At 34.9% G+C, this 59520-nt stretch overlaps 1 protein-coding gene across 1 annotated transcript; it reads right to left on the reverse strand.

Annotated features, from left to right (window-relative positions):
• Positions 1 to 3641: 3641 nt before the first annotated feature.
• INPP5B_3 (Type II inositol 1,4,5-trisphosphate 5-phosphatase) lies at positions 3642 to 54400 on the reverse strand (the record flags this gene model as incomplete). Its single annotated transcript, XM_012937050.3, has 20 exons — positions 54236 to 54400; positions 52286 to 52371; positions 50653 to 50759; positions 45381 to 45631; positions 41889 to 42103; positions 37936 to 38458; positions 35597 to 35679; positions 30771 to 30995; positions 28129 to 28462; positions 27223 to 27428; positions 24744 to 24855; positions 23342 to 23451; positions 19766 to 19901; positions 17664 to 17934; positions 14264 to 14502; positions 9947 to 10078; positions 8591 to 8678; positions 8046 to 8179; positions 6574 to 6685; positions 3642 to 3808 (listed from the first exon to the last, which is right to left on the reverse strand). Exons 1-20 carry the CDS (start codon positions 54335 to 54337, stop codon positions 3642 to 3644), a joined length of 3633 nt encoding a protein of 1210 aa, XP_012792504.1. The 5' UTR covers positions 54338 to 54400.
• Positions 54401 to 59520: the final 5120 nt, after the last annotated feature.

The following is a 59520-nucleotide window of genomic DNA, read 5'->3' on the forward strand; positions in this document are numbered from 1 at the left end:
TGTCCATGTAGCTTCGGTCCCTGTAGTTAGTTGCAACTGAACCACACGGCGTGCCTGTTTTTGCCGCACCATCCGAAGTTGTGAGTTGACGCAACTTGAAGTTAAATAACAGAATTCACTATGATCCTATTAGGCTACTGCAACTAGGTTCTGTTATGTGTTTATGTTTTCACACACAATGGCGCAACGTAAAAGACTAGGAATTTTTAGAAGACTTAAATTTAGGAGCATTAAGAAAGAATGTTATAAATAATGAAAATTAGTTGCGCTAAAATATTATTATTCTGCCGATTTACGCAACGTTTAAGATCCAAAACATGTGTCTGTGCTCATCTATGAGCCCCATGTCACTTGAGTGAAAGAAATAGTGAGGCAATGCATAGCACTTATATTGATAAGAAGTAATAAATTATTCCTCAGTGCTTTTTGTTCAGTGGATGGTAATTTGTAGGTCGCATTATGAACTATCGTGTAAACCGTTAAGAAATATTACGTTTCTAATAATCCTAAATATCGTCTGACACTGTCGGTTAGAAAAATGATGAAATTTTGTCAGTTTAAAATCCTAAAATTTCATTCAACTATGATTTTTAGCCTTCTATTTAGCTACAGACTTAATGGCGTCACTAGAGGTCATCAGTGGACAATCATTTGAGTGTAATTCGTCATTATACATCAAAGTCATTGACTATGAGAAGACGTTTGACAATATGGATAGAAGAATCTTATGGGACCATCTTCGACACTATACTGTACCTCAGAGATCGTCACCATAATACAGTATTCCTACGAAGGAATTTCGTGCCTTAAGGTAACCCTCGTGCTATTGATAGAAGAAACCAGAGAAGTAGTGAATAGGTCTTTATTTCGATCTTCGCGCAGTCACAGTGGAGCGTGGGATTATCTGTTCAGACAAACAAAGGCTCTCAACATTCAATATAAGATAATAGGGAATATAACGCTTATACAAAACAAGGAAGTGAATGAATACTTGAACAATACTGTTTTAGCATATGCTTGGTTGTTTGGGGTCAACTCTTAACCAACCAACCTAAGCTGTTACAGGAACACATTGCAAAGTCGTACAAGAAGAACAGCAGACATACGCATTTCAATCACAATCGATGGAGGAACTATGGAAGAGGCAGAATATACCACGTACTTGAGTAGGATCATCAATGAACAGGGAGGATTTGATGTAGGCTTAAAGGCAAGGACTGGCAAGGCATAGACAGCACTCCTACAGGTGAAGAACAAATAGAGTTCAAAACCATTGTCAATCAACATAGAAGCCAGAATCATCAGTACGAATATTAAGACAGTTCTGTTGCACGGAACCGAAACTTCGAGCATTAATACAACCATAATCAAAAAGATAGAAGTATTTACAAACTGCTGTTTACGTAAGGTATTCAATGTCCATTGGTCGAATAACTTCACAAACCTACGGTTGCTTCGAGCTGAAGGTTAATTAGGAAAATACGTTGGAAATGGATAGGACATACATTCAGTAATTGATCAATCTGCATCACGAAGCAAGCCGTAACTTGTTGACGTAAAGTCTATTGTGACAAACTCTACTATGTTACAACAACACACTTGATCCTCTACATCCATGTATTTCAAAAAGTTGTAGGGGCAGTACTGCAACATCGAGTAAGTGACATCATAACACCTATAGCATTTTTCTCTCAACGTCCGTTACCAGCCCAAGAATATTATAGCACCTTCGAACGTGAGTTACTAGCCATTGATATGGTGGTATAACATTTCACTTTCCAATTACACAGACGGTAATTTACTATAATGACTGACCACAATGTCTTATGTTTTTCCTTTAACATGTCATATGATTGACAGTCTCCACGTGAAGCGCGAAAATTTAATTACATCTCACAAATTATAACTGACACCCAGTTCATAAAAGGGCACCCCAATATCGTAGCCGATGCTCTACGAGAAAAGATATCAATACGCTAGTACGAAAACAATATGTAAACCTCGAAACTATCGCCAAATTACAAGTACACGATGTAGACCTAAAACCCTAAAGTTCAACTCGGTTCTCAAAATTATACCAATTCCTTTTTCCGATTTATCAATTATCAGTGATATTTCAAACGGTAACAATGGTCCTTTTGTCTTTAAAACTTGCCGACGATGAGTCTTCCAACAATTACACGAACTTTCACATCCTAGGACCTGACCCACAGGAAAACCCATCGCGGGACGTTTTGTCTGGCCAAAAATCAAAGCGAGTGTAAAGAGGTGGACACGAAACCACATGAAGTGTCACTGTAGCATTGTCCCACTACACACACTCAGCTTCTTTAGGGAGTTTCCACTGCCTGATAGACGCTTCCAAAACGTACATCTAAATATTGTTAGTCCTTTTCCACCATAGAACTCTTCATATGTATTCTTATTGCTATGGTTAGGTTTACCAGATGAGCGATATCATTTCTTATCAAAGACACGTCAGTAGAAGTTGCATTAGTATTTCCTGACCATTGGATATCAAACTACGGAATTCCACCAATTATTACTAAAGACCACGGTCCTCAGTCCCAGTCCGTCTTATTTTAAGAGTTTGCCAGACTTTTGGGATTCAAACACACTAGAACAACATCCTACCTTCCAACAGCGAATGGCTTGGTTGAGATCTCACGGTCAAATGAAAGGCCCGCCATGAGCCCTTCGCGGAGGGTGGGGCAGGATCTCGCACCAGGACAGTCACCACCTTCGGTTTCACGGGCAAACGACTAACCTCTAGACTACTGAGTCAGCAACCGACGGCTTTATTGTCAAACTCTTCTATAACAATAATTCAATAAAAGTGAATCACAAAGCTTTCTCGTTTTACGACGTCAATCTCACACCTAGAAAAATATTTCCATCACTTCGATGTTGTTCTTACTTAACATGACTATATGCAGAAAACAAGAATCACTATCGTATAAACAATAGGACAATAATAATGAATGACGGAACTAGGATTTAACAAGAAAAATAAATCAGCGAAAACAATAAACAGGCAGTATACATACACAACAGAAGAAACACTATGCAAGGCATGAGAATTTTGACTCTCCTTACTTTCTCTATTACACGCACACATCCTCTTTCGTAAATTATGGAATGTCAGTTCATTTAGATATCAGTTGAGATTGACAAGAAATAGAAATGATGAGATTACAAATAATCCTCTTTACATTATGAGATTATTATTTATCAGTAATACTATTATTACTAACGTGAAAGAATATTATCATACAGTATTGTCTATTATTATGTAATAACTAATATGATAATATAATTCATGAGAAAATATCAGCAGTTTGTTATGGCTTTCCTGTATTATTCCATTTTTTTCATAGAAAAACACGGTTCAGGTGTACACACAGGGAAAACGCTGAGAATTGTGAAATGGAATTTCGAGGAATGGTTAGTAATATTTATTCAGAAAGACTATAGTAATGTAAAATGGGGACCAAAATAAATTGAAATACGAAAGAAGACAAAACTCAGATTGGACAAAGAATAAAATAGATGAGACTACAGAAAAGCAAAAACAAATTTTGTCATCATCGACAAAAACAAAGGTTATGTTTTAGAAAAAGTAAAAATATTATTATCATGAACTAGTGTTGACTTGTTGACATTAGTGAAGGATTAGAAATGAAATAATTTTGACGGAGAAAAATGCTAATGAAAGCGGCTCGCTTAAGCTGTTTCATTGCAACAGCACCTTTCTGAGCTGTTGTTGTGTTCGACGATTCAAGAAAGAATATCTCACCAAAACATGGAGCTGTGAAAAAATAGAAAGAAAACAAAGTCAATAAATGGAACGTGTTAAACAGCAAGAAGAAGAAAGTCAATCACAAGGTTATCAAAGAGCAAATTTCTCAAAAAAACTCAGTAGCAGGACAGAAGTAACTGACTTGCCAGGTAAAAATTCCAACCACGATACAGATGTAAGGGATAGAGACATGTTTGGCTGATAAATTGAAATGGATTGATCGGAATTCTAACCCGTAACCTAACAGCTCAAAGTCAAACGCTCTCACCGCTGAGCCATCGCTTCATACCGTTGATGTAGTAATTTTGATGTTTGTGAGTTTATATATTAGACGTTAGTGACGTCTGTGAAGAACAATAGTAAAAACTTGAGATGTCACTACTATTATCATATATCATCAACAGGTAGTAGATAGATCCCCAAATAACTGGTGATAAAAGACGATACTGGTAACAGGTGAAGAGAGATATTAGAAGTCACAAGACCAAGAATACGTATATTCATATACAATGAGTTGAAATAAGATGTGATGGTAAACAAGCAATCTTTGAATTGATTTATCTGTATAAAACTAAACTGAAATAAAACTCGGACGATTAATAAAGGTTCGGTGCTAATGCGGTATGGCAACTTGGACTGATGCATATATATGGCTGGTCCTACGTTTTGGCTGACTGACTGAATAAAGGTTCGATTTCAAAAGATTCAAGATTTAACCACTACACGTTTTAGGCATATTATGATATCTTGTAAACACTTAGATCTTGTTATAATAAGTTAAATTATAGCTAAACAATAACATGTCATCAACTTCTGTTACCATAAGTATCACTTATCCAAAACAAAATCAGTATACAAGGTACAGAAATTAAAATGCCCTGGCAACAGTAATCACGATTATACTTTGAAAAAGAACTACAACAAAACAATCAATGATGATATAAACTGTGAGAAAAACGACATGTTTTTCACTGTAGATCGTTAGTTTAAGTTATCAGTCATTCATCAACAACGTAGAACTTCGTACGTACTTACATCAGTTCGAGTTACCATACCACATTAGCACACACATACAATTGTCGATTCAAATCCCGTAGTGGTAGAGGTAGTAAGAGTATAAGCAGTTATCGGAAACACTAGGGTTTGAAGATGCTATTCAAGGAGTATAATCCAGTGAAACAAATTTGGAAAGCGAAGAAAAAAGGGACACGAATAATTCAGAAGATTAGAATTTTGCAAAACACAAACAGTGGATGCACCTGGGCCATCGCAAACGATTTTGAGACATGCCATTAAACGTCTCTAACCATCGGTTGCTGTCGTCTCGTGGAACCCAACCAGGTAATCTACACCTACCAATATGGCTCAGTCCACTTGTCACTGACTTGATGGATTTGTGCTGTGTGTTGTTCTGGCCACCCATAGATTCCCTTCAGCCTACTCCTACACCACAAAACATCCCACATCGAGGCAGTCGGTCGTTGGGCATACGTAACACATATTCCAGCCATCTCAACTGATGAAGTTTCACTACTTCATCAATTGATTTGCCATCCTTACCTAGTACCCGTTTCATAACAACTGCATTACTTACTAGGTGGTCCCAGGATATACCAGCAATGTTCCGAAGACACCTATGACCGAATACAAGTAACCTACGAATATACTCTATTCTTACCGGTCATGTTTCACACCCATAAAGTAGGACGGAACGAACTGCTGAGCAGTAAACCCGCCCTTCGATTGGTAGACGAATATGTCGACTACGCCATAAATGACGCAAGTTGGCAAGAGCTAGTCGAACCCTCTGTATCCGTGCTGAGATTTCGTCACACACCAGACCACAAGGGCTGATGAGACTCTCAAGATAGGTGAAGCAGTCGACACGCTCAACTACTTCACTACCTATCATTAGTTCGGGTGTCGATGCAACCAAATCCTGAAGTAACATTTTGCATTTCCAGGGAGAGAATCGCAAACAACAAAGAAGAAAAAATAATTCTGTTACCACAAAACGATCGTATCATTATTAGGAAGATGACTGAAAAAATAAGTATGAACAGTTTTTGTAACTGAGATGAGTGGGTAGTTGATCACTTGACCTCATGAGATTGATGTAGTCAAGTGACAACAATACGCAAATCCGGATAATTGACATAAAAAGTTCATAATCAATGGATATCAAGAGAGAGAATAACTGATGAATGAAAATGAATAATTTCATGTACGAAAATCACATATCAATGAAATATTTGACATAAAATGAACTTGGGTCGAGTAAAACAATTTACTGTAACATTCAAATTTACACTGTATTTGTAAAGAATATGAAAAGAATACATTAAATACACTATTTTTCCTAACAAACTCTATCGTTCTTTCATCTCTATTATCATTTTGATTGCTTTCTGCTTTCATTTCTCTATTTTTCTCATTTTCCTCTTCTGTCTGTAAAAATTCTACTTTTCATTTCTGATAAATACCCTTTATATCTATCGACATAAGGACTATATACAACACAGACAGACACCTTGGTCAGGTAAACATTATAAACCAGGAAGCATTGGATAGTTGTTTCATCCTAACATCGAACTCTTCAGAAGCAGTGTGCATTTTCGGGTTTCGCAGTGAACAATTAACCTTTCAATTATGAGGCTGGCATAAAATTGTTTAATACTTCCTAGTTTAAAATGATCGTCAAATTAAAATTAATTATGAAATCCAAAAATTTTCATAAACTTTCTATAGTAATAATAATTCTTCACTTAACTTACCAAGTAGGTCGATATCTGTGCCATTCTGTTCTTTGAAAGTCAAACAACGTTGCATAAATGTGATTAAATAATAAAATAAATTCTGATTACAAATAGGAAGATGCTGTAAAGCCTATGATATTTAAGAGAAATGAAGAAAAATAATTTTCCACAAAGGTGAAAACATATTGATTATAAGTAAATATCAAATAAGAAAATTCATTACGTATATACAAGATTAAAAAAAAGCAATAAATCATATCTGAATCATTGCCATATAAAGCGATTACCTATGCGTAGTATAGAATTCAGGTCATTTGTATAGGAAGTACTACACCTAATTATTTCGAATGTAAATATATAATAAGTATATAAGGCATTCAGTGAGGTATCACTGAGAAAGATTCTAATCAGTTTACAAGCTGAAGTAGATAGGTCACTGGGTTGGAAATTGTAATAAAATGTTAAATAAATTGAAACTTTCTTAAAAGTCAACAATGTTTCATCATTATTACAAGTACAATGAAATCGTCCAACTAAACGACAATGCTAAAATTCTCATACAACATTATTTTAGCGCTATATATAGTGTGATAGTGGAGAAAACTGTTACAAAGTAGTTGTAATCCCACTGAAGTAGAAAGATTTTCTATTGGCTGTTTAAAGTTAACACTGAGTAGCGTGGCGGTTTGATTAGTCACAATCAACGTGACACTTGGATCAAATGTGTTTGAATCCAAGTTGAGAAAACACAAAAGCACCATGTGAGGGGACTGACAAGTTGAACAATAGAGGAGCTGAAATAATGTACCAATTACTCTGAAAAAATAGCATGCATTAAGAAAATGTTGCAAAAAAGCCTATAAAAACGTTTGTATGAAAGAATATTGGAACTCAATATCGAGTGTTAGTCAAATCAACCAGTCTTCAAAAAAATGATCGTGGTTATTGTGAGGACCATAACTAACTAATGTACATCTATTTACATGGTTCATACCAGCACTTAGTAACTTCGTGAGCCGAAGACTTGTTTTCGTTCAACGGGTTCTAGATTTCTTCTGATGCACTTCTTCACTAGCAAGCAATGGTTATGTATACTTATTACATGTCGTAAACACTTGAATCGATCAAGATGCACCACTTCATCAGTTGATTTATGCAGCCTTGCCTAATACCTTATTCTTAACACCAAAATTCCTCACTCGACTGATCCACAATAAGTATATAATGTTTCAGAGATACCTTACAATTGAAAATCTACAACCTATGCATCTTTTCTACTTCACAGATTAAAATCATTGAGAATAAAAACAGCATGATTATCATCTGATGAGTGTTTGTTTTGATTATTGGTTACTCTTTCTATATAAAACATGACAAAATATAATGAGACAGCAACTGAACACACACACACACACACACACACACAGAGAGAGAGAGAGAGAGAGTAAAAACAGCAATGAAATTGAAAACAAAACAAAGCGAACGTTTACCTGTACAGCAGATTCAAAATTTGCTAATGAATTAAAACATTTCTCATGAAATTCTTGTGGTATCACAGATTCCGGGAGTGTATTCAAAAACAATAATAAACACGATGTAATTGAATGTACAGAAATTGTTTCAGCTAAATGAGAGAGAAAAATAATAGTAGGGAAGTGAGATGAGAAGAATGGGAAAAAAGATAAACCCACACACACAAATGAGCTATCATTGAGAAGATACATAGATGAATAAATGAAAGTGGATTACTATGAAGCTAACTGTTATTACTCAGCAATAAGAAAACAGTATCGTGAACAGAGATGGATGGTAACTAACAGTCCGATTCAGGAAGCACGCGTTTCGCCACCATCTATCTCTGTTTATAATGCGTTGGATTTGAGATCATATCAAGGCTATCTGTACAAGATACACTTACGCCAATAAGAAATTGATTAATCACAGTCCTAAACATCAATGTGAAGATTTAAGCAACCAATACAAATGAATAAGAAAATAGATTGATATTAAATCAGTTCTGTAGAATAATACTTACGAAAAGGACAATTAGCTGGAGTTGTATCCAGTATATCACGTATTATACCAATGTCAGAAGATGGACCCATTTGACGAAATAGATCAGGCTTCAAAAGAAATGAAATTTATCATATATTATTGTTGTTGTTAAAAGTGGAAGAAGGAAACAAAATTAAATCTTTGTGTTTAAGGACCATATATACATTAAATTAGATGGAAATGACATCTGATATTTGACTAAAAATTGTAATTTACACTGAAAGCTATTTAGTGTATAAACTTAGCATAATCACTTATTTTGTTATTGTAAAAAAGGAGAAAAAACTTCTGGAAATATTTTTTCAAGGCTCCGTTTTCTTATCACAAACTGACATACAATCTAAACAGGGTTTGGATAAGCTCATTTCAACAAACTACTGTTAGAGCTCCAAGTCAGAAGATTTTTAATAAGAAACATTGATAAATCTAGAAGAAGTTGAGCACACCGAGCAAGGATAAAATAGAGACATACACTAGGGATACATGTTTATCAATCAGTAATAAAAAATTTCGTATGAATCGATTCATCAAGACCAAATTACAATGGCAACTTTCAGTAATTTTAAGTGACATTAAGAAAACTAATGAGTGGATAAACAATCATAATGGAGCAAGCTTCCTTAGAAAGGTATCTAAAACACGAAAGAATGTCGAAATCACATATGATTAAAAGCATTGACACGATTAATCAATCTAGCAACTTATAAACCTTAAAACTTCTAAACTCCAACTCATAACTGAAGTTATCAGAATAAAGATGATGAAAATAACATTTACAATACAAAAATCTAAAAAAAATTAATGTGACTAAACAGTTTCTACAAATTTGTCGAGATTCACCATAGGTTTATTTGCAGTGTGCTCGTAGTAACTACGGTGCAGAAATTTGTCTAGATGACTGTACCTTATAGACTCGTTTGACTAGCAGCATTTGCAGCATACAATAATATCGTCCATCGGTTCTCCAGTCTCTCATTTCTTGACCACAATCACATAAAATATTGTTTCACAACAGACCGATCTCCTACAAGTGCTAAATTGTTGAATCATCTTTTAAACAGGTCAAAAATGCGAAATCTAGTTAAAAAATATTTGTATAAGTGACAGATTTATTTGTAACTGCGTTTGCGAAATCACGCTAAAACCTGCAAACGTCAACTCTACTAAGATTGGTTCGCTGAAGGTCGATGGTATCGTATTGGGGTTACCAGTTGCACACTGAGAACGAAATAAATGTTCAATTCGCTAAATATGTTTTTAATGATCTTTTTTTGTTGATATTAGCTTGTGGCAAAAATCTTTTTTTTTCTTTGTTGGATTATTTTCTTATACTTACTTCTGTTATATATTCATTTATATGATTTACAAGACGAAAGATTTCTTTAGGAACATGAAATGGGTTCCGATCAACTAAGCTGCATAATTTTGTTTTAAAATAGTCATTATTTTCTGAACGAGCCAACTTTATCTAAAAAGTATTTAAAAAAAGGAAAGGATTAAATGAACATATGAAGACATTTAGAAGGAAACTGATTAGATGATAAGTACAATAAAATAAATGAGATCAATCATAACCTGGAAATAACTCAATAATAACTGCATAACATTAAAAACACAGTTTTTAGATATCTATATTTAAAGAAATAAACAGTATTAGAGCAATAAGATCTTCATCTGGATCTACAGTTATAAAATTCAAAATCATGAACATTTTTGTGTTACCATAAATAAACTATTCAATGGTCAATAAATTTATAGTTCTAAATTGAAAACAATAACATAGTAGATGATGTTAAGAAAAAGTTAAACATTAACAATAAGAGAAATTCCGTACGTTAAAAGTAATCAATGATTTCCATTAAACACGTAAAAGTACATTCAATACACAATAGAAATTGTTGTCATAATTATTGTAAAGATAATAAGATAATACCTTTATTGTTACTGTTATTATTATTATGGTATCCGAACAAAGAATAATGTGTGGTAACCGTTAGTAATTATTTATGGACTAATATTATACGCATATTCTTATTGTATGACTATTAAGTAACTATATTATATGTATATTCATATTCCTTTCATTATAAGCTTTGATTTGACCTATTGATTATTATCATATAATTTACCATTCTTCAGATATTCCCAATTTATTAGTAACAGTTTCTAACAATCACAAACACTTTCTGGTTTGATTTTATACAATTGTTATTTTCCATTTTATGGTGTGGTGTCGTCTGACTTTGTTTGTATATGAACCAAGTATGTTTGAAATATATGATTCGTATCGCGGAGGCTGATATTGGCATCCTGGACTTAACAGGCAGGGCAAGGCAGAAAATGGGCCAATCGGAACTCTAGGCTGCTGGTATTGGTGTATGAGTCATTAGTTTGGTCGTACAAGTCAGTGTATCTAAACTGGCAATCGTATTTCGCGATAACTGTATAAGCTGACATAGAAATTATTATTATTACTATTATTATTGTATGATAATAATAAGTTTGAACGATGTTTTTTTTCAAAAAGAACTTCACTACTAAACATTATAAGCAGAGGTGGATGGTGGCTAGTAGTGGAATCCAGGACGCGCGTTTCGTTCTGTTTCGGACTCGTCAACTATGAAACATATCTGCAAATATATCTACAACATAGAGCTAATATGGAACTTCTAAAAAGCGGACATTAAATACTAGATGGAAAATCCGACTGATATGTCTTAAGTACAATTAAATGTTTACTTTAAAGTTTTCAGTTAAACAAAATGTTATTTATTCAATATAATACTGTATCCGCGAGATGATAGCAACCGAAGGTTAGAGACCCTGAATGACATGGCTCAAAATCGTTTGCAATGGCCCAGGTGCATCCACTGTTTGTGTTTTGCAAAATTCTAATCTTCTGAATTATTCGTGTCCCTTTTTTCTTCGCTTTCCAAATTTGTTTCACTGGATTATACTCCTTGAATAGCATCTTCAAACCCTAGTGTTTCCGATAACTGCTTATACTCTTACTACCTCTACCACTACGGGATTTGAATCGACAATTGTATGTGTGTGCTAATGTGGTATGGTAACTCGAACTGATGTAAGTACGTACGAAGTTCTACGTTGTTACTGACTTACTGACAATATAATACTGTAATTTTTATTCGAGATAAATTTCAAATTAAAAATTGTTATCACATTTATTATTTATTCTTTTTAATTTAATTCATAGTAACTGACTGGATACAATACAACGAAGGATAAATGGTTGATCACTGCTAGGAATTCCTTTTATTTGACCTATCGACTACTGTTATAAGATTTACCATGCTTAATTTATTTCCGCTTTATTAGTTACAGTCTACCATACTCACAGCCACTTTTGGCTTGATCCTGGATGACTATTTTTCATTTCATCGTGTGATGCGGTCTGATCTGCTTATATAAAAACCACATAAGTCTGGAATAAAATATTAGTGTTCTGGACTCGATGGCAAGGTAGGGAGAAAAGCTACTGAATCGGAGTAATAAGAGCTTAGCGCCGACGCAAGATTATTGGTACTGAAACAGATTCCGATTGGTATTTTTATCAATTGATGTTAGTGAGCGGCTACAAGTCATAACAATCGCTATTACAGTTACTTGTAATGCTTCGGGACTCGTCTTGATAATTTCAACTGGGTACGTTGGTGTAGCGTAGCAACTTGTACCGATTAGCATATGTATCAAGCTCTCCTTTGCATAAAACTGAGAAAACGAATGAAGGAAATTTTGAAATGCATTACATTACCATTGTATAACAATGTATGACTTGAATTAAGAATTACATGATTTGTGACTGACTAGTGAAATCCCCTGAACATTCCCTAAAGTGTTTTCTATTAATCACTGCTCCAACCAACTGTAGATGGATATCCAGAATAGTCTTAAAATCCAAAATATCACCTAATCTATTCACGACCCTACGAACAATGTCATCATCTCTAAACACCTAGACATTCTAGAAGACAATCGATGTACCAAAAAAATTACTAGATAGACTGTCATTCTGCACTTTTTAGTCCTCAATATATTGAACATTTTACGACATAAACTTAAGAATCCAAGCGAAGACTTTTCATGCTACAACGTTATCATTACCTACGTAAATCTATGAATGAAAAAAAGTGAAAAATACAATATAGGTCGTACAAGTGTACTATCGTCGTGGTCTTTTAAAAAAGATAGTCATTTTAAAAATTCCCTACTTGAGAAATATTTCGTGATTGACAACTGTGTAAAGAACTAATATATGAATACGCTGTGGCGAGATATATTCGAGGAAGGACAACAAGCAATGAAAACTACTTTTTGGACATAGGTACACTGAATGTTTCAATCACACTTGGTTCAAATAATTTTACGATTTCCCTAATTGAAAGCTTTTGTTTGACTTATAAGGTAAAATCATATGTTTGGTTCTCAAATAACTGTAATTTAATCTAATAAACCTAGTGTGTCAATTCTGTAACCTAAATGCCCTACTTCGGTATAATTCTTAAATTATGGTGAGATATGCTTCAGTTGCTGGTATATTTATTTATGTAGACTTTTGGGTCAGACGAATCATCAGATATAAAGCTTAGTAATTCCATCATTCCTCTTACCTCTGAATGAGTTTTATCAAGGAAGCTTATCAGTGTTGCTTAACAAGTCATTTAGCCAAGTCATTAGGATAGTCTGGCAGAAGTAAAGTCACTCACAGTTCAATTCACGGAAAACAATTACAAGATCATGTAAAGTAGCATAGAGTAAGGATATCAACTAGTTTCGAGTCAAATACCTAGGATATCTAACGTAATTACCAGGTCATGTACATAATACTACTCAAATTTAGAACGTCAGATGGAAGAACATTTGATAAAGTAATTATTCAAAACATATGATGAGAAATTATCTTCTCAATTCAAATATTACACCTACAGAAAATACCTCTCGTTTGTCTCAAAATCACCAAAAAATTGTCCATAATGGTATAGCGTTTTCCCATTTTTGATATTGAAGACAGAATCTAGTCAGTGTCGAAGTATAGATTACTTGGACGAATGGCTTAATGATGATTCTAGATGAATGTTTATTATGCTTTTGGATACCGGCTAGTAATGGAGTCCAAGAAGCGCACTACAACCTCTTGGGAAGAACTGAATACACACACATCTGTATAAATTAATTAATGGATATTGTGACTCAATCAGTACCTTAGTGGATAATGAGATAGTGTGCAAGCTATTATGTACTGGGTTCGATTTTCAATATGAGTATAAATAACGCAACATCAGTGAGTCGAAAATGAAACAAAATACCCACAACTTAAAATTCCATTTCATTGTTCGAAATTTTTGTCTTTCATTTATAAGTTCATTTACCACGGGGATCGACAACAGACACTTGTAACTAACTTTGAACCACCATCCTAAGTGTGTGTGACGATTAATAATACTATTTAATAGCTCAAACTGAAATAGTTTAGAGTAGGGTTTATACCTGAAACTTTGTGTCTAAAAGTTGAATATGGCTTTAACAAATTAAACATTATCATTTACCCCTGCAACACACACACACGAAAAAAAAGATGTACGAAATATTAAAAGAAAATATATGTTTATAAGATTAAAATTTTTTTGTTTACCTGATCTTGTAATTCATTAACCGAAAGTTTATTTACAGGGTCTGATTCTAAACTTAATAATAGAATTAATGGTAAACCAAAACTTGTTGGAATGAACTGAGCATTAATTGAAATAAAATAATCTTTCCCATCTTCTAATTGTAATACAACAATTGTAGATAATTGAATAGTACCACTATTCAATGCATAAACTTCTTTATAATTAACAAATATTTGAAATTCTAATTTAATAGAAGTGCCTTCAAGAAACAAAAAAAATGAAGAGACGATCAACAAATAGAATAAACATCAGTAATTAATTTCAAGACGAAAAAAATCAGTATGGGGATTTGTGGAGATTGTAATATTTTAACGTCTGAATTCACGAGTCAATGTAAACTAGACCACCACTAAAAACCTGGAATCAGTGGGACGACCGAAGTTCTCAGGTTCAAGACCAGAGTGCAGGATCTTGGACGCACATTACTGATGAGTCACATACTGAGACGAAACGTTCGTCCAGTGCTTCCAGGTTTTTAATGGTCTAGCTTTTTTATATATTTATTTGAACACATAAATATTGGTACAAAGAGGCACCAAATACATATACACCATACAAGTCACTTGATTTGTATGTGGGCTGTGATACTTCCCGGGTGCTTAGATTGAAACAGGTGGTTTTCTCAGGAGGCCACCGCCGGAGCCTTCGACCTAAGGGTCTGATCTACAAGGTAGTAGAGCAACATTAAGAGATGAAGTCCCATGGTAGCCGGTGATCAACGATGGGTTCATAGGCCATTTTTTCCTTCAGGATCCTGGTGTATATTTACATACCAACTGATAAATTTTGTTTTATATTTTGTAAAATAAATTAAAAACATCAACTAACACTTAGAATACAAATGATGATTGCTGAAAAATGTGTCATATGACAAAATTTTTGTTTAAATTTGCTTTAAAATAATCGATTTGATACTTATTTTTTTCTTATTTTCAAAAACTCATTTTATCAGATTCATAACCGTGCACTTGGCTTTGAGTCTAGGGATTAATAATACTACTCGGTTGGATAACTGGAAATAAGTGGATTTAGTCTCGACCCAGCAGCTCAATAACAGAAAGTCAAATGCCTTAACCAGAGAACCAATTACCAGTTCACGTAAATAAGTGACGAAGTAGGAGTTTGTATACTATGACAATAAACCAGTGAAGAGTGGAGCTTGAACTATGTTTTGCATGGAGAAGAATCCAAGAAACAATGAGACTTGCTAAGATACCTTCATAAGTCTTAATACGAAAATAAAATCTGTTAAATAGGTTGTTAGTAAAACATACAAGCAGAAAAGTCGATCCAGATTAATGCAAAATTATACTAATGATAAGGATACTTCGAAGTAAATAAACTATAGAGTTAATGATTATAACTTGAAAAATACTTCTGAATGACCTCAAGGACAGAAAGACAGGCAGACAATAGACCGATCACTGAGTAGTACCAATATCATTTTTATTTAGTTCATTATTATTGATCAAATTCTGTTGATTAAATTGTGATTTAGCCAGTAGTCTAACTGGCTCAACATCATGCACAGTATGTTGAGATGTTAGATGGCTTAAGGTAGTTGGCAGAATATCCTGCTTAATCTACGTTTTGTATTCATCAGTGATGTGTACGTACCTGTAGTCATGATGGATATGGTGCTTCCTGTGGGTTTTCCTGCCGACTAACAACAGGCAGACACCAACCAAACCACAATAAGCGAACTCAATCTTAACTATCATTGGGGAGTGCGAAATATACTTCTGTAGAAATGATTTAAGTCGTGCTATGCAACGCGTCCACTAATTACAGGTTTGTATTCTGAGCTTTGAGAGATATAGTTTATGTTCAACGGCTATTGATACTACTACTATTACTCAACAGCCACACAAATCGAAGTAGACGACGGGGTTCAAACTATTATCAAAACAAAACAACCTCCTATACTACCACTACCCAACATAGAGAGCATTCCGGATAAGGCGACCATGGAGTACCGACCACCCCGGTGAATGGTGGTTAATCAAGTCATAAATGTTTTTTACATTTTTTCTGCTTGGATGAAGATAACTTGACAAAATTTGGATGATAACTAAGTATTAACTTTCATTTAGGCAACCAGTGAATCCATTTTTACATGTTATCAAATTAATTGTTTAGTTGGACTATCAATTTCCAACCAGAAATTGAAAACCAATAGAAAACATAGGCCAACCCAAAAAATGATTAGTCATATTTCACTACTTACAGTAAACTTGATCGATTTTGCAAATTAACTCAGTTACTCCTAACTGAAAACAGTAAGCTCTGGCAGATGGCCAGTGTACTAGTAGCATTACAAATATTTTATTCTACTACTTTGATCATTTACTTTAGTATTCTTCCCATTTTTATTTTCAAATCAAGTAAATACTTATCAATATATTTCGTCTGGATTTTCCTTAGTTTCCATGCAAAATGCAATATGTATATATTTGTTAAACCTTGTTTATACTCTATTGTGAATGATAAGTTTTTAAGTCCCATACTTTAATTATGAATAAAATAAATAGAAAAATGAATGTCCGATTAGAACAATTACACAGTACTAAGTTGATACATTACAATTTTCAGACCAACTACGTATTATTGATACACTATAAGAGTTCACATCTAAATCCCGAGCTTGCATATCCTGACGATCCCATCAGACAACATTAACTGAGACATTCATCTCTGAAAGTCCCATCACATCAGTCAGATTAGCTAGAGGGATGCAAGACTAAAAGCAGTAACCATATGGTAAACAAGGCGAATTCGTATAAGTACAAGGGTAAGATTGTAGTAAGTCATTTCCATCACAAAACCAACATCTGTAGTGCTGCTACTTCAACAATAACGGGAGGAGGGGGATGAAAATGCAAAATAAAAAAAATGTAATACCTCGTTTTGACACACTGATATCCACCGCCGGTGCTAAAAGCTTGAAAGAACAGAACACATCTAAAACTACTCACAGAAAGCCCGTATGTGATAAGCCTCAAGGAATTGTCTCTCGAGCATTGCACTTAAGCTCCCAAGTCATCAAGACCACTCCCAACCCAGTTTCTCTAACGGACACTACAGGAAGTACCTTTTCACATATAGATAACTGGGAAGTGACAACTACTCACAAATTCCTAACAACAATGGAGATCACCTTGTTCTTCTTAATGATAAAGTAAGCATGAACACTGTAAAAATAATTATATATCACACTCTCAGTATTGTTGTTAGTAGATATTAGAACTTCGTAGTGATAATAATCACATTTAAAAAATCCTTTTACAAAATCAGTTGCTGTCTATGCTATGATGATACCGAAAAATTATCCTCCATTCATTTGCTCATGTAAACACATACCTTGTTTCACGGAATCACATGATGGGTTAACTGAAAGCCATGGTGGGAATGATCCAACACCTTCACGTAAAAATTTAAATTGAAAATCATTCAGGCCAATATTAGTTAGAGTTAATGATTGACTGCATAATTCGTGAAAATGTACATAACCGAAATCTAATTCTTGTCTATCCAATTCGGCTTGTGGAAGTGATAAATTTGTGGTTAAATCTATACTGAGTAAAACGGATTCATAAGCACGTTGAAATGCTGAACGTATTATACGACGCAGCTAGATTAAAGAAAACAGAACATAAGGATGAATATATATATATATATATATATATATATATATATATATATATATATATATATATATATATATATATATATATCATTCGACATACGTCAAAGTTTTATCATAACTGAGAAACTACTGAAAACCAGGAAGACTAGACAACTGTGTTCCGTCCCATTATGGGATACTTCAACAAAATATACCCACGACGCTATAAGATCCACCCAGGTATCTTTCCCTTTCGCTTAGTTTACCTATTTGAGCATTAAAGTCACCAGCAACTATTATTACATTAGAACGCCTAGCTTTTCGGAGAAGGTCGGCAAGCTTTTTGTAAAACTCATTTTTTACAGCATCTGAGCTGCATTCAGTGGGAGAGTAGGCAGAGACGACGAAGAGGCAATGACGAGTGTTCCTATCTTTCTGAGTCCTTACTGTTCCGTTTACTCGGACAGCGCACAAACGACTGTCTACTAGGATCCAGTCTAAGAGAGCTAGTTCTGCCCTAGGACTCAATGCTATGCCTACGCCAGTGAGGCCACGGGAAGCAACATCAGGGCTTCCAGATACACGAAGCGTTAGTCGAGTTGGTCCGTTACTTTGTCGCTACTCGGATCCTAAATGCGCGTTTCGGAGACGCAGCACACATTGATGGCGCGAGGTTCTAAAGTCCTAGCTAAGGAAGCCTCTTGTCCTATTTTTCACAGTGTTCGAACGTTAAAAACTCCTACGTGTAGTTTAGAGCGTGGTTTCAGGAGACCAGGAATAACGTTCCGCGTACTCCAATCGTTTGCTCTAGCGGTGCGAGGTGATAAAGGAACGAGAAAGGGTTAATCGTAGAGAGAGAAAGGATTTGAATGTGACCAACTTGGCCTCGTGTGCTGTAACGGGTATGAGGGCTGATACCACTTCTCGGCTGCCTACAGCGTAGAAGGGTATTTCTTGAGAACCTGGAACGGAAGTCGGATAAGTGTTGGTCTTAACGACCCGGGAGTGTAACCGCAGAGTTCAAGGGACAACTGCTTGAGGCCGGTTGCGCACGGCCTTTTTGTGGGAGGTTTTTGATGTATTAGCTCCATTCTTCAAAGGGCCTTACCACCGGAGACGGAAATCCGTGAGGTAAGGTGAGGTGTGACATTTTTAGGGCCGACCTTTTCTAACCCCCACCTTCCTTGTGGGAAGGCAGCATCGCTGCGGATGCTGGTTGTCTGAGTGAAACACCTTACTGCTGCTGTTGTGAACAGAACACGAGTGTGGACAATCGAATGTATTTAACACACAATTACAGGACTTGTTAATAAAATCTAACAATCATAAAGTAAATGCTTAATTTGCAAAATGTTCATCGATTGTCTCAAAATGACTTAGACTTCATTTTTCTTGCATTTTCATACAAATTGCATTTTGCCTCCATTCTTTACCGTTCGATCTTCTTGTCTCTCCGCTTCCAGACCTTCTGTTTACGACTAACATCATATACCACCTATGTCAATATAAGTAGCACACACCACACTGCCACACCCCTCTACAGTCGACAGTACGACTTCGCCCTCAGACCTTGAGTTGCTGCTTTTAGTCTTACCGTTCTCCAATCGACCTGCATGGCATGGTAGAACCTATAGGAACATATGTTGCAGCCAATATAGCTCGGTTGGGTCATCACGATAGGCAAGCCCAACCACCGCGTCAAGGTAGCAGCTACGGTTGGGTGAGATGTTATATATTTGCACATTAATGAATTTAATAATTATCGAATTCATATTATCCTAGATTATTGAATTACGGTTTATAAAAATATCTATATATGTATATAAAAACTACTTACATCAACTGAAAAGTATGCAGAAACAGGTTTGTGATCACTGCAAACAAATTCTGGATGTGAACGATAAACAATTGGTTCACAACCATCACCTGACCATATGATACGATCACAATAGGATGGAACACGATTTTTATCACTGTTTGAAAAGTAATTTATATTAAAAAATCAAAGTTAATTAAGCACTTATTTCAGTAAATAAACTAAATAATTTTAATACATGATAATGTAACATAAACTATAAACATACAATTTGTATCAATCAGAATAGATAAAAAGTAGGATTTCTGGAGAGAACAATATTTTTATAGGTGTAATTCAGACGTTTTACTAAAATGTAACAGATTGAGACCTGATTAAAGGTGATATATTTATCAACATGAATAAACGTTAAACTAAATTGACTTAAAAGGAAGATATATCTTAAACGATCTTAAGGTGAAATATAAACACAAGTGAAATATTTTTTTATAGATGAGAGAATACTACTACTAATCACAGTCACTATATATGATGATAATATTATTAGTTAAGAGTTTTTTTTTTAAAAAATCACCTACCTTCTAGATAAAAGTATATGATGTAGAGAAACCACATGATGTTAACTCTCTCTTTCAACTTATTAACAAATTTAACTAAGAGTTTACTTATTGACTGAGACCTCAAATAAAAGTAGAACCAAATACAGTAAATTAGGGTCAAGTCAATCAAGTGTATCAGAAAATTGCTACGATAAACGTACTGATCTATTTTTTTCTCTATAATTACATCTATACAGTCATGGTATTAGATTGTCTGATTTCAACGATTCCAGACAACATTATGGAGTGATATTATTTAGAAAACTATTTATATTAGAAAGCGATGAAAAGTTGTTTCGCCTTAGTATAGGACTCTTTAGAGGAACGCACCCACTACCCTATAAAGTATCGAGTCTATGACTTTAAGATATCACAACGAACCATTTATCTTTAAATCATTGCCCAACTTCAATGCATGTGATGGTACGCAACCATCTTACAAAGCCATTGATAGACAACTAAATCCCTCACTAATGACATGGCGTCCACCCTGCTTACAACGGTTATCTAACTATTACTATTCTTTATGATGTCGACTATGGATTGCACAACCACCCAAGGTAATAAAATTAGGACCAATCGAAAATGTAGTCATATTTATGATGTATAATCTAATGGAGTATTTTACGATAAAGTGAGTAACTATTAAATCACACAGAACATTTTTATCGAATTCTCAATGACGATTTCCAAGCATAATTCATACTTCTATTCGATAATAAATAAAATATTTGGTTAATTAACTGGCCCGATTTCAATCGAAAAGAGAATTTTCGCTGAATTCTCTTTTTCTTATTCAATGATACTATGGTTTATTTTAATTATAAGAAAAACATGAGTTCATATATTAAATGATTTTCTTTGTAATACACTGTTTATAAACAAAAGAATTACCACTCGATTGTAGCTATTGCACTGACATGATGGTCAGCCTTGTATAATATGATAATCTAATAAGAAAACATCAGCTGAAACAGTCATCTCTGAAATTCTTATCATATTATTATTATTAATGGCTTTATTCAATATTATATTTTAGTACAATATAGAATTCTCAGCACAGGGTATTTCAACAAGTTACTTACGTAAAAAAAACAGTAACAGAGACAAAAAAGGAAAAAAAGGTTTACGAAAAAAACTGAAAAACTGTACAACTTTTCAATTTAGAGACATGTTAAGAATTAAGGTTATTGAATAGGTTAACTCTAACAACCTGTTCGTCACAGAGTATATTTGCTAGGTAAGGTATTATAGAACCTTTATACATTTGCTTGCGTGCATGGATTTTAAAGTAATTACGTCTCGTTCTACAGAAGCTATACAAGGAGAAAGATAAGAGTGAAAGGGATGGTTAGTATCTGATAAAATAACACCTGCCAGGAGTTTGCATGACTTTAGATGTCTATCCACAACCATATTAATTATGACCTCGAAAGTTTCACCACACACCTTGCTAACTGCCTTCAGCACTCTCCCCAATACAGCAAAGTCCTTTCTCAAAAGCCCGGGAAAGAATAATAGGTAATATGCAAGAATTGACAAATTATAAGAGTAAATGACGAGTAATCACAAGAGCATGCAATCTTTTTATGTAGTAATTCAGATGGAATACTTTCTTCGATAACAATAAAACTTGAGAAGACCAAGAGAGATCAGAGGAAAAGGTAACACCGAGATAATTGACCTTCGACACTGTGTTTATCAAAGAGTCTCCAATGGCACAAGCATTATGGGATCTCAAAATAGTGTTTAGATTTCGTTCATGTCTCATGCTAAAGTTAACAGCTTGACATCTAGACGGATTAAGTATGAGACTATTATTAACAGACCAGCAATCAATACGAGACAAAAACTCATTCGTTTCTGTGGGATGCAAAGAGGAAGAGATAGGCATAAGTACAGTGAGATCATCCGCATATTTCACAAAAGTGTTTTCTGTGGAAGATGGCAAATCATGCAGAAAAAAATAGAAAAGAAGAGGTGAAAGAACAGCTCCTTGTGGTACACCTTCATGAGACAGTAGAGACTCTGAACACTTTCCTCCAAATACAGTGTACTGTTCCCTTCCAGAGAGGTAGGGACATAGCCAGTTGGTTATCCAGCTGTCAGTGTTGACGCTGATTAACTTGTTAATTAAACGTCGTCTTGGTATAGAATCAAAAGCTGAAGTACAGTCCAAAAAATTGGTTAAAAACGGTAGAACTAAAAGTGGTAAACTAACAATCCACAAGGCAAGTTCTTTCTGACAACAGTAAAAACTGCAAAAGTATGACTTTAGTAGGATGTTTCCATTAGAGGAGAGAGGACTGAAAAAGCGGACCACGAAAATGGGACAAATTATCTTGATACACTGACATCCATCGCCAGTGGTCAGTGCTCAAAATAGCAGAAATAACGCATCAAAAACTACTCAAAAAAAGGTGTGTGCATTCGACTTTAAGAAGTCGTTCTTTGGGCACTACAGTCAAGCTCTCAGGTCATCAAAACAATCTCTAACTTAATTTCCTTATCAGGTGCTTTAAGAAGTATTTTCTCATAATGTGCGGAACTGGAAAGTGACAACTACTCATACACTTCTAATAGTATGAGAGATCACCTCGACTGAGAGAATTACTAGATAGATAGAAATGAATTAATTTCTTCTAGTTACACAAACTTCAGCAAACATGATATTTGATAGGTTCGGAATTACAACCTTTGGATAAAATCTGATGCTACGTACATTAGGTCGAAACCCAAAGATTCATACCTTTACAGTTTCGGTCAGATCGCAACTTACCTCATACACTATTCAAGCCCTTCAATAAGGACTCATTTCATGTCACTTCAAGTCAATATTTTCAAAAAAAAATTCCAAAAACGATCTGATCAGAGGGAACATAACAAAAGAATAATGAATTATTAATTAAAGAACAAAACTTCTTTCATCAAACTCCACATATGCAAGAAATAAAACAAACAACTATCGAAATTCATATACCATATGTACACCACTTACCTAGAATCGTAAACATTGGAATTCATATCGAATTTGTAAGTCGGCGCGAAATTGATAATAGGTTCATGAAAACCATCGAATAAATTACGATTCTCCATAAGTTTTAATAACTAATTCAACAAGTATATAAAAGAGGAAAACAACAAATCGATACGATATACATTTAGGATACTTTGAACACCATTTACAGAATATAGTTTGTATTAACTACGAAGGAAAACTTGACAAATAATACTTTGCAAATATTTTGATTTTCCAGTTGTTGATATTCAAAACAAAATGTCTGATAGATCTATCTGTTAGTTCAAATCTTTATTGAATGGAACAAGACATAAATGTTGATTTATGGGTTATCTGAATACATATATGATAAACGATCTCGATATAGTTGAAACTGGGATTTGTCCTGACAACTTCATCTCTGTGGTAATGGCGTATGGTAACTTGAACCGATGTACATACATATCAGGTTCAACGTTGGGACTGATTGATAGTTGATATTCCTCAGATTTGATAACATGTAATAAGACTAAACGACTACACCTATTCACTAAAACTAATTTGACTAGATCTTAATTTCAACAACAACAAAATTAATGCCACTCTCTTAAGATGTTTTCAGGGATAGTTCACAATCACCTAGAATGACTTTAACATCACTTAGTTTTCACTTGTAGGAACAGCATGGACTAATAATTTGCCAAGGAAATCTTATTTCATTCACTTTATTGTTTAAAAATATCGGAATTTTTTCCGTAAAGATAACTGTAATAATTTTTTTTCTAATTCATTCTTCCCCATTGACCTTTAATGTTATACATGATTGGTAACTGTCACTTTTGGTTTGTTAAAATGCTTGGGTTTCACGGTCACTGTCGGTTGCTGTGTTTATAAACGAAGTCGTCCCATCACAAATTTGACATTTTAAATATCAACCTGTTTTCGAGCAATATGTTCCATTGAGTTGAGGATGACAGATAAACTGTTGTGTGTTAGTCGTCTGGTATAATGAAATGATGTATATACAGTTTCGTATGTTACAAGAATATCCTCACCGTTCATGATTAGAAATCATCGTACACTGACACCAATCATTTCATGCGCAAAAATCCTAGCGTTTTCTGAATCAATTTCTATGTGGTATCCAGAATATCATTTACTGATAGTTCATCACTTATATTACATATCCTAGCTACTTCAGTTGATGAAGATTCATAGCTCTGTCAATCATTAAGAAATAAGAGGTGCCTAAAATCCAATAACTAAAATTAGTAACTTTGCAAAACAAAGAGTTTATCACTTCTGTTTGCGTACTTATTCGAGAGGTAACGTATAAAATCAATAACCGCAAAATGTTTAACAGTAGTGTTAAGAAAAAAATGATCATTAACTATTAACTAACTTCATCATATTTGAGTAAAGAAGAAAAATCTTTTTCGAAAATAGATTTACGAACACTAGGTGAATCCAGGCCACTAATACGATAATTTAAATCACCAAATACGAATATAATGCTAGATGATGAATGTAAGAAAACAGAAAGTCGTACATACAATTAACAATCAAAATAATATATAAATAAGAAATTAGGGAAATAATTTATCATCCACCTTGAACAATTGGAACGATAAAGTATATATTTGTATACTTTATATACAATCCCACTGCGTGTATAAAGGGAGGGTAGTGATATTACCCTGTTTCCTAAACTAAATTAGGTGGAATGAGACTCTTACTTGTGACCTTGTTGTTAGAAGTTGGACACCTCAATTAATAAGCTATCGATTCAGTTCTAACAAAGGTACACGTGCAGATATAGACATAAATGTGTTCCATGTAGAGCAAAGGTGTTCACAGATTATTAGCAGTTCAAGTCATCATAAACACTAATCGATCATAACGTTTGTTTGCTTATAGCAAAAATTCCATTAAAGTAGATATCACTTTCTCTAATTAACTTCTCTTCACTCAATCGTTTATTCCGTGTAGTAAATTGAATTCAGATTCTAATTTCTACACTGTTTACCATGGTTAGCTGATTAACTCAACTTTCTGGAGTATTTTAAGTAATAACTCGAACAAAATCCGAATAAAATTTATCATAGTTAACAAACTTCTGTATGATGAAAAACAGTAATCAAGTAGGATATTTCTCTTAATTGTAAAAACAAAAAATACATAAGAGCTAATTATAGTTTTAAAAGTATAGACATAAGAATGTAGACAGTTTACTTTTATTGAAATTAACAGCTTCAAAGTATAAACTGTATTGTTTTACATGAATAAATGTGATATATATATGTATATATATATGAATTTAAAAAATAATAACTAAATATGTGTTAGTCAGAACTGACGTAACAATTACCTCCGCATAATTTTATCAGTCAGTCAATCAGTAACAATTTAGAAATTCGTACGTACGTACGTACATCAGTTCGAGTTACCGTACCACATTAGCACAGAAATGCAGTTGTCGATTCAAATCCCGTAGTGGTAGAGGTAGTAAGAGTATAAGCAGTAATCGGAAAGATTAGGGTTTGAAAATGTTATTCAAGGAGTATAATCCAGTGAGTTTAATCAAGATTAAATGTGATCGGATTAAAAAGAATGAAGACAAATTCCTTTTTCGATGATATCATTTTTCGAAGTTGCACAATTGTATTTACAGGGAATTTTACTATAGATTACTAAATGTAAAGAAAGTAATCTATAAATATTACGATTGTACAGTTTCAAAAAACGAAAGTTATCTTCACTGAGAACTGATTTCATTCTTTTTAATAGATCAATGAGCTATTCTTTCATTACTGGATTAATTATATTGATACGATAATGAATTTGTATAAAGTTAATACTGTAAAGGATAATACACACATTAGTTGTCAGTTTTCGTTAAAATAGCGCTAAAGTGAGATTCAGTCAATTGTTGACAGTGTTTCATGGTAGCGGCGTTGGGTTCTCCGATTTAGGTGATTTAATTGTAGAGCTTTCATATTATTATTCTGGACAACATCAACACTTACTTCATGTTTAAAGTGTTACTACCAAATAGTATATTTATACTCATGAAATGTACGACGAAAATCGAAAATCGAGAAGCGAAAAACATTACAGGCTATATAGAATAGGTGGATTGTGGTGAGCAGAGGAAACTAAGATGAGGATTTTGTCTTATTTGTAACTTAACAGTTACATATGCCTCCATCCTAGTGCTGGCGTTCACACCCGCAACTCAAATTCAGTAACCTTCATTCTAAACGCACAACGTAATATTCACTGAATTATTGAGTCCAGATAACTTACTCGCTTATACAATGAGTATAATAATAATATTATTATTGAAAAGTGATGTAATTATCTCGTTAATAATAATCTCGACTGCATTTTAGTCAGTCTTTGTTGAGATACACATAGTGTTGTGACGGGTGGTGTACAAAATCTGATACTGATAGACGGAGTGCTACGCGCTACCCACCCAACTGACTATTTGAGCAAGAACACAAGAGTGAAAAAAAGTATTGTGCTACAAAAAAAATGCACAAATACTCATTCATATGTATACCACTAATTTTTAAGAAATTGATCCATTTATTAGCTAATTAAATACATTCGTTCTTTAGGTCACTTCTGATTGCCATTGACTGGCCTTCTTATTAGGCTAATTCTGATTGGCTCTCCAAATCATGGATGCTGTGCGGATTGCCTCAATATAGATATTTTTTCAAGTCTTATATAGAATAGGTGTATCGTTGCTAGTGATGGACTACAAATCACATTAATCTCATCTTATAGACGATTTATAACATAAATAAAGTGTCAACATCTACTTTTAAAAAATTCAAAGAAAAATGAATACAATTGAAATAATGAAAACTTACTCATGATCTGAAATAAACGCTTTTTCAGATGATTGTATGGGATTTTTCGAGTTCATTGGAAATTCAAATAACATTTTACGTGTAATTTCTCGAAAATCTTGATTACGACGATCAAGATTCGCTTCACCTGCAGCCAAATGACAATTAACAAAACATAAAGAAGAATTAAATATGGTCAATCGAATGCCAACACCACCTTTATTACCCTGAAATTAAAAAAAGAAAGAAGGAAGGATATGGACCTGAAGTTATTCGTAAGTTGTAATCACCATGGAGCCTATAGGACCCATGTTATCATATCACCAGTAGTAAAACAAAATGAAAATAACTGAGTAATAAAAGTGACCGATGTAATCTAATAGAAATACTGATAAGAAAAACTAAGCATTGAGAATATATTTCGAAAAGACAAAGTGAAAAGGTATGCGCATGAAGGAATATCCAGACTTAAGAAAGAAAAGTAGAAAAAATGCACCTCAGCTATTGTGGTTAATTCTGAGCTATGTCACTCAAGATTCAGTCACATTTCGTATCATTGTACAGTATTGATCGATCAGCATTTTAACGTTTACAAACCATGTTCATACAATCTTAAGTGCATAATTCATAAAACTCGCCAGATCCAGATTGATGAACCAATAAATGAAAAAGAACTAACTATTCCATATGAATTAACCAGATCGTTTGTAGACAAGCAGTATAATGGTCAGTACAATATTGCCCAAGTTATTCGATCACGAGTTATGATATTCAAAAACTTCTAAGTGTTTGTGCAGTAAACTTTTTTATGCTAATGTGAAAAAGAAAAGAAGTCATCCATCAACAATCCCAATTACAATTTCAGATGATCAGTAGATTATGAAGGGGAAAAATGACGAATTCTAGTGACAATGACAAAGCACTAACCATCACGTTGAAAACACCTGTTGGTACAACTTGACAAGAGATTTCTTCACGACGTAAATGAGAAGATAAACGAGCTGATATGTAAACAATCATTATGATTCCGGCTAGGCGAACACGTTCCACTCGTAAATAGCCACCTCCTGTATAATGAGACCATTGAGCAGCGTATGATTTTACAGAACCTGTTCTTTGAGCCCAAACAGAATGTGATGAAGGTCGTTTGAGTAAACCACCTAAAGCTTCTTCTAATTGTTGAATCCATCGTTCTTCGGGTCCAGTAGAGCTAGTTTTATTTAGAGTAATTACACTGAAACTTAAATCCATTTCTTGAAACCTATGGTAAAATGAATGAATGACAGAATAATAAAAAAAAATTGAGATACTAAGACCTCAAACAATGAAAAATAGAAAAATTCTAAAAATAGAAATACACTTTCCTTTTTATTTAGAAGAAAATAACTTGGTCCAATACGTTTGAACCATTAAGATACTGTAGATTATTGAACTAAGATTTTAGAAAATTTATTTAAGGAATGCGGATTTGTGGAGATTGTAATAATTTTAATAGTTGAATTCGCAAGTCTATTTAAGCCAGACCACTGTTGAAAATTTGGAAGCACTGGATGGATCGTTCGAAGTTCGATATTAACACCACCGAATGCTGGTTCATTGATCTAGAGGTTAAGCGTTCGTATGCAAGACTGAAGGTCCTGAGTGTGATCCCCGTATGTAAGGTCGTGGATGAGCACTATTAGGACAAAACGGTCGTCTAGTGATTCCAGATTTCCAATGGTGTTTTAGCTTAGATCGACTCGTGAATTCGACCAATAAAATATATTTAAAGGTTAATTACCAAGTTGATCAAACAAGCAGAAGCAATTTACAATTCCATTTATTTTGACTAAACAAACTAACAACAGTATTCTAATTTAATAATTCAGTTAAAATATTTTACGATCAAATATAAAATTCGTAGACAAACGTAAAAGTAATGTCAACCGATTTGAGTAAAGATTGACAGACGATTTTAGAGTTGCATTAATTAACTAAATTCTATAAAATCATTATTATTATTATTATTATTATTATTATTATTATTATTATTATTATTATTATTATTATTATTATTATTAGCTTTATTTAATATTATATTATTGGTACAATATAGAATTCTCAGCGTAAAGTAGTTCAACAAGTTTCCGTTTCCTTCTTCTTGGTCGGTCCTCGCGATAAATATTGAGTGATCGCCAGTTAGATGTTAGCAGTTCACTAAATGAACATCTGAATAATGTGCATTCTTTCCGTTGTATATTGCCAGCAACCACATTGTCTCTTATTGAGTTTTTTGTAACTTTGACAACGAAAGATTGTACACTTTTCAGAAACGCAGTAGAATAGGTTATGCGATTAATAAACATAATGATATATTAAAACAAACAAAAACAGATAACTTGTTGAAATATCTAGATGGCAGGAACAGGTAGCCCAGATGATCAAGCAGACCGCCCTGACATTTAAACGAAACCACCTAAGGAAATGTTGAACTAAAAATAATTATATAATGTATTTGAATAATATATGTCAATTCTACAGTAGACACTCGTAAACCTGACTAAGAGTTTGAGATGAAGAATGAATTTAAATATTTTTTTGTTTCGCGATATCCTACGCTACTATGGTAAAATGATTATACGAGAATGAGACTGGTCAAGGTGACTGAGTTTATAATATCGCTAAATTGGGGTACTCGAACAATACATCATAAATTGATTAGATCACGTCACATCAGACATCTAATTTATGATCAAAATAGAGAACCAGAGTAACGCTAGGCAATACTCTATTCAACACATTTACAGGCGATCACTCTCAGTCAGTTCGGAGCAGAAATTATTAAGAGAAAAGGAAGTTACATATTTAATCATCATTAAATTGAGTGAATGTTTGTTCACACACAGTGACCAATCATATTTAGTTTCACTACTACACATCGCAGACCTACGCTAAATGTGAAGGTTGTGATACTAACCGTTTACCCAGACCAATGTGCATAAAGCAGGTTTCGAACCAGGGACTCATCTGTTGATAGTTGATTGACATAACCATTGAGGTACTGTTCCATATATATATCGAGAGACAAAATTATTTAGTCCATTATCCTATATATGCTAGTCACGAGTATACATTGGCTGAACAGTTTCCACTGAGGGGGCAGAGATACATCAAGTGCTTGTGTTCACATGATATCTAAGAATCAAGCGGTGGATGAAAGATTATAAACGAGCAAAGAAATCGGAAGAAGCCAATTATGGACCGACTGAAGATCTCAGATATGTACATGTCTAGATTGAAATCACAAATCTATAGATATATAATTTGTGTACATTATAATTCGGTTAAACAATCAAACCCTTTATCTCATTCAGTGCTCTCATTTGTATAGTGAGTTTGCTTTACTGTAGGATGCGAATACGGTAGCCAAACCAGGCGGTGGAAGGGCACAAAACGAAGTACACAAACAAGATGGTTCCAAAGTTCTTTAATTTTTATAAATTCCCAACGGGATGTTTTTCTTCAGATGACACCAGTGTTTCACAAAAGAAAAGATAACGATAAATCTTCAGAATTGAAGGTGAAATTACCCAAATACATAAATGTCAGCAGGTGGTTGACCGTTAGGTGATATAAGCCATTTATCCAATTGTATATTACCAGTAGTATCACTTCGACCATTCACATTCCATGTACCGACATAAATGCGAATTTTTTCAATCTTAGAATATTCATGCATACGTTCAATTAATTTTCTTTGAATAATATTACCAGCTTGATTGAATCGTGCCCGAAAAACACGTGGTTCTAGATATCTTATAGAATCAAATGAAAATAAGGCGATATTATACATTGTGTTAAAGAGATTACAATAAAATATGATGTTGAATTTTGAGTAGATTTGAAAGCATTGATACTAAATCATATTATTTTTTGAGTTAAACAACTTGATATCTTAAAAATGATTCTGACTGTTAGAAATGTGAGCAAATTTAACAATTCAATTCAATAGGTTTAATGATGGTTAGTTTAATCTGTAGGTTGTATCCGTCAAAAATTGAGTTCCTTTGGAGTATAATTGAAGTACCCTTTTATGTCTACAAGAATATGAGACAATACAATTGCTGAGTGTATTTACAAACTAGAAATCATGCAATAAATGTGAAATATTTGAAGCGATTCTAACTCCATATAGTATTAACACTTAAAAGTATGCGATACCACATTAAGATGATTTTCTAACGGGACCATTCCCTAAGTATTTCACCTACACCTCTAATCAACATCACAGTCGATCGACGTCACAAGATGCTGTCCCATACTAGTCGATCACCAACAATAGGTTCATATACCATTTGGTCCGTTAGGATTCTGGAGCCCATGTGCACAAGTGGTTTGAAATTAGAGTTTTCCAACCCCTCTACGTGGATTCTCCGTATCCACCAACCTGACTTTAGCGATAGACAGTCAGTTTCCGTCCTCTCATTTTCTAAAACAATACAAAAATTATTCAGTAGAAATAGTTGATGATATCAATCATATTGATGCAAATTTATTCATTTTTAATTATGATTAAAATCTTGAGCGATTCCTTGTTATTTATTTAATCACTCTTTTAGAATCAAATTACTGTTTTTTTTTCTACTATAATATATTTTAATTATGTAGTTTTACATCAACGACTAATTTTAGTTAGAAAACCAGGAACCATTGGATAATTATTTCGTCCAAGTATATGATTACTTAATAGTATGCATCCACAACCTCATCAAGCATAGAACAAAGGGCTTTCAGGTCAAGTAATGATCATTTAGCACTATCAAGTTGGAATCCAATAGTTCAAACCTAGAACTCCAGCCAATTTGCAATATTACTCAACCAACACCTATAGCTTTGGTAGTAATTGTCACAAATCCTAAATGACTGAACTCTATTGAAATCACAGATTCTTATATTAGAACTGGAACTAAAAAAAATTCAACTAGTCGACATAATCCTGTACGCAATAATTTACAGATTGGATTTCATGTTATTTATAAACATATATATATCTGTTTTAGTCTAGACTAACAGATTACATTCAGCACGGAATTTATCAAAAATCAAAAAGTATGGCAAAGAGTAACTCCGCCTGTAGCTCTAACAGGGTTACTGCCGGTCCCAAGCCCGGATAAAGGAGGAGGGTTGGGCATGGGGTTAGCGTCCCCATCCCGTAGAAAATCTAACTCGCTAAAAAAACGCTTACCACAAAAAATAATCCAAACCATTTAAACTCTGCCCTGGGAGTTAGAAGAATTATGACGCTTCATGGTGAAAGCCGAGTTCGTTCGGAAGCCACGAGGCCGATGCCCCTTCTAACAACTAGAGCAAAAATTTTTATAGGTACATGGAACGTTCGAACAATGTGGGAAACCGGGAAGACCAGTCAAATAGCAATGGAAATGAGGAGATACAACTTAGCAGTACTGGGAATCAGCGAAACCCACTGGACCCAAGCTGGACAGAAAAGGCTAGCTACGGGAGAGATGCTGCTATACTCCGGTCACGAAGAGGAAAATGCTCCACACACTCAGGGAGTCGCTCTTATGCTGTCCAAAGTAGCACGAAATGCACTTGTAGGATGGGAATCTCACGGATCCAGAATCATCAAAGCACCATTCAAAACAAAGAAGGAGGGGATCTTAATGAATATTATCCAATGTTATGCACCCACCAATGATAGCAACGACGACATTAAAGATCAGTTCTACGAGCGGCTGCAGTCAATCATTGAGAAATGCTCAAGAAAGGACCTAACTATTCTGATGGGAGATCTAAATGCCAAAGTCGGAATAGACAACACTGGATATGGAGATATTATGGGACGACATGGACTGGGAGAAAGAAACGAAAATGGAGAAAGATTTGTAAATCTGTGTGCATTCAACAAATTAGTCATAGGAGGCACAATATTTTCACACAAACGTATACACAAGGCTACATGGATCTCACCGGACCACACTACAGAGAACCAAATCGATCATATTTGCATCAACAAAAATTCCGAAGGACAATGGAAGATGTGAGAACCAGGAGAGGTGCTGACGTAGCTTCAGATCACCACCTAGTTGTAGCCAATTTAAAACTGAAGCTAAAAAGAACTGGACAAGTGGACAAACAGCACTACAAAGGTTCAATACAGCCTTCCTTCGAGATACTGACAAACTCAATGAATTCAAGATAGCTCTCAACAACAGGTTTCAAGCCTTACAAGATCTACTGAATGAAGAAGAAACTACTATGGAGGACAACTGGAAAGGCATCAAGGAAGCATTAACTTCAACGTGTCAAGAGGTTCTGGGCCTAAAGAAACACCATCATAAGGAATGGATCTCTATAGAAACACTGGACAAGATCAAAGAAAGGAAGAACAAGAAGGCAGCAATTAACAACAGCCGAACACGAACAGAGAAAGTCCAAGCACAAGCTGAATACATAGAAGCAAACAAACAAGTGAAGAGGAGCATTAGAGCCGACAAGAAGAAATACGTGGAAGAACTAGCAACGACGGCAGAAAAAGCTGCTAGAGAAGGAAATATGAAACAGCTTCACGATACAACGAAGAAACTAGCAGGGAAATACAGTAAACCAGAGAGGCCGGTCAAAGACAAAGAAGGCAAGCCAATCACCGAAATTCAACAACAGTGTAACAGATGGGTAGAATACTTCGAGGAACTCGTGAATAGGCCGGCTCCAATGAATCCACCGGACATCGAAGCAGCACACATAGATCTTCCTATAGATGTCAACCCACCAACGAAGGAAGAAATTAGAATGGCCGTCAGACAAATCAAGAACGGGAAAGCAGCAGGACCCGACAACATACCAGCTGAAGCACTGAAATCAGACATCGAAGCAACCACAAGCATGCTATACCTTCTATTCAAAAAGATTTGGGAGGAGGAACAAGTGCCAATGGACTGGAAAGAAGGACACCTCGTCAAGATTCCAAAGAAAGGAGATCTGAGCAAATGTGAAAACTACAGAGGCATTACACTACTGTCAATACCAGGGAAAGTCTTCAACAGAGTGTTGCTAAACCGGATGAAGGATGCAGTAGACGCCCAACTTCGAGATCAACAAGCTGGATTCCGTAAGGATCGGTCGTGCACAGACCAAATTGCAACACTACGGATCATCGTCGAACAATCAGTTGAGTGGAACTCATCACTATACATCAACTTCATTGATTATGAAAAGGCATTCGACAGTGTAGATAGGAGGACATTATGGAAACTTCTTCGACACTACGGAGTTCCTCAGAAGATTGTCAACATTATCCGGAACTCATACGACGGACTACAGTGCAAAGTAGTGCATGGAGGACAGCTGACAGATGCATTCCAAGTAAGGACTGGAGTCAGACAAGGCTGTTTACTCTCTCCCTTCCTCTTTCTTCTGGTGGTCGACTGGATTATGAAGACCTCAACATCTGAAGGAAAACACGGAATACAATGGACAGCTCAGAACCAATTAGACGATTTGGACTTCGCAGACGACCTAGCCCTCCTATCACGTACACACGAACAGATGCAGATGAAGACAGCCAGTGTAGCAGCAGTCTCTGCATCAGTAGGCCTCAGCATACACAAAGGGAAAACCAAGGTCCTCAAATTCAAGGCGGAGAACAGCAATCCAATCACTCTTGATGGCGAAACTCTGGAAGATGTAGAGTCCTTCACATACCTGGGAAGTATCATCGATGAACAAGGAGGTTCAGATGCAGACGTAAAGGCGAGGATCGGCAAAGCAAGGGTCGCATTCCTACAATTGAAGAACATATGGAACTCAAAACAACTTTCAACCAATATCAAAGTGAGAATCTTCAATACGAACGTCAAGGCAGTTCTACTGTATGGAGCTGAAACTTGGAGAACTACAACAACCACAATCAAGAAAGTACAAGTATTTATAAATAGCTGCCTACGCAAGATACTCAACATCCACTGGCCGGATACCATCAGCAATAGCCTTCTGTGGGAGAGAACAAACCAACTTCCAGCTGAAGAAGAAATTAGGAAAAGACGATGGAAATGGATAGGACATACATTACGCAAATCGTCAAACTGCATCACGAGGCAAGCCCTAACTTGGAACCCTGAAGGGAAGCGAAAAAGAGGAAGGCCAAAGAACACATTGCGTCGGATAATAGAAGCAGATATGAAAAGGATGAATTACAACTGGACGGAGCTGGAAAGGATTGCCCAGGACAGGGTTGGATGGAGAATGCTGGTGAGTGGCCTATGCTCCTTCACGAGGAGTAAAAGGCGTAAGTAAGTAAGTAAGTAATGGCAAAGAGTATCAATTAAGAATATTAATCATAATGAAAATGATGTGAAGAAAAGAAAAGAAATCAAAATTCTTATCATATTCTTACTCATTCTTATTTTTACTCAAATGATCATCGTAAATAGTAGAATCGGACGTGAGATCCGTACAGCTATGTGCTGATGTGACTGTCTGTGAAATAAAAGAAATCGAGAAAAGAAAGGGGAAATTCTAAAAGATATAGTCAACATCAAAAAACATTCTGATAAATAATCTTAATCTCCTTCTAATTATGCGGTTTTTACTACTTATCAACAGAATGAGTTAAGTTCTTCTAAAATAAATCTTTGAATATAGAATTTCCCATTATACATTAATATCATTGGGATATTCTAAAAACTATAGATTTAATTACTAACAATCTATAATTGTAACACTTGAAATATTGTGTTTTATAATCGGCTTCTAGTTAGAATCCTGAACAAAATAGAAAAAATCCGTCAGGAATTCTTTGACAAATAAACAGTAAACAAAATAACAGGTTCACTGAAAATACAATTATATAATTATAGACAATTGTTATGGTTTGAACTAAAATATTATTTCATCGAAATCATCGACTGATATAAGTTAGACCATTAATGAAAACCCGAGGAGCAGTGGACAGGCGTTTTTTACTAGGATGGGACTCCTCACAGTGCGTATACATGATTCTGTATGCACAAATCAAACCCACAACCTTCGTTCTTTCAGAAAAACGCTTAAACTCTGGACCACTGATTCAGCATTTAACGATGTTAATGTCAAACATCAATCAATCCACGAAAGTGTGCAAACATGTTTCATGGTCTTCAGAGGGTAACTGTTTCACATCAGATACAGTTGAAATCCACTGGTCACGGCTTTCTAGTAAAACTCTGCAAATTTCCTGTCAAAGCTAGTCATTAGTGAGTATAAAATTGTTATGTGTTCATTTAACCTGTGACAAGACGATTCAATGATTTTTTTCATTGAAATCGTGAACTGATCTAAGTTAGACTACCACCGAAAAACTAGATGCACTGGACGGCCGTTTCGTCCTGATATGAAACCCCTCAGCAGTGGGTATCCACAACCCCATATGCGCGAACTGAATAAGGATATTCGACACCGCATGAAAACGCTTAACCTCTAACCACTGAGTTGGTATCCAACAGTGTAAATGTTTGACTTCAACGATCCACGGGGTTGTAGATGCACACTGTCGAGGAGTCCCATACTAGGAGGAAACGGTCATCCAGTGTTTTCAGGTTTTTAATGATGGTATAACATAGATCAGTTCATCATGTCAATCAAAAAATAGACCTGATTAAAAGCAACTGAATTCAATAAAAGCTCTAACCCTATTTACATAAACTTCCTTTGTTCTGCTAATGAGGTGTGGCAACTTGGACCGATGCATATATGTGCCTGGTCCTACGTTGTACCTGACGGACTGACATAAACTTCCTTCAGAACACAATAATAGACAAGTAAATTTGACTAGAATTAAAAGTAATGAATAAAAGATTACCAAGCATATTTACACGGTTTATTACAAATGATAAAAACTGTTAAGTTATAAATACGGTGTTATATATTTTGAAATATACCATTATTTTACGGACAATAAATCCACCAAAATATTTCTTCTAAATGATGGAGAAGATTTGTAGCTAAAGTAGATGCTCTAGCATTCTCTTAATTTGTGGACAGCTTCAGTCAGACGGTCTTCATCAACATAGATGTGTAGTGGCACAAATTGTTACTTTACATTAGCAAGACAAGATGAAATTAGCACAGTGTATAGTAAAAGAGACCGAAATAATGTAGTGATAAGAGAGGCTAAGAACAGAGAATATAGTTCGGAAAGACAGAGTGAAAATGTACATACGGAAAAATATTGAAATTTAAGATTACCACTCATCTCTCCTTATAATGCTTAAGATTTAGGCAATATCGAGGCAATCCACACAAGATTCACATATAATAAAAAACTGATGAGTTGCAATCCAAAACATCGGTGGGAAGATTCAAACAAACAATACAAAAATGAATTAAATGTTAAACTTGATAAACAGAATTTGATCAATCAGCACAAAAAACTTAATATGAAATTAATTACTAATAGGCGAACTATCAATGTGCGAATATTTCAGTCCAATAGAAACTTGACCGGAATCCAACTTACCCACTAGTTAGTGTCACTGATTAGATCCCAAGACCAGAATCAATTTTTTTTATCAGATTTACTTTCAATGGTCAACTTATCAATTAGACACACGTTCACTTTAACATGAAAAGATCTGTATCATGTTAACAGTACAGTGAAAATGTAACAAATCATATTTGGTGAATATAAAAAATTGTATAGAAAAGCAAGTCACATCATATTAAACAAATATATCAATAAAATGTATTATAACTTACACGGTGTAAATCATTCAAGGGAATAGCCACATCTAATTGATTTGATGGTGAATTCTTTCGAGTAAGTGGAACTGATCGGTCAATCAAATGATTCGATAGTAGATTATCATCATTATCATGTAAATGATTTGCCGTATATGGATATAATATTGAAGATGATTGGGAATGACGCAGTTTCGTTGAATGTTTTACAGATCGTTTTAGTTTAGTTTTGTTATAACCATTATTATTAGTATTATTGTTATTATCATCAACGTTAGTAGTAGGTAGTTTTTCAATTTCATTTTGTCGTGTTATTTTAACACTATGATTGAATGAACCAATACTGGAACAACTACTACTATTCATATTTATTGTTTCACTCATACTAGATGTATCATTAGAAGTACTGTGTGGTAAGGATCCACTTAAATGACGATTATGTTTATTGTCACCATTTAATCCAACAGAACTAGTGATATTCACCCCTGATCGAGGTGTATTAATGATAGAGGATGAAGTGGTTGTCTGTTCCATTTGTTTCCTATTAAAAAGCGAATAAAAACATTTTCGAATTGATTTAGAAACTTTAATTCCAAAAACACTAAATTGAAGTTTCGTAATAAACACAATGTTTGAAATAAAACACTTTTTATTTCCAAATAATCCACAAACAAGAGTGTGCTTTTTTCTTAAGTATCATCAGTAGGTACTTTTGTGTCCAACAGTTGATTTGGTTATCTTAATGAAACGTAAATAATTTCATATTAAACTGAAGCCAATATCGATCATAATTTATAATGACCTAATTTTCAATATTTCAGGTATATGAACGGTAAATTTTCACCGAAAATATTTCAAATTTACTGTGATGAATATCTGAGTAGCTAATGAAAATTAGGATACACACATACAATTGTTTGAAAGGTTTTTTGTGTCTACCCATATTTTCGTTGTTCAACTTACAAAAATTATCCTTCTGGACGCATGATAGGCATATGAATAGGTAAATATAGCATAAGATATGGAATAACCATATATATAACAAAATAAAGTCATTAAGCTCAAAAAATTAAAATTTTCTAGCTATATATACGTAATGTTACATCCTAGAGAAGACTAAATTATGGGTAACTTATGAGAACTATTTATGAATTAATACTGTACATATATTCTTATTATATAACAATTAAGAAACTAAACTACATAGTTAATAGTTGAATTCAGGAGTCAATTAGTCTAGACGACAACGGAAACCCCGGACGGCCGCTTCGTCTTAGTATAGGACTCATTACTAGTACACATCCACGATTCCGCTCGCGGGATTCGAACCCAGGACCTTTCGGTCTCGCGCGCGAACACGTAAGGATGAAACGGCCGTCCAGTGCTTCCAGGTTTTCCATGGCAGTCTAGTTTTACCTGACTCATGAATTCAACTACTGAATTACTATAATATCCACAAAACCTCCTTTCTGATAATAAACTCTTATTATAAGCTTTAATTTGACCTATTGATTATTATCATACAATTTACCATTCTTCAGATATTCCCAATTTATTAGTAACAGTTTCTAACAATCACAAACACTTTCTGGTTTGATATTATACAATTGTTATTTTCCATTTTATGGTGTGATGTCGTCTGATTTTGTTTGTATATGAACCAAGTATGCTTGAAATATATGATTCGTATCGCGGAGGCTGATATTGGCATCCTGGACTTAACAGGAAGGGCGATGAGGAAAATGGGTCAATCGAAACTCTAGGCTGCTCGTACTGATGCATGAGTCATTAGTTTGGTCGTACAAGTCAGTGTATCTAGATTGGCAATCGTATTTCGTGATAATCGCATAGTTAAGGATATAACACATAAGATAAGATCGTTGGAGTTAAAAAAATGTATTCTCTAATTAACATTATACAACTACGAGAATCTTAAAGAAATTTTATTCTCAACATTGCTTTTACCGGATAATGGAGTAATTTGAATTATTTGTAGTTCAGTTTCAGCCAACAAATTAGATACAATATATAACGTGACACATATGTGCATCGGACCAAGTTGACACATCGCATCAATACAGAGAAATGACATCAAGCGGACACCAGAGAATTAGAAATATTAACAGTATGAGTGGTAGAAAACACTAGGCATAGACACAAACTCGAGAAGGATGAATTTATAGAATAAAAAGAATAAGATGATTTTGAAACTGAAGATCTGAAGAAAGACAAAGAATAGATACATCTGCGCTAGTGTAAGATCATAAACCACGTCACCTGACATGTTCAGTCACTGGTTACGACAATCAAGTGAACCGAAATTAGGTATCTATCAAGTAACAAAACTACTCGGACCAACTGACAATGACTGATGTCACGTGTCTTGGTTTGGCCACACTTAGCCTTCTACGGGTATCTCGTCATGTAAATGCGTTATGGAAACTTGAGGCAGTGTACATATGTCCCAGACTCTACGTTGGTATTGATTGACCCTAGCCTTCTTCCAACTTACTCTTACACCAGAAAACATAGCACGTTGAGGCAGGCAGTGGTTGGGCAAATGTAATACATAGTCTACTTTGGTTCATTTGAAAAATTTACCGACAAAAAAAATTAATTTGAAAAATTTTATTTACTCGTCGCAAGTTTCATGAATTCGGTTCTAAGTTAGTGCTCGTGTAACAAACTCTACTAGATGCTATTTAGACAGTGTAATGAAGAAATAGATATGATGTTGTAACACAAAAAAGTCAAACATTTTAGCAAACAAGCATCAGTTTCATAACTGACAGTTTAAGAATAAAACAATCATTTTAAATTAGTACGTATTAAAATTATTTTGTAGAGCAACACAATTTTATGTTATATACATATACACAATTATCCCAGAAATGTTTTTTGGACAGAAAAGTGCATTTTAAAAAAGTCTAAAACAATGAAAACTTCTATTGTCACACTACCCCTATATTACTTTCATTCAAGATGATTTTTACTGATGAAACGACTTTGTATTATTCTTTGAATCAAATCAACAAAGCCATTAGGGTACTACTACTTAAATATTAAAGTTTCAATGCAAAAACGTGTATTAACTGAAATCAGACATATGAACACAAGTGAATCACGATTTCATGGTCGAAAGACATCCTGCTCTCTAGGATAACAAACGATCAATCAACCATTTTTGTATTCTTGATGAAAATTTGTTGATCTATTAGAAGAGTCGGTCTAAGTCTGTTGATCCCCATCTACAAAAAGTCAACCTACTTGAATAGTTAGTGAACCGTAAGTTCATGAGGAAGATAAGGACTCTACCACTCGACAGCTTGAAATAAATTGAACAAAATCTGAGCTTACAACTAGAAAGTTGATAGTTCACTTCTTAAGCCACTGACCTCATATTGTTAATTTTCTCAGTTATCTACATCAGGTTAAATCTTTCAACCATCCCACGCTAAAAAAGGACTTAGTATCACTTGACAGAATTTTGCCGTCGCGTTATGAAATGAGTTAACCCAACTTGATGAAGATTGTAAAAAGTCAACAAGTTCATTTAAAACTATGACCGAGTCGTTACCAACTACACAAATTAACGGAGACATTGGAGGTTAATTAAGGACCGAATAATAATTTGCGTTATCATCTCGGACTGTGAGGCCAGATGATATGGTTTCGAATCCTACAGGAAGGATCAGTCCCATTAATATTGCAGGTACACAATATTAACGAATGCCGATTAACAAGAAACATACGTTTGGAGTTTCCTACCAACTAGTAGATACAACCTTGTGATAGCTCAAAGTCAGACAGACAGAAATCATCAATATATAGCCTGGCAAAAATGTGCATTGGCACAAGTTCCCACACCTGATTAGCACGACAATATGGGGATAACAAGAGATTAAAATAACGCAGATCATATTAATACTAAAGTTTTAAACTACACACAACACTCCAAATATAGAACGTACCAATATTTTTGTAACCAAAACGTTTGTTCAGAAGAAGAGGAATTCAAAATAGCTAAAGCTTCTTTACCCATCTCATAGGTTGTTCGCTCTTTAGATGACTTAGCATAATTAAATTCCGATAACTTTGTTCGATATCCGGAAGACAAATGAAGAGTTTTCTTCCGAAATTCCATGGCATCATCTACATTATTAAATTCCAAAGTAAAATTGACACTCTAAAATGAATTAAAAATTAGGAATTTTATTTTCAAGTGAACTACATAATAAAAAAAGTATAACTATTTAACATAACCATATATACTACTGATTTATTGCATTAGTGTAAAATGAGTAGTAATGAGGAACAAAAGAGTTAGAAAATAAGTCTGAAGAGTAACAAAAACAAAACACTTAACAAAAAAGTTGTGCAACCAAACATATGATAACATGCTTCTGTTTGAAGATGTAAACTATGACGTACAATCTTTTAGACACCTTGGATAATATAATGGAATTGTTTAAAATGTATTTCTTTCCTGTTAAGTACAAATTTTTTTAAAAGTCAGTGGTCAATGACTAGTCTAACAAAAATGTGCAGTAGTAACTGAGACGGTCGATTGCACATAACTTAACAGATTGTTGACTAATAAAATCTCAGAACGGATACAAAACGTTTGTTTGGCTTTTTTTTTCAAGATATAACACTAGTGGTACATGTAATTTATCCATTCACCTATCAAACACTGGATATATTGAGCAAAGATCTGCTCTGTATTACTCAAAGGCTAAATTGGCCCTTGAACACCTTGAATAAAACTTTCACAAGAATTAGGACAACAGATATAAACGAACAATATTGTTTTCAATTAGATCCTCATCAGGATTTACTTTAATATACAGTAATATTTATATGCATACACGAAATTATAGAACCAATCAAGGCAGTTTATGAATCAGTGATAACAGTGGAATAGATTGCATAAATAAAAATAAGTAAAGAGTACAACTTGGTAGTATGACGGCAGGGATACTAGCTGTGATAAGAATCAATGTTTCATAATAGGAAGTAGGCCAATGACTTGAAAAATATAGATGCTGAAACAACATTCATAAAAACTGAGATTACGTAGTAGGAAGTCTTCAGACAATTGGGTAATGAAGCGTATATTTGGAAAAAGGGGTGAGAGTGTGAAGAAAAATAAACGAACAAAGAGTACGGGAAATAATAATGAATAAAATCTTTTATTAAGGCTATTTCGGCCAAGAATGACTAAACAGAAACCACTGACATTCAAGTACCGACAATTCCATGGATTTCCCAAGAATGCTCCCAATCACTAAATTTTTCTTACTTGCCTTACAATGCACCTAGAAATTTTAAGCAACTTTCATATCACATCATTGTAAATGTAAAGCATTTATGGTGTAAAACATTAAATAAACATTTAAAGATACTGTACGAAACTGATAATAAGAACAGTTTTTCAGTATTATCCAAGATGTAAGATACACTATATCCATTGGTTTGATATTGTCAGTAAAAGCCTGCTGTGACAGAGAACAAATCAGCTTCCAGCTGAAGAGAAAATTAAGGTAAGACGCTGGAAGTGGGTAGAACACATTGAAGAAATCATCAAATCGCATCACAAGCCCTAACTTGGAATCCTCATAATGAAAGGCAAAGAGGCAGATCAAAGAACATATTGTGCAGACAAATGGAATCACATATCAAAAAAGAATAAATAGCACTTGACAACAACTGGAAAGGAGAGTGCAGCACAGGGATGATTAAAAAATTATGACCAACGGTCAATGTTCCAAAAAGAGAAAAAGACTTAAGTATGTAGGTAAGTAACCGTCCTTTATCGACAACTGAAATACAAAGTGAAAGATAACACATAAGAGAACACTAGATCTCTATAGAATAAATATTCTATTAGGAATTAGTAAGTTATCACAAGTATTCACATTTGTCCCGAAGAAAATTTTATCGTTAAAACAGTAAAAGTATAATTTACTGGTAAATCTTTCAGATTTAAGACAGCCACACTTCGGGTTTTGAGCGAAATTTAAAACGCAGTAACGGTAAGCTTTTACTTTGTGTAAGAACGAAGTAAAATTTACCAATATATAGATACCAGGATGTGTAAAATTGATAAAAATGATTAATTTGAAAAACAGAGATGAACCCGAGTAAATCACAAAATGTGTTGGGCAAGTGTAGTCCCCAAGTACAACTTATAAGAAAGGAAATCAATTTGAATTAAGATGAATTTCTATTAGCATTACATTATTATCCAGTATGAACTCTATTCGCGGACTTTCAATACAATTTTACTATGATTTATGTTTAGTGACAAATACTTAGTTCATCAATCCAAATCATTGATTAGCTAAAATGTACTTTAGAAGTGATGTACCGAGGTTATCATCAAAAAGCTTTAATTATTATACTGGTCTTTTTGTACTAATTAGTGCGGCAGTGAAAAAGTGGATAGTAGTCATATTCACTGTATTGAATTTGCAGTTGCGAAATACTAGCATAGTGAACAAATTAATCAAATGATAATGAAAAAGTGATTAAGTTGTCGAAAAATAATAATAATAAAGAACTAGTATTAAAATGTACATCGTGTTGTAATGTGATTTATAAATTTCTCAAAATAACTTATAGGTTCTTGAGATTTAAAATCAAATGACCATTTGCATAAGTACTTATTAACAAGAGTATAAAGTATAATCTCACTCCAAAGTCAACTCCCAACCCAAACTTTTAACTGTAAATTTTACCGTAAAACTATTAATCAAACACCCAAACCTACTCATAATTCTTTTTGAGTTTTTAACTAATAAATTATTCTTACGGTTGAAATCACGATTTGATTGCAGCTAGACTACCACTGAAAACCTGGAAGCACTGGACAACCGTTTCATCCTAGTATGGGACTACTAATCAGGGAGTATCCATGACCCTGAACACAAGAATCGGACCCAGAACCTTTGGTCCCGAGCGCTAATGATTAACCTTTAAACCACTTACTCGACATACAACGATGTTAATGTCTAACTTTAACCAGCCCATGATCTTGTGCAACCCTTCATCTGATGAGTGCAGTTTATAACAATCTCACACTCAACACGCGTACAAGGCCAAAGGTCGTTGGTTCGACTTCAGTGTGGGGAGTTGTGGATGACCACTACAGATGAGTCACATACTAGGACAAAATGGCCGTTCAGTGCTTCCAGGTTTCCAGTGGTGGTCTAGCTAAGATCATTTCGTGATTTCAACTGTGAGAATACTACAAACTCTATAAATCCCACACACTGAAAAATTATTTGTTTAAATTACTCGGATCCTGACAGGCTAAAAGTTAGATTTACTTACTCTTTAGGGCACTTTAAAAGTCGCTGAAATTCATCATCCGTGAAGTATGATTTAACTGTAAATACTAATATGAAAAAATATATGTCAGTAATTTAGGGTGAAATTCTACAGAGGTAAAAGAAGCTTACAGAAAATTGAATAGTTTCTTTATCTATTGGTTTCTGGTAGTTACTTTTTAGACTTTTCAGAAACACTGGATTCTTTGAATATATTTCATTATCCGAATCAATATCACTTGTGTCATTCACTTTAGGATGTGATGAGTCATTGTCACGATTGGAAACAACATAAAGTTTAAGCTGTTGATTTGTACGTTTCTTTTCATCGGCAGATATGTTGACCAACCGCTTTCCAGTAACAAGAAGGCAGATACCAGAGTCTAGAAAAGATAAAAGTTTTCATGTGGTAAATACTACATGTAATTCCCATTAAAACACAGGTTTTTAACATTTATTCACATAATGCGTTATTCACAACATTAGCTGCGTATGACGGAACTACTGAATAATGCTGAAGTTTAATGAGATATGTAACCCACTCAGTCTATTTAATAACTACTCAAAATGAAATCGTAAAATATTTTATCCATAAATTTTAGACGCACACTAAGTCGTTCTTTTCTGATAAACCCATTAGAACCACATTTTCTCATCAAAATCCAAAATTGTCATAGAAGAGTAACAACTTCGACGATGGCGAGAAGATAAAACGTGAAAGAACGAAGTAACCGAATTTAATTTCGACGACCCCCAGAAAAATTTAAAACGAAGAGAATAGCAATAAGATAATTGCATTATCATAAGTAAGGTGGGAAGGGAGTGTAACTTGAATGGGACAAGACTGATCTATCCTAAATTTTGTATAGTACATATTTTATGACCTTGGTTAGTGTATATGTTGAACACACTGCGGTACTTCGCTTAGTAAAATATCTTTTACCCCTGTTATTTTACTAGTAACATAAGATAATAAACAATTTTCAACATTCATAAGTAGTGAGTAGTTGGGAACGAAAAATGTGAGACAACTTTGTTTTATACCAAAGCTTTAATAGTACAATGTTTGTATGTTACAGTGAGCGAGATGTGAGTTTAAAGAGTGGATTGCCCCTAAAGTTTGGAGAGTTATTCATTAGATTAGTGATTTACACCAGTTACCTATTCATTAGATAGTTATCAGCTTCTATCAAAGCACTAATGAGAATATCAGTGATTAATCGAATGGAGATATAGTCTAAAGACGATTACCAGATAGAATATCAAATAAATACCGTTAGAAGTTACTTTCAAACGAAATGAAAATACTGAATAAAAGTAACAGATTAAAAAGACAATATGTCGAAATTGAATAATTTAACTATGTCGTTTAATTCGGATTTGCAACATTTAGAAACTCTTGTAATTTATATTATTATTCAAATGTTTTATTCGGTCGCACATTGATTTTAGTTAGGCTACTGCTGAGAACTAGGGAGCACTGAACAGTTGCTTCGTCCTAGTATGGTGTCAGTCTGCAACAAATATAACCTACAAATTAAACCACAAAATTCCTTCAAATAAACAATAATATTCGGATCACCAGTGACTTCATTCAAGATGTTTCCGCAACTCTAGTCGGAAATAGTCACTGGTGGAGGTTTAGAAATGTTAGGAGTGGAACAGTTATCATAAGTGAGACTGGATGATCGTAGAGCTGTATCACAAACTGATTGGACATAGAACTGTACTAAGTAGCTCAAATGGTAAGGCATTCACTGAGAGAGAGAGAGAGAGAGAGAGAGAGAGAGAGAGTAAAAACCACTTATATAATTGTACAGTCCAAAATATATGAGTAGTTATACGATAGCGAATAGTTTAAATGTGATTAGATTGTTGCTTTCCAATGCCCCATTGTTGTTCTTGTAAATATTAATTTTTAAAAAAAAGACATTTTGCTCAGTGTATTATTTCAGTCGATAGTATGTCGTAAAGATTTCGAATTGATTAAATTTTTCCCTTTTTTGCTTATATGAAGAAAAATTGTATAAACTATTAATGATCAGTTGGTCATATTCAACATAGAGCCTGTCACAAATATGCATTACCCTAAGTTTATAACACCAGCATTAGCACAAAAAAATGAAAATAACGAAATGAATAGCAATAGACAAAAATGATAATGATAAGGCTAAACACTTAAAATTCAATTCGAAAAGACATGTATGAAGGAATACGGAAGCCCAAGATCTAGAGTAAGATAAAGAATAAATCAACCTGCGACACTGTGATCGATACAGAGTTATATCATTCAAAATCCCTAACCACTGTGTATAAGATATCAACTATCCTTGTTAAACTCATGACTGAACAATTAACGAACATGTTTTTGGACTAATACATAGGCAAACTGATTGCGCTTAACATAAATGTTGAACAGTATCTCACACGATATACATCGAAATAACCGCGTCAGATGAAACAGTTAACAACCGAAAACAATGGATAAGGGTTGTGCAGTATTGTGAATGGGTTGAAGTTAGAAATGAACACCGTTGGATACCGAGAAAGTGATTTAGAGGTTAATCATTAGTGCGAAAAAACCAAAGGTCTTGAGTTTGACTTCTGTGTGCAGGGTCGTGGATGCTCATTGCTGAATAGCCTCATACTATGACGAAATGGCTGTCCAGTGCTTCCAGGTTTTCAGTGGTGGTCCAGCTACGATCAGTTCGTGACTTAAAAACTGGAACTTCAACAATATCTCCAAAACATACACTCATAACCTCAGTCAGTTAGTCAGTCAGCTAAAACGTAGGATCAGGCACATATATGCATCGGTTCAAGTTGCCATACCTCATTAACACAACAAGATGAATACCGGATTCATAGAAGTAGTAAATTCAGTGGTAGTAATATATGAAAGAACGATTGAATATAAGGATATATTACAGGAAGAAAGAATTATTTCGTAGAAAGAAAGGTATGAAGCGATTTTAATCTCATAGTTTAAGGGCAGATAGAGAGTGTATACACCTACGCCATTTTGTTCGATTCTGAGCCATGTCACCAAGAGTCTCCAACCATTGGTTACGATAGTCGCGCGGACCCCGGCCAAGTAGTCTGCATCTACCAACATGGCTCAGACTAGAAGTTAGTGACTTTGTGGACTGATGCCACGTTTTGGTTTGGCCACCTCTAACTTTCTTCCAACCATCCCCAACACCGGTTAGCATTGCACGTCGTGGTAATCGGTGTTCAGGCATACGTAACACCTGGATCAACCATCTCATAACCTATAATAATGATAATAATCTAAACTTGCGTGAATACATATATCCCTTAGTAACTTTGCTAGACTTTAGGAGTACAATGGAGTGAAATGGTGGAAAGAAATAAAAAGAGAGTAAAAGATTATGTAACCACAGTAATTCAAACCCATTCACTAACAAATTTTAATATGCACATCAAAATAGTACAGTAATCGATCTTATGACCTGACGAGAACAAACATCAACATGGTAAAAGTAGAAAACTTATAGCAGCAAACAAATGTAAGTTTATTTGTCATTATAAAAATGCTGATTAGTTAACTATATAAAAGTTGGTGTTAGTTAATTAAGTTTTAACAAAGACAACATTTATATGCTTTAACAAACCTACAACTCCATAGGTGTCAAATGATTTTAGCACTTAGCAGAATATAAAAACAATGTTTTGTCAATAAACTTAGTATAGCTGAAAAACATTTTTGTCGCAACATGCACAGTTGTTCTTATTAATTGAATATGTATAATTACTTTGCTGAAGCTTACAAATGTAAGTAGATAAGATTGTAAATACATGAAATCCTGTAAATCCTTACATAGATTTTAATTAATATAAGATTGTACACACTTTATGTGAAACCTGAAGTGTAATTACATGAACGACGAGACTATAAGTTATGAACGAACCAATCAGATTACAGATGGATCTTGGATTTTAGCGCGAAATTTATTCACTTATTTGGCGAAATACCATTTTGGCATTATAGCTGGTGTCAGTTCGTGATGAACTTATTAAATCTAATTTCTAACCCTGACGTTCAACTGTATATCCTAATCCTAATTCCTCACACCGACATATAAGTTCCATTTAACCCTAGTAAGTAGCTGGACATTCCAAGGTCATTTTAGCGCTGCTCAAAGGTCGTCCATAAATTATAGTCTCACCGATTTGAGACCTGAAACCAAGTGATACTTGTAAGTTACTAATTTAACCAACCACTAACTATTATGCAAAACTTTATTTTCAGTTGATACTATTATTAGTATTATTATCATTCCGCGAACCTAAATTACTTTCAACATGACAACAAAAATAAAAGCGGGACCCAGATAACAGGCAGTCAGTCAGTCACTCACAAGCAACATAGAATCTGGGCATATACGTGCATCGGATTAAGCTGACATACTATATTAGGGCGGCGAGATACCAGAGTAGTGAAAGTAGTAATAATATCAACGGTAGTAGAAAATGGAAAGCATAAACAATACAACTTAAGAAAATAAAAATTCGTGGAACAAAAAAGCACAAGATAACTTTGGAACTCATGATCTACAAGAAGATAAGGAGTAAATGTGCCCGTGATATTTTGACCGATCCTGAACCATATCACTTAACTTCTCCAACAATCGGTAACGATAATCATGCGAACCCCAACCGAGTAGTCAAGCCCCACTAACACGACTTGGAACAGCTATCAATGACTTTATACATTGATGTCGCGTTTTAGTTTGCTATATGTACCTAGTATCATGAGTCCCACCTCAGCATTGGTCACTCGGTTTCCCAACATTAATAAAAACCAAGTATAACCAACTTTCATTAAGATCTTAAATTACTGATCTCTTCAATTTTCTTCCATTAGGATATATGTACTAGGAAAATAAAAATGAAAATAAATGACAAATTTCCAAGGTGTTCAAGTTCCAGTTTAAAAAACATATAATCTCAGATCGTAAGTTGTTAACAGTATTGTTACAATGGCCAGAAAAGACGGATTGATTGCTCAATGATCTACAACCTTATTCTCTGTCAATTATTTATTAATAGACAAGTAACTAATGACCATGCTACCTCAATCTCCTAATATAAATTAACTTAGTCAGTTACCTCATGATTTGGTCATTTGGTGTTGATTCAGTTTGAATTGAAAAACTCGGTTTTGGTTACCTCATCTATTTGAGCAACCGTATCAATCAATTGAGCAATTACATAAATATTTCAGTGTGATATTGAATACAATTTACTACTAAAATATCGGGTATTAATTAAACCAGCAAATTTTGTTTATAATGTCTCGACTCTACGATTCTCTTTCGAGATTATGATGGTCGGAATAAAATAACTGTAAATTTACTTCAAAAACAAAGAAATATCTTACTTGTTGCCTCACAAGAGAAGTCTTTATCCAAAACAATCAAATCAATTAATGCTGGAATATCCGATAGATCCGAAATCAAATCCTTGGCTCGAGAGAAAATAAATAGGCTAGTTTTAAAAAAATCCCAAGAAAAAGCAATAAGAAATAAAGACGGGAGCAATAAAGAGCTCACTAATTGGAGAAAACTGAAGTCATTACACCGAAGTCTCTGAAATTCTTTTAAAGATATCTCGAAACGAAATCTACACATTTATGACGTCTTATTTAAAAAAAGAAGCTGAAATTGAACATTTGGTTGTAACAATAATGCATATACGCATTTCCCTTAGATATTCCATCGCTTGGGTCCTTATAGCTATTTAACATACAGAGCAAAGGGATATAGGTAATGACTTACAGTCTATGAATAGCCAGTTGTTATAGAGTGGGGGTGTAATTTTCTGAATGGATGGGGATTGCGATCGTCAAAATTAATTAAAGTGCTAACCGGTAGATAAACCCAATGGTAAGATAAGGCCGAGTGATAACTTTATTTGACTGGAGTATTGGCCACAAACTCCAAATGAACTGATATTAAACAAAAAATCATTTAGCCAGAAGAAAAGGTTTTTGTCTAATATGAAGCCCAAGGATTAGGCCTATCATTAACAAGTGATTAAATAATGAGTGACCTACAAGCTAATTTCTCCCAGTCGCCTACGATATTTAATCATGTCTATTTTGTGTTTATATTTTTAATATATAAACAAGTTATTCTATTATACGAAAAACTGCCCATCTGGATAAAGGTCTTGTCTTTCATTTCTAATTATCTGGCAGTCTAGGTCAATAATATGACCTCGTATTAGTAGCAGTAGTCGGTTAGCTGGTGATAATAGAGACATTAGTGGCATCATAAAAAACTACTCGATACCCGAATTGCTGTGCATATCCAACCGGAGTTAAGCTCCGCTACCAGAGTAGTCATTGAAATCACTGACGAATTTGAACTTCCTTCACATTTACAACCGATCTCGGAGTTGTCTACAACTTCCAGTCGTTTGTTTTACATTACAACGTAGTATGAGTACAATAATGTCCATAAGCCAATACACAAAATATTTCACAAATCCCACCTACGAATCAAGTAGTGAGAAAGTGAGACTAAATGATAGAAAGCTCACAGTTTAAACAAATGTGTTGTGAACATTAATTTTGAAAATAACATGAAACAAGAATTTCGCGACGAAGTACAAGTTTCAAGGTAAATCCTGAAGTCACAACTTTATGGTTTCGATCAAATTTAACCTATTTATTAAAAAGTTGATCAGTTTACTCAAAAAAATGAGTATCCATATTACAGCAAATAGCTTCTTAGTTGTTAGACAATATAAAAAACTTGTTTCCCAATTTTTAAATCATATCACATGGTATTTGTACTGCTTTACGTCACCTGGGGAAGAACTGAAGGTGCGTCTTCAATGAACACAAGCACGAGCATAATACTATTAAAATGGCAAAGCAAATTTAAGTTACTTTTAGGACCTGTCTGAATACTAGTGTAACTTAAAACTATTCATTACTGAATTATGAGTAGCACTTCACAGTAAGTAAATTTCAGCCCTCATAAAATAAAAAAAAATATTAAACATACGCGCTTTTATCAGAAGAACGATTCTGTACGACAGAAACTATGGTCTCAGTTCGTGACCTATCATTTAGTATATTTACAGGGAAAGCCTAAAACAAAGGAAAATGAAACAACAAACCGAACGTTTATATTAAGCAATTCTATACTATAGTCTCAACAAATGGAGTACATTTTGCAGTAGTACTTGTAATATATATATATATATATATATATTACTTTTTTGGAAGTTAATTGTTTGTACGGAATCGTGTTTGGATAGTGAAGATCAACCACATGAAGCAAATTTATATAATTTTACGACTGCTGCTTTGGGTTCTTTGCTCGAATTTGCCCACTGCAGTCCCAAACAGTTGCACAGAGACGTTTCTTCCAGCCAGAATGACAAAAAGAAATCGTTTCCATTAGATATCACAATAACACAAAAATCACATGAGAAATAGTTGGAGGTAACGTCAGTAGATTTTATTGAGGGACCGAAGTGCTAAGTCATATTGCTGTTGAATATCACTACCCCACCCATTTTGCGCAGTGTTCCCTAGAAAAGACTTTTCACTGTATATAGACCAATGAAAAGTTGCTAATGTGGTGTGGCAACTCGAACTGATGCACGTACGTACGAAGTTCTACGTTGTTACTGAATGAATGAATGAAAAGTTCACTAAGTTAGTAACTTTTAGTGGGGAATCAGCAGTGCATAGCCACTAACACAAAAACGATTAGTCTAATAGTCGATTTTTTTAAACTTCGTTATATATTTCCGGTACCTTTGCAACCTTTAAGGTAAACAAATCCCAAGGACTTAACTACACAGGATAATAATGAGTGAGAAAAGTGGGTAGGACTCTAATTTATGGACGAGCCAATCAGAAGCGTTTAGGGAATTTCAAGGTCACGGCGCTAAGTTCAGTGCGAGATGCTCACATTCGATCGTTTTACAGCAGATTTTAGAGAATAGGTGATCGTTGAGAGACTACAGCAGATGGGACTATTAAGAAGTTCCTGTGTCTGTGACTGCGGCAATTAAATGACCGCAGCACGGTGTGCAGACTGTCGCGATGACATTGTATTTCGTTGTACTATATGTTGTAGAAAAAAATCTGCTCGAACTGGCACTTTTTTTGCCCGGTCACGGCTAAGGCTAAGACAAACCATGATAATCGTTGCAAATTGGATCATAAAGTCTCCAGTAACATTAGCTGCGGCTATACCGATGATTGGAAAGCGTATAGATGCCTCTCGAGACTTGGTTTTGTGCATCATGTGGTGGTGCACAAACGTCATTTCTTTGATCCAACGACGGGGGGTCCATACAAACAACATTGAGGGCATGTGGTCTAGGCTGAAGTATTTTTTAAGACCCTACCACGGCTCCAGAGGACGATTATTATGGAGTCATATGGACGAGTTCTTATACCGCATGCACTATGATTTCAAAACTTCTGAACCTATATCAAACCTCAACAAGTTCTTAAATAATGTAAAAGAAGAATATCCATTGTAATTCATCACTTTTTTATTATATATTTTCACTTCATACTAACTCTCTTCTGATTGACTAATGTCCTCAAGGTCACTTAAAAATTCGTTCAAAGGTCGTCCATAAAGTAGAGTTTCACCGAAAAGTGCTACATCTTAAGGCAACAACCTATAGGCGTTTTCCACCACAGTGGTTACATATGCATACTGCACATTTTGACCACTGGGTTCCTGATCTATCACTAAGTGTATTTATAAACTAATTATATATATATATATATATATATATAAACATGTCTTAGAACAGACGTTTTAGCATCACCAATACAAAGAGTTACTGTCAAAACTCTTGCCCGAGTAAAGCATACTAAATTAGCAAAATTACTTCGTCGAATTTTAGTACTAAACATATTCGCTCCACAGAATATTTGAAATAAGAACAAGGTACAATATACATATTTCTACATAGAGACTCACAAGTGCACAAAAATCGTCAAGTAGATCCTGTTTGTTTACATGTGAATCCAAATATGACTGTACAACCTTTTTACACTTTAATGTGTAGTGAAGTAAATCCATCTAACTAACAATATCACACCTTGTCATAGCAACCCTGAGAAAACCCAAACCCGCCAAAAGGCATCTTTGAACTATGCGCTAAATTCACGTACAACTCTAAATCCTGTTTTTTTTTCCATTTCGATATGTACCTGAGTTTTGGTAGACGTTCACTAGAAAACTTATGACTTGATTACGGCTTCACTTATTCGTAAATCTCAAGGATCAAGGTGATCTTTTATTAGACTAAAACCTCATGTTCACATTTGTGTAGAAAGAACAGAAAGCCTACAGTCTATGTTTTTCCTTTTCTAACATGCTTCTAACAGTGTCTAGTCTTCTCTTGAATGAATAAAGTGTAGGTGCGGACACCACTGCTTCTGGTAGCAGGTCCCAAGTATTGATAACTCAGTGCGAAAACATGTGTGCCACTGGTATTTTGTTCGCTCTTGGCTTTTCTACTCACCTGCGATGTGCTCCGAGTTTTTATAGCAGGAAGAAAAAGAGAGAATACATCAAATCCACAATCATTTCTCAATATTCCATGCATCAAAGTCAGATCACTTCTTAATCTGAGGTAGGACAGAGTGAAGAGTTTTGGATCCTGGACGCAGTTTTCAAGTTTATTTCCCACTAAGGTTGTGGTTATTGTAAAGAACATGATAGTACCTAACTTGTTAAATGTCCATCTTTAAGCCCATAGGGTACTAAACTCCTTATCGGTGGCCTCATATCAGAAGGCCGTAACATCATGGCTCACTGTCATCCCATGATCCTTGTGAACCCGGATCACGGGAACAGGCACTCTTCCTACACCGTGCTTATTTACCATTGTCTTCCCAAAGTGCATGTAGACACACCTGGCAGCATTGATGGACGTCAGCCATTTTCAGACCAGCCAGTCAGAATATTTAAGTCTGCCTGAAGTGTACATGCATCTGTGTCTCCTGTTATTTCGCTCCAGATTTTAACATAATCAGCGCATAGTAGCAGTGATGACTGAATCATACTTGAGAGTTCATTTACATACAATATGAAAAGTAAATAACCTAGGACAGAGAGTTGTGGCACTCCGCTAAGTACTTGTTTCCAAGTGGAGCACTTGTAATTTGTTCTTACCTTCCAGCCTCAATAGCAGTCTTTTTCTTCGCACCGATGCGACTTTATCATATGGACTACCTTTGAGATACCCTAGTGACACTGAAAATGCCCACCTACTTAGCAGGGCTTAGTCAGGACTATTAAGGAATGGCAGGAATTAGGGTCATAATCTACTGTTAACAGTTAGGCTTAGGAATCAGATTTGGGATTTCTATTACGAAATGACATCAGCTAAAATGTCAAAACATTACTTAGACAAATAAGTGAATGAGTTTCGCGCCAAAATCCAAAATCCATTTCTAATGTGCTTGGTTCGTTCATAAATAAAACGTTTCGCTGAAGTCTATGTAGACAACATAAACTGAATTTTCATTATCTAGAGCCTCTATCCATTTCTCTCTTGCTATGAGGAGATCTGTTGTGCAAGATGACCCTTTCCTGAAACCATGTTGTTCTCTGTTTAACGTGTTATAAATTCCCACGAATGTCATTATGGTCTTTTTGATTATTCTTTCTAGTATTTCAATTGTGACCTAAATGAGGCAGACGGGTTTGTAGTTTGATGAGGGTCGTCATGACCCTATTTTATGTATTGGATTGATGATTGCATCCTTCCGGTCCGTAGATAACTCACAGTGACTAAGCGATATATTGAATATCGTGGTCAGTGAGGCAGCACTATTTTTCGAAACTATTCTCACGATTTAAGAGCACAGTTCAACCGGTCCTAGTGACTGCTCCGTGTCTAAAATGTGAAGGGCCTTAAATTAATCGTCGCAATCGAAGTCCACAATAAGCAGACGAATTTTCGACCTTGTATTTGTATCTGGCCATTCGTAAAGACCTGTAGTGTTCTTTCGTAATTTCTGTTCCAAGGCTGATAACGATGTTACAACATTTCTTCTTATGTATTATTAAACGTTTGGTATGACGGTCTATCCAGGGATGGCCGTGCTTCTTCTCCATTGAGACTGTTTTGGGCGTAAAAGTTTGAGTTACTTGAAAACTGCATAAAACTAGCCCATGTCACTTCTGTTGATGCCCGTGGGTACATTAAGGTCACCTATCATAAAGCTTTTACATCTGTTTGATAAGAATTTGGGTTTATTTAGGAGGAAGACATCCAATACATATACTGGACTTATGTATACTACGACTAATTCAATGTCTTGCCTCTTACATATCACGCACTTCTGATGTTGATCGCGTTTCTAAGATGGAAACGACAACAGGTTTTTCTGTATCTGCAACTGTTTTGAGCTCCTCCATCATCACTGACATATATTCCGGATCCAGTCAGTTTTTATGTGTTTTCCAGCGTTGGGTTTCTTCTTTCACCAGAAGGTAAGGTAACTCTTGAGAGTCGGCATTTTTGTATACTTTCAGAACCTACTTTTTGCTTTATTCTGTGGAGCTTATAGATGTGGACTGCTGCCGCTCTTTCTGGAAGTAACTTGCTTATTAGGGACATAATAAGGCTTAGGTCATGTTCAAATCTAGCCTTTGGTTCCTTTTCACAGGATTCTTCAAATTTACAAAAGGTAACTGATCTATCAGTGAGGACCCTACTAAGAAGCTGTGAAGGTTTAGTCCTGAAATGTTATCCCGGCAGTTTGATTTGAAGTCCGACGTTACGGTTTCACTCTGTCTCCTTATTTTCTTTTTATGAGCACAACTATAAGCCAATCATCGATCTTATTATATCTCCCGATCACATCATCGACATCGCTCACGCTTCCATAGTTCGCTTTTCATTGTTATGCGACTCTTATATCTAAGAGCTCCCTACAATTTGTTTCTTCTCAACGTAAAATTTCTTTTTTCTTGAAACCACTCCTGCATCTGTGTGTTTGTTATCCGCCACGCTATTGAAGTCCACCTTGATGGTTTCATTCAAATCCAAAACTGGATTAGGAGTGTCCTCTTTGTAAGCTGACACTCAAAAATACCATCAAGAGCTCAGCAAATTAAGTTTAGGCATTCGTCCAAAACAAAGTTGGCATACATTTGTAGACTTAGTCTCATTTCTTCACCAGCTGGATTATCTGAAGTCGAAAGTCTCGTAAACCGTATGTCTTAAATCAATAGAGAATCAAATGAAGTAGTCGTTTACGAGTAAACGGTCTCTTGACCATAAATGTCAAATAAAAAAGCCTTAAAAACGGCCTTACTACCTCAATACACAACCTCAATGTAATTAAATAAAATTGATTCAATTTGTTTGGTAAGAGGTGTTTATTCACCACATGAATTTGTAGCGGTAACCAAACTATTTTCAATAATTTCTCACCAGGTTCTACAATTATAAATTCAGATAATAATTATAGAACCTGGTGAGAAATTACTGAAAAAAATACTCTTCGTTCATATAATTATGTTTTAATATAACGGGAATTCTTCAGCGAGTAAATAGGCCCCCAAAATAAATAGTTCTGTAGGTCTTCGACAGATGAAGCTGAAATTTAGACTTGTTTCACCTGGTCTTAACATAGATTTGTTAAATAATATATAACTATATAACCAATCATTATTACCAATGCTCAGTATTTATAGCACATGTACTCCTGAGGTGAATGACTTTGGATTTGCTTGATTTTATTTATGGAAGGTATGAAGCGCTAAATAAATCCTCAAAATCAATAGGCTTGCAAGTCTTCAATATTTGATGCTGATCACACTAGATTTAATGGAGTCGCCTAGATGGAAGCGTTCGGTCACGCTTTCGCACCACATCACGAGTGGGAACGCCGTGCACAATTTCTCCTGCAAACAATAATCAATTTAGACCAGTCGCTTCTCGATATACTAATAACCTATCAAATGTGTCTTCAAACCTCCGCGCTTCAGACTTTTCATTTCACTGGGTGGGGACGTTTCGATTATAGAAGGTGTTACTGGCTGGTGTTGTCAAGATAAAAATACTTGAGGCATCTTCATTGGTGAGCCGACGTGATCTGGTACACCAACTTGCATATTGTGAGTCTGTTCCTTTTTGGAACATCGTATACCACTTCTTTAACTTTTATATAATGTGATATTTTTTCGTACTTTCGGATATTGAAGTTCAAAAGCTATAGCTAATCTGAAACGAGGAAGAGCAACTGGTCCAGATGGATTGGCTCCAGTGGTCATTAAATATGGCGGTCCAGTTTTAGCAACCAGGTGAACTAACCCCATGTGAATGGCTGCAATCACTGGTTGTCCCAATATACACGAAGGGGCAAAAATAATCCTATGAAAACCACAGAGGGATAAGTTTGACTAATACAGCATCTAAAGGTAGATTGATTATTGGTAGTAATCTTAAGTGCTGGTAAAATGGTGAGGGCTGTTGTCATTTCCCGACTGCCTACACCGCAAGGGTGTTCCTATAGGGGTACCTGAAATAAAAATTGGATTAAAGGTGGCCTTAGTGACCTGAGAATGTGACCGCAGTACCAAAGGAAAAACTGCTTGAGGTCGGTCACACGCGACCTTTTTGTGAGTAGTTTTTGTGTTTGCTACATATTTGTTGAGACCTTACCACCGGAGGGCGTAAGCCGTGGGATGAGGTGAGGTGTGTATTTTTAGGTTCTACCTTCTCTAACCACACCCCTTCTTGTAGGAGGGCAGGATCGCTGTCATGTTGGTTGACTGAAGGAAACACCTTACTGCCATCACACCTCTGTACAGTCAACAGTACGACTTCGCCCTCGGACCTTGGGTTTACTGCTTTTAGTCTTACCGCTCTTCAACCTACTTGTCTGGCATGGTAGGAGCTTGAGGAACAATTATTCTTGCCAGTATAGTTAGATTGGTTCACTACGATAGGCAAGGCCGGCCACCACGTCAACGTAGCAGAAACGGTCAGGTGGCCATTAAGTGTAGAAGATACTCGTAAGTTACTATTACGTGACGACAGATGTTTTAGAAATATTGCTCGCATCTGCTGAGATCACCGGGTAAGTAATAGTGAGGTTAGACTCAAAGTATTTAGGAATTGTGGTAAACCAGATGATGATGTTGTGAATCTTCAGTGACTGAAATGGTTGGTTCAGGTGTTACGTATGCCTGAACACCGATTACCACGACGTGCAATGCTAACCGGTGTTGGGGATGGTTGG

The sequence above is a fragment of the Schistosoma haematobium genome, chromosome 6 (genome assembly GCF_000699445.3).
Source record: "Schistosoma haematobium chromosome 6, whole genome shotgun sequence".
Classification (NCBI taxonomy): domain Eukaryota; kingdom Metazoa; phylum Platyhelminthes; class Trematoda; order Strigeidida; family Schistosomatidae; genus Schistosoma; species Schistosoma haematobium.